At 40.4% G+C, this 72,089-nt stretch overlaps 1 protein-coding gene across 1 annotated transcript; it reads left to right on the top strand.

Annotated features, from left to right (window-relative positions):
- Positions 1 to 16,164: 16,164 nt before the first annotated feature.
- On the top strand, positions 16,165 to 32,970 carry LOC121512019 (carbohydrate sulfotransferase 1-like). Its single transcript, XM_041790970.1, has 2 exons — positions 16,165 to 16,321; positions 29,581 to 32,970. Exon 2 carries the CDS (start codon positions 29,627 to 29,629, stop codon positions 30,911 to 30,913), a length of 1,287 nt encoding a protein of 428 aa, XP_041646904.1. The 5' UTR covers positions 16,165 to 16,321; positions 29,581 to 29,626; the 3' UTR covers positions 30,914 to 32,970.
- The last annotated feature ends 39,119 nt before the right edge of the window (positions 32,971 to 72,089 follow it).

The following is a 72,089-nucleotide window of genomic DNA, read 5'->3' on the forward strand; positions in this document are numbered from 1 at the left end:
TCTGACATGAATTAATTTAACGTGTGAGGATTAGGAACTTTCCATGACGCAAAGGCAAAGGGTAGTTCATGAGAATGAAGCTCAGGACCAATGACGCACGGACTTATGTCAAGGAAATATGTCATCGTTAAAACAGCAGAAGACACAGAAATACTAAACCTGACACAATAGTCCCTTAACAGTTCATCAGTCCAACATTAATCCAACAGCAATGAGTCCTTTCCTCAGTAGTGCCATTGTAAAACAAACGAAGCTGTGGAAATGCGTTACCATGTGGCTGTGTTCTTTTTGGCTTGAAAATTGCAAAAAAAAAAAAAAAAGCAGCAAAAATGGCTTAAGTTATCAAAATAAGTGGCAAAGTGGGTAGAAAAATTGGTAAACTTGTTTAAAAGTAGCATGAATTAATAATTTTAACACCAATTTCAACTCAATAATAGCTTGCCAAATGGGGTAACTGTTAGCCAGGATGCTAGCACCAATGCTACTGATCCAACACACACACACTGATATCATCAATAAATCATAACTGGAAGGGCCCAGGGTTTTTTCAGGGGCCCAGCCAGATCCCCAAGGCACACCTTGACTTGCCTCAAGGAACAGTAGAGTGACTTAAGCCAAGTCAAGCCACTTCTAAACCAGTTATTGCCATTTAAGCTTAATGTTGCCTCTGCTGACCCATTATTGCCACTATTATCCCCATTTTAACACTTTTTATGCCCAATTTTTTCCCATTTCACCACATTTCACTCTCTGGTATGCCCATTTTTGCCAGTTTGACCAATTTCTGCCAATAACTGCTTATTTTTTCTTTCTCAGTTAGCACTATTTTGACAGTTTATACTGATTTTTCTTCCCATTTCACCAGATTTCCACCCATTTTTGCCAATTTGAAGTCTTTTCAGCCACTTTTTTTGTAACCTTTTATTGCTATTTATGCCCATTTTTGCCACTGTAACCCATTTTTGCCTTTTTTCTTTTTTTTTTTTTGTTGCCATATTTATATAATTTTTTGCCATTTCTTATCCATCTCTGCTTCTTTTAAGATCCAGCTTCACCAACGTTTCCACCACTCTTTCCATTTTTAACAAATTTTAATTCTCTTTTTAGCAAAATAGATTTACATTTTTAAGAAGGCTATAGACTACGCAGATGATTTAAAAAAAGAGACTTGTTTCATTGATGAGAGTGGTTATTTTGTCAGGTTAAATATAAAATATGGATATCCCAGCTTAACTTTACAGTGGACCATAATTTAGCTGACCTCCATGGACCCCCAAAAGCTCGCCCCTCATGGACGGCCTTGTCTCTACATGACTTTTCTTGAATGTTCCTGGCTGTGTTCAGCCACCCTCAGGTACGGTGGGGGTCCCCGGTCTCTGGCACCTTTATTTTGGGGTCATGGGCTGAAAAGGTTGAGACCTGGGCCTTAATAGAAATGTGTTTTCACTTTGACATTTTTCGTGTCTATTGTCAGAAAGCCCAGTTATATTGACCGTGACTGAGTTGTAAAACTGATTAAAGGGTTAAACATCCAAGAGGGTGAATACTTTTACAAACACTGTTTAATCTCTGAGTTTGTTGTCATCCAATGGGATTCACAAAACACCCTAGAAATAAAGGTTTTAACACAGCAAGCTTATTTCCCCCAAATTAAAATGCATTACTCTCCCAGTGCTGATGCACGAATTCTTGTTCAGTTTTTGCAAACATCTTAGGAGCCATTTCACAGTGAGATAGCATCAACACTTACCAGGTCACAAGTACTTTTGAATGTTGATGTGTCTGAAAATGATCAGAAACTACAAGTTTTGCCCTTAAATTCCTTAGTAGTGACAGAACTTTTCTGTTTGACTTTGGAGGATTTAGTGTAGCCTAGTTTACTGTCTGCTCCAGCTGCTATCAGCAAGCCACCCAGCCAACAGCTGTAGTCCAGCAGCCAGCCAGCTACCCAGAGTTCAGCACAGCAAATGATTAAGGGCAGCGGATAAGGATAAAGATGTGCAGGATTCATCTGAGGCTGCCGTTAATCTGCTGTTGGCAGTTGAGTTTGTATTGCATTAGCATTATTACTGAGTGTATCAGCCGGTTACAGGATGTGGAGGACTCAGCATCTGCAGCATCTGCAGCAGCGCTACTGTATACTGAAGATGGAGGGAGGCTAATGGAGACTTAACAGCAGTAATTCCAACTTTAGGATTGGCTTGAATGCCAAGCAGTGTGGGATTTTACAGGGTATTTAAATGAGGTAACTGAGCGGTAATGAAAATATGCAGGATTTGTGACTTCCATAATGAATATGTCGGCACCAGGCCAGGATGCAGCCTCGGATACAGTCCTGATATAGGCGGGTACACTCACGGAGGGAGATGGGTTGTAATAGCTTTGGATCTGCAGAAGTGATACCTTCTCCCTCAGTTTCAGACTCTAAGTCCAAAAAATAACTGGAGTGATATTTTTAACTCTTAAAACATAGAGAGGGGACTTGAATGATGGACGGTTAATCCAGCGGTTCTCAACCTTTTCAGCCCGCGACCCCCCAGAATAAAGGTGCCAGAGACCGGGGATCCCCGCTGTACCTGAGGGTGGTTGGACATCGGCATGCACATTCTAGACCAGTCATGTGCAGACAAGGCTTCCTATAAGGGGGGATAATGGGAGAACTTTCTGGTGCACAGCCAGAATGGGGGCTAACAAAATCCTGGTCCATTGTAAAGTTCCTCTGTGGTGTTCATATTTTAGGTTTAACCTGAATAATAACCACTCTGATCAAATTTAACAGCAGAAGTTTCAGGACCGTACCTAATGTTCACTGTGAGGTAAACTTGACAGATCTATCAGCCACAGTGGTCTGTGGATCATCTAAAGCAGGGGTGTCAAACTCATCACAGCAGGGTCCAGATTCTGGATTCACTAACCTGAGGGCCTAACAGGTCAACATTTAACCAGAAACTGTCAACCTCATTTTCACCAGTAATAAAATGTGAAAACAGCACTGATGATAAATCATTTGGAAATCCAAAAAAGTAAAAAAGATAAGTTTAAAGGCTCAGATCTGAGAGAAAAATTCCAACTTATTAGTTTAAAAGATTAGAACATGATATTAAAAATAGAAAAATTATGTTTTTAAAGAGCAAATATATGAGGAGAAAGTTGAAATCATGAGTTTGAAAGCCAAAATATGAGATCAAATTTAAAAACACAAGTTTAAAAGTCAAAATATGATTTAAAATTTTAAATTAAGTGTCTGATTGGTCAAAATATGGGATTAAAAAGCCAAAAATTAGGAGTGGAAAATTTCAAAATATGAGCTAGAATCAAAATTTGATGACTTAAAAAGTTAAAGATATGACTAAATTCAAAATTTTGGAGTCTAACAGGTCAAAATATGATGTAAAAGTAAAAATCATTCATTTAAAATGTCAAAATATGAGGAAAATTTGAAATCATGAATTTTAAAGTCAAAATATAATAATAATAATAATAATAATAATAATAATAATAATACATTTTTATTTATAAGCGCCTTTCTGAACACTCAAGGTCACTGTACAGATAAAAACAAATACAATAAAAACAGTAGATAAAAGTAAAATATGGGATTAAAAGCCAAAGTAAGGAGTTGAAAAGGTCAAAATATGACTTGAAATTAAGAATCTGAAAGATAAACATGTTACATAAAAAGTCCAAATTATAAGCTGAAAAGGTTAAAGCATGAAATGAAAAGCAGATTTTACTGCCTCATTTTCATGATTTTGAAGCTTAATTTTATAAACTTAGAGACGTTTATCTGAGTGAAATTTGACCTGGGGGTTCATAACACAGTGATCTATCATACAACAAACCTAAACACAGATTCATTTTCACTTTACAGGATCTTTAAGTATTTGTACCTGAACAAGTAAATGATGACCCTTATTCTTGTTGTGTGGTTGGGGAGGAATAGTTTGGCCCGCAAACAGAAGATGGATCTGAAAAACAAAGTGTGATATAATGGGGAGGTGATTAATAGCACACAGACTTGCAGCATCATCAGTTATGCAGCCTATTAATCATTGAAAACATTAGCACAGCTGAAAAAGAAGCTGAAACTCATTGTTAAATGTTTAATTAGACTTTGCAGCAGCTTATGAACACAGTTGTTATGAAAAGGAAGTTTTGTTATGTTGTTATTGTTTAGTATTATTTAATTTTAGTGTAATTTGTTGTGATTTGATCATCGTGAAAAGGTAGATCAGATTCCAAGTGTGCTCCAAACTGTCAGGTAGCAGTTCCAGCATGTGCGCCCTGTGTGCAGCCTTTGTGTGCATGTTTTTTTCTTTGTGCCATATTGTTATTTTGCCACAGCTATGAAGTCGTTTATCAAGCGGTGGAGCCCATACATATGGATGAATGGAGAGAAGGGATATATGGTGTCTATTTGATTAAGGAGCCCTTTGACAAAGGAGCCTGTACAGCAGAGTGACAGCTGAAGCTCTGTGGGTTTACACTGCATAAAGCTCATCCTCAGGGACCGATGTCTTGTTGGAATTTCAAGCAGTCTGGAGCTCATAGAGCAGCACTATTACTGCAGGAGAACTGATGAGATCGCTGCTTTTTCAGGTCACTTACATATTCAGCGAAGATTGGCCAGTTCTTATTTGTGGTGAATACCAAACAGAGGCTCAGGTCCTATTTTCTTCAACGATCAGAGGAAAGATGCACGGTAAACTCTGGCGAACAGCAAGGTGCTTCGCTGAGTAAGACAGAGGAAATCTTCCAAGCTTAAGCAGAGACGTTCGCGGAGTGAATCTCATTTCAAAGGAGCTATCATTGGAATTAATTCAAACTAAAACAAAACCTGCTTTTCCTCATGCAGGCCAGTGATTCGAGCATTTTGTCTTCTATTAATGCATCATTCCAACCATAAATCAGTCTGTTATTGAGGGAGTGTTTGTTGGAAACAATTACAAACATAAAACCTCCCACACATTTAATCTACTTGGATAAGATGGATAAAAACACAAACGACACTTCACATAAACGGTCAGTCAGCCATTTTTCTGCACAGGTATCCAAAACCAGCACTCTTTAAAACAGGGGTGTCAAACTCATCACAGCAGGGGCCGGATTCTGGATTCAGGTTTAACCTGAGGGCCTAACAGGGTCACCTTTAAACCAGAAACTGTCAACCTCATTTTCACCACTGATAATACACTGATAATAAATGATTTTGACATTTAAAAAAGTTAAAAAAAGAAAGGTTTAAAGGCTCACAATATGAGAAAAGTAAAATTACTAGTACAAAAAGGTCAAAACATGACATTGAAATTTTTTGTTTTTAAAGGCAAATGTATTAGAAAGAAAGTCAAAATCATGAATTTAAAAGGTCAAAATATGATTCCAAATTTTAAATTGTGAGTCTAAATGGTCAAACTATGAGATTAAGAAGTCAAAGTTTGGAGATAAAATACAAAATAATTGGTTAAAAGGTCAAAATATAACTTAAAAATTAGATTTAAAAATCATAAAGCTCAAAATTTTACATGAGAAGTCAAAATTATGGGTTAAAATACTCAAAGTACAAAATTAAAAATCAAAATCCTAAATTTGAGGTCTAATTGTGAGATGCTGAATTGAAAATGTAAAACTAGAAAAGCACTCAGAGAGCCCAGACCTCCGCCATCAGCCCTATCTACCAATAGTGAAGAATCCTTTAAAACATTCCTGGATCCAGACAGTGATCCGGATCACTCCCAACATCTAATTCGCCGATTACTCCCTCCGCGGTGGGGTGGAGACACGGTGAGGCAAAGCATTGGCTTCGCTACGGGTGGACTGTCATGGTGGAAGCACCCATGGTCTCACTGGATGACTGGAAGTCATGTCAGAGAGTGAATATTCCTCTATTCCTCCCAGCATTGTGAGTATTCTCGCTACAATTCGCTGTCTTTCTCTCTGTTACGCTCCGACTCATCTCCTGAACTGGTTGTGCGTCTTTCAAACTCTATAAACTCCAAAACTTTGAATAGAAACACACCAAAAATGCTGCTGGGATTGAAGTTACTCATGTCCGCCATCTCCTGGTGTAAAGTGGTAACAGCATGGACCTCCGCTATTAGCCCTATCTCCCAACAGTACGGAATCCTTTAAAAGAATTCCTGGATCCAGACGGTGATCCGGATCAGTTCTAAAATCTAATCAGTTCTTTAAAAATAAAGCCACATGTATGTGATAGTTAAGGGGAGTGTTGATGCAGTGCGAAAAAAAGCAAAAAATGGTGAGAAGTGGCAAAAAAAAGGCAAAAATTGGGAAAAAATAGAAAACAAGTGGTATTTAATGTCACAAGGTTAAATGGGCGAAAAGTGGTGAAAAGGGCAAAAATGGTCCAAAAGTGGCAAAAATGAGCAAAAACATGAGTGAAAATTGGCTGAAATGGGCAAAAAATAGGAAACCAGTGGTATTAGATGGCAAAAGGTAGCTAAAATGGGTGTAAAGTGGCAAAAAAAGGCAAATTATGGAAAAAATGGTCCAAAAGTGGCAAAAGTGTGTTGTAAAAATGAGGAAAAAACAGAAAACAAGTGGAATTTAATGGGAAAAGGTAGCCTAAATGGGTGAAAAGTAGCAAAAAATGGGACTAAAGTGGCAAAATTGGAAAAAGTAGCAAAATTAAGTGGCAATAGTGGGCACAAAAAGGAAAAAGGGGTATTTAATGGTAAAAGGTAGCTCAAATGAGTGAAAAATGGCAAAAAAAAAAAAAAAAAACGCAAAAGGTAGCAAAAATGTGATAAAAGTGGCAAAAAAAAAAGGCAAAAATGGGGAAAAAATAGGAAACAAGTCGTATTTAATGGCACAAGGTAGCTTAAATTGGCACAAAGTGGTGCAAAGGGCAAAAATGGTCCAAAAGTGTCAAAAAGAAGTTGTAAAAATGAGGAAAAACAGAAAACAAGTGGTATTTAGTGGTGAAAAATGGCGAAAAGTAGCAAAAATGTGACAAAAGTGGCAAAAAAAGGCAAAAATACAGAAAAAATAAGAAAAAAGTGGTATTTAATGTGAAGATGTAGCTTAAATGGGTGGAAAAAGGGCAACAGAGTTTTCCTTTTCTAAGATTTTCTGGGGAATAATATTTAAAATTTAGACATAAAAGAGCCACAAATAATCAGGAAAGAACCACATGTGGCCCCAGAGCCACAGGTTGAGTATCGCTGGTCTGGAGTTTAGGTTCAGCCTCCTCTGCATAAACCACGAATGTTAATTTCCATAGATTATGCACAGCCTAATTAACAGGTCTGCTCCCTAATGGGAGGTTGTCTGAGAAAATTATCTGCTAATGTTTGGTGGAAACGTTGCATCCCCTAAATATTAGCCTGTGTGATGTAAATGTAAACAAGCATGGCTGATTTCCCTCTACACTTTGTTGAATTTGTTTTCCTGTGGTTTAGTATGCTCAGCAGCGGTAAAGTTTGTTTATCCAGGAGAGAAATGTGTGATTGAATATGTATGTTAAAGCAGTATTTGCATTAAGAGAGTTATCCCCCGCAGTAGCAGCTAACACTGTAAAGAGGGAAAGAAGGATTTTCTGATGCTCTTCCATTGGCTGCAGTACTTCGCCATCCTCCGTGTTCTGCCTCCTCCTATTTTGTAAATAAGAACAAGACAATCCCTTGAAATCCTTGTGAGCAGAGAGTTCCAGGTTGTGAATGAAAAACTGCCAGAGACAAAAACCCAGCTTCTGTCACCACGCTCACACTGGCACAGAGACGACGTGGGGAAGAACAAAGCCAGCATCCCCTCCTTACACTCACGTTATTCAGCCTGGCGTGTTATGAATCTATTACAAATCCTTTTATGGCGGGCTCGAGAAGAATAGCCTTACGTGATAATGCGCTGAAAGGCTATCTCGCTGCAGCAGATGCACGGCTTCAGTGTGGCGGCGCGTCCCTCGACGGGGCCTCCACCAGCTGGGTTCATCGACATCGACGGGCTGGGGACGGCCGTGGAAGCGGAGCTGTTTGGCTGCTGCTCCCCGCGGCCCTGCTTTAAGGGCATCCAGGGGCCTTTCATCTGCAAGGTTAAGACAATAGCCGGGCAATTCAGCCGAGCATTCAGGAAAGGGCGAATAAATGTGAATGTAAACACCAACAAAGAGATGCAATCAAAGACCTGCTGGGCAGAGGATTGCCTCTGAGGGAGCATGTGATCCCCACAAGTGAACAGGGTGAACATGCTGTAGGTTTTTCTGGAACAGTCTGTAACACCCTGAGAGGACAAGTGGTAAGAAAACAAACACAATACTCTGTTAGCTTTCAGTTTGTTCTCATTCCAAAGTAAAACACAGCAATTCAGCCCACATAATGATAGCCAATCAGCACGCTCAGAGCTGCAGCTCCATCAGTGGAGCATGTGACCAGGTAAAAGGGCTGATATAATCTGGTTGAGGTAGCTGTGATGGAGAGCCGGGCACACACCGCAAGGTAATCATGAGATTTTTGGGCCAGATTTCCTTCTTTTGGCCAGAGTCAGTTAGAGCAGGGGTTCTCAACCTTTTCAGCCCGGGACCCCCAAAATAAAGGTGCCAGAGACCAGGACCCCCACTGGACCTGAGGGTGGTTGAACACAGCCATGCACAATCAAGAACAGACATGTGGAGACGAGGCCGTCCATGAGGGGGGATAGAGGGAAGAGCTTTTTGGGGCCCAGCCAAACTGGGAGCCCATGGAGGTCAACAAAACCACAGTCCATTGTGGAGTTAAGCTGTGATATCCATATTTCATATTTGACCTAAATCTAAATCAAATATCTCTATTCATTTGTGTAGGAAATAGCCTTCTTAAAATAAAAATAACTTTAGTTAAATACAGACTGAAAATGGGTGATAAATTGCTACAATTAGAGAATAATGCAAAAATGGTGGAAAAGATACCATTGGATTTTTAAAGAACATAAATGGAGTAAAAGTGGCAAAAATTAGACTAAAGTTCCCAAAGAAATAACCAAAAATTGATTAAATTGGCACAAAAAGTGGTGAAAATGGATTACAAAGTGGCTGTAATGGCTTTTAAGTGCAAAAAATGGAGGGAAATTAAGTGACCTGGGATGAAAATTGGTATAAAGGGGCAAAAATGGGATAACTGCAGTAAAAATGGGCAAAAAGGGTGTAAAAAGTGGCAATAATGAGGCAAAAACAGGTAAAAAGTGCCAAGAATTGGTTTTAGAAGTGACAAAAACAGGCAAAAAAAAGTGGTGGACAGGGTGTAAAATTGACACAAAAGGGTTTTTAGTGGCAAAAATGTGCCAAATTGGTGTAGAAAGGTGATGAAAAAGGCTTAAAATTTGATCAAATTGGTGTAAAGTGGTAACAGGGTAATTTCAAAAATATTCTTAGTGGGGTTTTTTTGTTTTTGTTTTTTAAGGCATCTGGAGACCCCCTCTGAGTGTCTCGCGACCCCCAGTGGGGTCCTGACCCCAAGGTTGAGAACCACTGAGGAAAAGAGATATGTCGTGATTTTGGAGTTGGGTTGTTTAAGGCAGTGGTTCTCAACCTTGGGGTCGGGACACCCTTGGGGATCGTGAGACCATCCTCCCTAAAATAACTGCAAATATTTTTTAATAACACTGTTGCCACTTCACACCAACTTTGCCCAATTTTAAACCTTTTTCATCATTTTTTTTGCCACCAATTTTAACACATTTTTGCCATTTAACGACTATTTTGGTCAAATTCAAACCCTTTCAACCATTTTTTTTTCTGCTACTTCTAAACCAATTCTTGACACTTAAGCCTGATTTTGCCTCTGCTGACCCATTATTGCCATTACTAACTCCTGTTTAACATTTTTTATGCCCAATTTTTACCATTTTAACCACATTTCTCCATCTGATATGCCCATTTTTACCTCTGCCAAGGAGCTTATGTGATCGGCAGGGTTAGTTAGTTTGTAAGCAACATAACTGAAAAAGTTCTGGATGGATTTTGATGACATTTTCAGGAAATATCAGAAATGGCATGAGGAAGAAGTGATTAGATTTTGGGAGTGATCCAGATCCAGTGATCCAGCATTTTTGGGTGTGTTTCTATTCAAAGTTTTGGAGTTTATAGAGTTTGAAAGACGCACGCCCGGTCGAGGAGACGAGTCGGAGCGTAACAGAGAGAAAGACAGCGAACTGTAGTGAGAATACTCACAATGCTGGGAGGAAGAGAGGAATATTCACCCTCTGACATGGCTTCCAGTCATCCAGTGAGACCATGGGTGAGACTGTCAGTGCATCTGTTGGCACCAGCAGGCAATGCTTCCTCCATGACAGTCCACACATAGCGAAGCCAATGCGGTGTCTCACCATGTTTCCACCCCACTGGGGAGGGAGTAATCGGTGAATGCCGTGGTGGGGGGCACATGGGGACGGATCCAGGAATTTTTTAAAGGATTCTTCAGTATTGGGAGGTAGGGCTAATGGCGGAGGTCTGTGCTCTCCGAGTGCTTTTCTAGTTGCTAGTTTGACCAATTTCTGCCAACATCTGCCTATTTTTCTTTCTCAGTAACCATTTTGCCAGTTTAAATCAATTTTTCATCCCATTTCACCAAATTTCCACCATTAATGCCAATTTTTGTAATTTTCATCCCATTTTTACAGCTTCTAGCTCATTTCTGCAACTTTAAAAATTGAATTTCACCACCTTTTCCAACATTTTTTTTTCTGTGCCCATGTTTGATACACTACACTGCTTTCCACATTATTAAGCAAATGACATTTTTCTCTGATTTCCCTAAATATCAATGCAAATGACAGTCAGAGTATTTTTCAAGTCATCAGCCATTAGAGCGTAATTCAAATGTTTTTGAACAAACTTCATCATGATAACCATTATTTTTTTTAATAAAACCTCAAAATGCACTGTTCCACATTATTATGCAAAACAGAGTTTTAAAAGATTTTTTTTAAGTTGTTAAGTGAAAATGGTTATTTGTTGAATCTGCAGCATTAGGAGGTCATATTTACTGAAATCAAAGCTATTTCAATCAAAAACATCTGAACAGACCAAGTTCCATGTTAACATAGGAGCCCTTCTCTGATATCACCTTCACTATTCTTGCATCCGTTGAACTTGTGAGTTTTTGGAGAGTTTCTGCTTGAATTTCTTTGCAGGATGTCAGAATATCCTCCCAGAGCTGCTGTTTTGATGTGAACTGCCTCCCACCCTCATAGATCTTTAGCTTGAGGATGCTCCAAAGGTTCTCAATAGGGTCAAAGGTCAGGAGAGGATGGGGGCCACACCATGAGTGTCTCTCCTTTTATGCCCACAGCAGCCAATGACACAGAGGGATTCTTTGCAGCATGAGATGGTTCATTGTCATGCATGAAGATCATTTTGCTACAGAAGGCACGGTTCTTCTTTTTGTACCATGGAAGAAAGTGGTCAGTCAGAAACTCTAGATACTTTGCCGAGGTCATTTTTACACCTTCAGGGACCCTAAAGGGACCTACCAGCTCTCTCCTCATCAATCCAGCCCAGAACATGACTCCGCCCCCTCCTTGCTGGCGTCACAGCCTTGTTGGGACATGGTGGCCATCCACCAACCATCCACTACTCCTCCATCTGGACCATCCAGGGTGGAACGGCACTCATCAGTCAACAAGACTGTTTGAAAATAAGTCTTCATGTATTTCTGGGCCCACTGCAACCGTTTCTGCTTGTGAGCATTGGTTAGGGGGGGCTGAATAGTAGGTTTATACACGACTGCAAGCCTCTGGAGGATCCTACACCTTGAGATTGGTGGGACTCCAGAGGCACCAGCAGCTTCAAATACCTGTTTGCTGCTTTGTAATGGTATTTTAGCATCTGCTCTCTTAATCTGATGAATTTGTCTGGCAGAAACCTTCCTCATTATGTCTTTTTATTTAAATAAAATAAAACACTGCTGTCTTATTTTGCAAATCTGTATCACCTATGAAAGTATCTCTATTACTCTAGTCCTACTAAAGGAGTATTAGCACATTGAAGCTTCAAAGATAGGAGCTTCCTTTCTGTGTTAAGATGAGCTGTAAACTCTGCAATGCCCTTGGAAACTTTTTGTCCATTGAAGCCACCTTTTGTCATTACATACTACTTGTTTCCTCTTTTGGCCCAGTTTTGCCACTTCTTTTCACCACTTTTAGCCCATTTTTGCCCTTTTTCCACCACTTTTCACCCATTTCATCTGCCTTATGCTAATAAATATAATTTCTTCTACTCTTTTTTGCCCATTTTTGCCACTTTGTTGCAACTTTTTACCCAATTTTTGCAACTTTTATCCCATTGTTGCCCATTTAGCCTATATTTTGCATTTAATACCACTTTTTCCCTACTTTTTTGCCCATTCTGACACTTTTTTGCAGCTTTTACTCATTTTTTTGCTACTGTTATCCCATTTTCACCCCTTTTTTCTTCCAATTTCCACCCATATAAGCTACCTTTTGCCATTAAAAAATCATTGGTTTCCTCTTATTTTGCCTGTTTTTGCCACTTCTTTTCGACACTTTTAGCCAATTTTTGCACTTTTTCACCACTTTTCCCCCATTTCATCTACCTTATGCCACAAAATAAAAGATAAAAGACGAGATAATGACACAGTCAAAGGCCTTATTGTCTTCATATGTGCTGAATGATTAAACTGGGAGATGTCTTATTTGTGCACATCTCCCCTCTATCTGACTCTACCTGACTCATCTTATAAAGCTGTTCTGTCTTGATATTTCTGTCTTGCTTCCTTCAGCCTGCGTGCACTTTACACAATGATATTCATCATCGGCCCACCCACTCCTCCAGAACTAACTGGGTTGCAGAAGCCCTGGAGAAAGGGTTTTGCAGAATCACTGAGCCCGAGGCGCTGCTGCTGATGTGACGAGCTCGTGTCAGACTCAGAGATGAACATTTCTTTCATAAAAGCGCTCAAATAACCAGTGCTGCTGCTCTTTCCACAGTGGGATCATATAAGTAGGATAGCATGTGAGATAAATCAGCCAAAGCAGCGTCCAGTTAATGTAGGGCTGGGCTGTACAGTTGGCAGCCCCGGGGCCGAATCCGGCCCAGAGGCAAGCTCTGAGTGGCCCCAACTGGACCAGAATAGAAAAATCCAATATCTGAAAAATAACTGAGGGCCCCACATGGACATTACACACCAGAGGTTCACAGAGGTACTGTGTTCAAAGCATTCAGACCTCTTTAGTTCAAAACCTTTCACTAAAGAAGCATAATTACAGCCTTACTAAGTCTGAAATACCAGCCGGTTATTCACCATGTATTTATCAAACATACAGCTTTGACCTTGATCTAAATAAGTCGAAGTTTACAGCTCTCCTTTATTCGAACAAACATGAAAACATCATTTTTCTTCAATATCAGCCTCTCTCAGTGCAAATGAGCATAAACGCCTCCAGCTGGCTGGTTATGGAGTCCTGGCTCTGCCTCTGACACAAACATCAGTTTGAAAATTGTTATAAATATTTTCAAGTCAATGAAAGCCCATCTCCACCACTTACAAACCAACGAAAACTCAGACATGATTTTAAAAATCACATTATTCACAAAAAAAGCTTATTTGGAAGACAGGCAAAGATGAGGACATTTTTACAGAAAGGGTTAAAAGTGGCAAAAGTATAGAAAAACAGCCTGGTAAAGTAAATAAAAGGGGTTAAAGAGTGAAATACTGGGGCAATGACTGGAAGGAAAGTTACAAACACGGGTTTGAGAGTGGCAAAAATCAGTTTAAAAGTGGTAAAAATGATCAAAATTGGGTTAAGAGTGGCAAAAACTGTGGCAGAAATGATCCAATGACGTAGTGAACGGGGTTAAAAAGTGTCAGAAATTAGTGAATAGTGGTGCTAAATCTCAGCTGGGGAGGGTGCATCCTCTGGGGCCCAGTCCATTCTGTGGGCAGCCCTGTCTCCTTGTGGCCACTGCATTAGAGATAGCAGGGACAGATCTCTCTGGTAATGCCTTCAAACAGTGATACTCAGCATGTGGCCTCTTAATTTTAAATATTATTCCACCAGAAAAACCTTAGAAAAGGGAAACTTTTTTGTCCTTTTTCACCTTTTTTTCCCACTTTTCACCCATGTAGGTTACCTTTAACTATTGATTACCAATTTTTTCCTACTTTTTTGCCCATTTTGGCCACTTTGTTACAACTTTCTACCCATTGTTTGCAACTTTTATCCCATTTTGCCCATTTATGCTATCTTTTGCCATTTAATAGAACTTGTTTCCTCTTTTTGCCTGTTTTTGCCACTTCTTTTCACCACTTTTCACCCATTGCATCTACCTTATGCCAATAAATACCATTTATCTTCTCTTTTTTGCCCATTTTTGCCACTTTGTTGCAACTTTTTACCCATTTTTTTGCTACTTTTATCCCATTTATTCCCATGTAGGCTATCTTTTACCATTTAATACCACATTTTCCCTACTTTCTTGCCCATTTTGACAATTTTTTGCAACTTTTTACCTATATTTGCCACTCTTATCCCATATTTGCCCTTTTTCACCCTTTTTTATCCCATTTAAGCTAGCTTTAGTAATTAAATACCCCTTTTAACTAGTTTTTCCCCATTTTTGCCACTTGTTTTGCAACTTTTGTCACATTTTTGCCCTTTTCACTCTTTTTACTCCCCATTTCCACCCATGTAAGCTACCTTTTGTCATTAAATTCCACTTTTTCCAAGCTGTTGCCCATTTAACCACTTCTTTTTGCTACTCTTATCACATTTTTACCCTTAATCTCCACTTTTTTTCACTTTTCACCCATTTAAGCTACCTTTTGTCATTAAATACCCCCTTTACCTAGTTTTTCCCCATATGTCTCACTTGTTTTTGCCACTTTTAGCCCATTTTTTGCAACTTTTTCACCACTTTTCACCCATTTCATCCACCTTATGCCACTAAATACTACTTTTTTACTCTTTTTTTCCCATTTTTGCCACTCTTCACTGCTTTTTGCCCATTTTAGTCACATTCGACCCATTTCTTGCCACGTTTTTGCCACTTTTGCACTATTACATGCCAACTGTAACTTATTTTTCGTCACTTCTCACCCATTTTTTTGCTACTTTCTGACCCTTTTTCCACTTTTCTTCCCCATCTTTGCTGCTTTGTGACCATTTTTGCCACCTGTAACTCATTGTTAGTGCTACTTCAAGCTGTTTTTGCTTCACCGCTTAGATTGTGGCTCTTGCAAAGGTATTTTTCAACAATTTGGCTGTTTGGTTGAGTATCACTGCCTTAAAATGTCCTGAATTATGAAAGAAATATGAATACTGAAACAATAATGTTTTAATCAGACCAAAATATTCATCGAACTTTTGTTTATTTATAAGTCCGGCCCCCAGAGTCTCTGTCAGGACCAAATCTGGCCCCTGTGCAAAGATGACCTCTGCCTTGTGCACACGTATGCATGATAAAAATCAACTTTATTTCTGACTTTAAGTAAGAACTGACTTAGAAACATGCATTTAGTAGCACCGATGCTCTCTGGTGTTTCTGCTTGGTGTGCCTTTCTTGTTTTATTTCATATTTGGAAGAAGAATAAGCGTTTCTCTTTTACTACGCTGATTTGCATTTATTTAAATGTTGCCTTTTGCAGCAGCAGGAACACAAACAGACTTTGAACGCTGCTGAAAAATGTCCGGTCCAGTTATTTCCCTGCTTTTGAAAAGTGGCCCATTTGAATTTGTAAATGAACAGCCCTGATGTAGAGGGGGAAATCAGTTACATGCACAACAATCAAACATTTGCATGCGATTCAAATTGAAAACTGGTGATGGGATCAGGGTGAGCTGGCTGCCACTTTGGCCGATTTACCCGAGTGTGTGTGTGAGTGTGTGATTTAGAAGAGAGAAGGGGAGGGGAGGGAGTGTATGATGTGGCAGGCAAGAGACTGAGGATGATGGGTGTGCGTGTGTGTGTGTGTGTGTGAGAGAGAGAGAGAGGGAGGGAGGGAGAGGCAGGTGGAAAGGGGGAGGGGTCTAGGGTGGTCCAGACAGTCGCTCCTTGTGTCCCTCACTCACTCCGAGCCTGTGCTGCGCATCGTTTAAGAGCAGCCCGGCTGACGCTTCTCTCTCCGAGTCTGTGCTGCGTAACACCAACGCTCGCTTTTACGCTCCTCCACCACTCTCCCTCCGTTCCTTCTCTGGAGCCAGCCCTTCCAACTTAAAGCTGCTCGCTCCACCTTTATATGGAAAATACGGATCTGCAGGGCGCATTTCTTCTCTCCAGCCCGGGAGAAAGCGCACGGAGGAGGAGGGTGAAATGAAAACAGCCGCGATTCATGGACTCACCGCGCAGCATGAGGATACTACAACTACCAACAAGGTACACACGGAAACAAAGTGTGCTTTCCTCCATATCATCATGATTTGTGCAGGCTTTGTTTGGGGGATGATGTTTCTGGAGCACTTAGGGCTGGGTGGGATGCTCTCATTTGTGCTGTTGTCTTATCGCAGCGTTGGTGAGGATCTCTGCATCGTCATGAAGCACTCCTGCTGCAGAATAGTGAGATTACAGCTCCCAAACATGATTTTAAAGGCAGGGAGCACGCTGAACAAGTCAGTATTCTGAATAGTCAGAGCATGTCAGCTGGAGGCTGGAGACTCTGAATGCACTGCAGAGGGAAACAGATATTTATCAGCTCTTACGAAACAATCCCAGGTTGTAGATTTTAAAGTAACCTTTATCTAGATTCTACCTTAGAGCCTGGGAAAGCACCGTCATGCATCATTCCGGAAAAACCTCCTCTATGGCTTGTAGAGTGAAGATGCTGAGCCTTAATTTGACTTCCACAATGAAAGCTTTGCTGCATGTAGGCCAAAGTGAATGAAACAACATGATGAATTTTTAAAACATCAAACCCTGAATGAGAAGACTCTACGCTGTCCTCGCAGCATCATTTCCCCTTCATGTGACATTGTCAGATAATCTCTAAACACTCCTGTTTACATATCTGGAGCAGTGGTTTTTTTTCTCCTCTCACTGATGAACAAGTGGAGCACAGCACAATGCTCACACTCTTCAATCAGGACAAACAGGCTCCTTGAATTAGAGGCAGACAAGTTGGATTAGAAGGAGCCCGTAGCTATAGATGCGTAGGTTTGCTGCAGTATTTCTATCACAGGAAAGTGTGCAGGCTTGTAAGTAGAGTATGCATACTTTTATACACATATTTGTGCTTGTCCTGTTAATTTTCACCACATTACATGTGTTGAAGTGCGTGCCTGTTAAAAACAAACGACAGTATGGGTGAAAACTTCACCTAAATAGAAGAATTAACGCTCTATGAACATCCAGTTCAAATATGGTGACATTCTCATCCTCATTCCAGAGATTTATGCAATATGGAAGAAGCTGCACTGTGCAGAGATGACTTTATGTTCACATTTTTCATTCCTCACTGATACATGAACCACAATAAGTACATTTGTAAAAGTTTAGTTTTTGTCAAGATGACTGAAACTAGACTAAAATGTAAATCTGTGATATTTCTCCACTATGGTTAAATCTGTCAAAAACAATGAATCTGTATCTATTCTGCCTCTCAGCTGTAGAAAGCAGAGACCCCAGGTTTAGCAGAGAACACACTCCCATGGTTTGGTACCAGATTTAGGTAAGAAAATAAATGCTTGGACTAAAAGTAAAGACTAAAATGTGAGGACTTTTCATGGACTAAAACTGAAAAGGGTAGAAAGGACTAAAATGTGACTTAGGGTGTACTCACACTAGGCCATCCGTACCGTGCCTGGGCCCGTTTCAGCCTAAAGCCCGGTACGTTTGGCCAGTGTGAGTGCAATCGTTCCGTGCTTCGGTGCGGCACGCTTCGCGGCCCCGGCACGGATGGACGAGGTGGGCCTAGGCACGGCACGGATGCAAATGAAGGAGCACAAGCGCAGGAATGTGACGTAGAGTGAAGTAAAAACAACAGGACCCACCTCAGAGAGCCCAGCAGGCAGCAGCTGCATGCTAGAGACAGCAGGATCCCAGTCCAGTCCACATTTCTACCCAGTTTCTGGCAAAGTCAGGCTTTAATGACTGTGAGAGGATTTTTGGTTTGAGAAATAAAACTTCTTCCCTTGTTTTAGTCACAGACAGCAGCTCACAGGATAACAAACACCTTTCATCCTCTGTGTGTAAAGGAGAGAGCCAAATACGCGGACGTGTGTGAGCCGGGGTTAATCACACGGCTGATTTAACCTCTCTGATTATAAAATTACAATGCCAAACTATCATCCACTGAAATAACTTACCTCTAATTCTATTTCATGTGACCAGGAAGTGAAATTGGGATCTTGATTGCTGACGTTTAAACGGAGCATCGTTTATTAATCCTGAGGCGTTCTCACCTCCAGCTCTCATCAGATGGTTAAAATTGCTCTCGTCACGGTGAAAAAAAACCCCAAAAAACTTTTAACTGAACATTTAATCCTGGTCTGGACACATGAGAGCTTGTTTGGTGCATCAGGCATCCAGGATTACGCTGAGAAAAGCCAGTTTGTGGTGCATAAAGGATAGTACAAGGACACGCAGGAATGAGTGTAGGGGCTCATACCAGTTAAAAAGTCCAGGTTTCAGCAGAAGTGCCTGGAACTCTGATCAGGCTCCAGATTATATGATGTGAGCGATAACTCTCTGCTATGAACCGCTTTTCTCTCTCTCTCCTCACTGTCTCTGTATAGTTAACGTAGCTGATTCAGGTCAGGGGAAATAATTCTGGGGTCAGATCAGATATGGTATAAATCTGTAACTATTTTACAGCCTAAAAAACACATATGTACTGAGTCATCAACGGTGGATGCTTCGTGTGATGACATTGGCGTGTGACGTATCCGTGCATCATAGCGCTAAGACAAGTTGGAGAGGACCGTTATAATTCAATCTCTGTCATGAGCTGTGAGCAGGTCAAAATTTATGCCTTTATCTGTTATGTTTCCGTGGCTGATATCCACATAATACACCAGCAAACTATGGTGTTTGCAGCGATGTTTCGGTGCAAGAGAGGGAGAGCGAGAGAGCGGTTAGGCGGCGCTGAGCAAGCGAGAGAGAATAAAGCAACAGGCGCTGATCTGAATCATCAATCACCCATCTCTGTTATATTTCCATGGTTCATATCCACATAATAAAGAAGCAATCTTTGGTGTTTAAAGTGAGGTTTCAGTGCGAGAGAGAGAGAGTGAGGAGGAAGCAGCGGGCACTGATTTGAATCATCAGTCACCCTTTAAATGACTTGTACTGATGTGAAATTTTGCATAAAATCGAACCTGTTCCAAAAAAAAAATGACAAATGAAAATTTCGTTGTAACGTCATTAGAGCAACATGAGCTCGATTGTGCAAAAAAATTCGAATGAAATAAACAGACTCAGTGTACAAAGGCCTGAACATTAAAAAGGGTAGAAATGACTAAAATGTGACTAAAACTAAAAGACGTTTCATTTAAAGAGTGAAAATAAGACTGAAATTAAAAATAGCTGCCAAAATTAACACTGTTTCACATGATAGACATGTTAAAGCTGTGAAAGAAGGGTTTTGCTTATACCTTGGGTAGGTTCAGTTTTCAAGGGCTGAGATTGCACTGTTAGTTAGTTTGATGCACTGAACAGTTTAACAGGCATGAGCTGCTTTTGTTTATTTAGGTTAAAGTTTAAACCGTTACGATGTCCTGGAGTCAATTTGGACCCATTTTCAAAAGTTTTTTTCCATGCATTTCCGCAACCTAAAAGCGTAAAAATGTCAGATTTTTTTCTTTCTTTTTATCACACTGTTTGCAAATACCTCAAATCAGGGGTCACCAACAGGGACGTCACAAGGACTGAAAGAGGGGGGGCTTAGTCCCGAGTGTTGGAGGTAATGCTCCTAATTTTTTTTAAATGCCACTTTAACCCTTTACCTACTGAGTCTGAAAATAGCGATTTGGACATGTTTTGTTATTCTGGCTGTAAAATAGTCAGGAAATGCCCTAAGTCTGAGAGCTTTGGTCTCTTTTCCCAGGAGTACTTGAACTTGACTTTTCAACATCTGGTTAATGATTATTGCACATTATATGGAATTGTCAGCAGTTTAAAAGAAGAAAAACACAAAAACTGATTTGTTTTTCATGGCTTTTATGAGAATAAATGTTGTTATTGCTCATGAAGTTTTGATTTGACATTTGAAATGTGAACCTATACATGTTTAGAACAATCAGCAGTCATTTTTGGAGTCTTGGACTCTGGGTGTGCAAAACACAGTGCAGAAGATAACTATATACATAGGAGACAATTAGTGCAAATAAAGGTGGAAAAATGCATTCTCAGCATTCTCAGTAACATATTGCATGGATTAAAGTTCTCCGTCGCCATGACGGATTTCTGTTGTTTGGAAAATGGGGGGGGGGGGGCTACACGTGTTAGTTGTTGTTGTTGTGGTCCCATTAAGGCTATCCAATCTAATTATGATATTAAACTGATGAAGTATTTAAAGTACAAATTTTGACTAATTTATCATGATCTTAATTATAGCTTTTTAGACTTTAGACTCTTTTAAGACTGGAGGGGAATATAATTTGTCTTATTTAATATTGATTCTTTTTTTTTGTAGATGAAGAATTTAACCATCATGCACAGCTGCACAGACTCTTACAGAGTCCAGACATCCAAATTTACACTCAAGAGAAATATCTCTGTCAATGACACGTTTGTTTGTTTTTGCAGTAATTTAGAGAAATAGATTATTTATTAGATTTGATTATTTATAGATTATTTTGTGGTCTTTTTTTCTGATATGAGCTTTGACAGTGTTGGACATGACACACAGATGAGGGTGTGTGTTAATGTGTGTATGTTGGTGAGAGAGTGTGTGTCTCTGCTCTGCCTGTCAGACAACAAACAGGGATCGTTTAACTGGGGCAAAAACTTTGCTTTTTGGAGCTAACAGTGGAGTCTATGGCGCTCAAACACTTAAAGTTTGTTTTGCTAAGTTTACTCCTGCAGTAAACAACGGCCCATTGTGCTGCACATGTTAAGCTTCTGATTGGTGATAGCACAGCGAGCAGCTGATGGATGAGTGACTGACAGACAGTGAGACGAGAAGGAGACAAGACGACTGAATCAAAGTTACAAAGTCACAAATAGCGGCGTGTCTGCATGCATACACAAACTCACGGAGAATGTTTAAGTTTCAAGCAGAAACATTTCATAATTTCACACCGTTATGATGAACTTAATATGCATATGCAGAGAACGTACAGCCCAGAGAGGGAGCGTAGGGGATGGAGCAGTGAGTGCATGGATCACGGATCAGCTCCATTTCTTCATTAGCTGTCAAACCAACAGTTTTAAAGTGACCAGGGCATCTTTCTGATCTTTTTTAACTTCCAGTTTGGTATTGTTTTCTGGTATTCTGTTTTCTGCTGCTCCTGATGTCTGGGCAATATTGATCTCGCCAGATGATTTTCACCTGGACGAGACATCTAATGACGTTTTGATCTCCCGAGGTCTCGTGGCACGAGTTTGAAATTCCTCATTCCTGTTCAAAATGGTAAAATGTGGAGAGCTGACTGAAAATGAAAGAGTCCGCATTAAAGCACTTCATGACGCTGGATGGTCTCTGAGACAGATATGACAGGTGGTCTAGTACATTTGTTAAGCACTGTATATTCTACACATTATATGTTGCCGGAAAGCACAGATTCTCAGCTCTCTGTCAGCGTTGGAATATTTTAGATTGTGCAAACTTTCGAGGAGTTACAGTGTTGAGAATCCGTGTAGCGGTCTCGCAATACTTCTGGTGTTTTGCTATGAATGCCCACGTCTTATGGTTGTGAGTACCGTAATGAACCATATATGTGCACATGCCCACAATTCTCAGCTTTCCAGCACCATTGGAATTTTTCTAATCGGACAAACTTTGACAGAGTTACGGTAATAATACTCTGGACATATAAAACACAGTGCCGGCGCTGGGTCAGTAGCTAAAGGGTTAAAAACTAAACTCGCTCTCTTTCCTTTTGAAGACCCTCTGCCGATCCTTTCTTGAGCCTTCAGGACGTTTGCCTTTAAAAAAACAAGACAACAGTTGTTAGTAGGGCTGGGCAATTAATCGAAAATTAGATTAAATCGCAGTATGGCCTGCTGCAATTTTCAAATCGCAGAGGTTGCTTTATTTCTTTAACCTGAAATTTGAATTAAAAAATATTCTTTTTGCAGCAGCGATGTCAGGCATTACATATGCATTCATTCAAGACCCATTTTTTAGAATAGTCTATGAAAAAAACCTACTTTCCTCATATTTGTACATTTTTCTGATTAAATATGATGATTACATAAAAATGATCATTCCCTTCAGTACATTAACTCATATCCAATTTGCAATATGAGTCAAAATTATCACATTTTTTTTTTTTTTATAAATTTGTTTAGCCCTAGTTTTATCTAATATTGTGTTGGGTACAATGTAGAAAGATTTATTGCTTGTTTTTGTTGGAAAATACACGAGATGTGGAGCTTAAAGGGTTACTTCAACATTTTGGCAAATTCGCCCATTGCCATAATCCCTATAGTCTCAGTGATAGGTTCGTTACCTTCGGTTGTTGGTGCAAGCTGTTTTTAGATCGGCCGCTGCAGAGTTCAGACCTGCTGTGCCAACTCAATGTAAGCAGACGGTATTCCGGCTTTCCCTCATCAAACTCATCAAATACACAATTCAACAACTCCAAAACGCTCTCGTGGACGAGTTGTGACCTGCACATTCACCACGCTATGAAATTATAACGTATAATTATGCAACATTACGACACATGAAGCAAACACTCTGAACTATTTCTTGAGTAAACCACTGGGCGGAGTGACACAGTGCAGCAGCCATGCCTGGAGTGTAGTTCCGGCTTTACATTTAGCTTTTAAACATCTCCGTCTCGTAATATTCCATGATTATTTCATAGTGTGGTGAATGTGCAGGTCACAACTTGTCCATGAAAGCGTTTTGGAGTTGTTGAATTGTGTATTTGATGAGTTTGATGAGGGAAAGCCGGAAAACCGTCTGCTTACATTGAGTTGGCACAGCAGGTCCGAACTCGACTGCTATATCCTGATACATGATATATATCGCAATATTTTGAAATGTCCTCTCAGCAGCTGTATTTAATTCAGCCCCAAATGGCACAAGTTTGGTGATTAAAATAGACTGTTCTATTGGATTTTTAATAAAATTATATGCAAAAAGTAAAAATAAATCGATAGAAAGCCAAATAAATTTCTGTCCTGTGTGATCATGGGGGAAAAAGCTTGACTGGAGGCAGGAACATTTTAACCCCTCGTTGTCATTGTTTTGAACTGTAAGGCTGAGATAAGTCTCCGTTGTTGTGGAGGCATGGATTACATTAGTCCGCTGCTGGGCCGTCTTCTCTCTGACATGTACGACTCTGACAGGGAGTTTTCAGCAAAATGTTCGCGCCCAGGTAAATCTTGTATTCTGGGTTAAGTGTCTTCATGAGATTTTTAAATCCTGTTTTTTTAACAACACAGGGCTCATGTCTTCAGTGACATGTTTGGTTATCTCAGAGTCATCTTGCGGCGTATTTTAACGAATACCGCGTGAGTTCGACCTCTTCCTTTCCAAAGTTGAACGACTGCTCAACGCTGCAGATCCAGCGCTGTTTCTTGCTGTCTCAGAAGTCCGCTAGCTCCGCACTAACTGGCCACGCTGCTGTGTTTACCTTCCTCGCCACTGATGCGCATGTGCAGAGGATTTTTCTGGATGGGCGCAGGAGAGAGAGTGAGCTCTCTGTTGTGAGAGATGCATTCATGGACAATGGGAGACACGAATCTCCGGCGAGAAATGCACCCTGGCGGCTCAAAACGTCCACATAATTTATACTTGGATATTCACGATATAGTCATTTTAACGACACGCTACATTCACAGAGGGAGGGCGAACAGGTAGCGCCAGAATCTATTTGTGGCGGGCCTAATTTATTTGTGGCGGTCCGCCACAAATAAATGAACGTATGGGAAACACTGACAGGTGTAAACAATGTTCTCTCTTTTCCTCTCTCTTCCCTCCCCTCCTAGAGCTAATATGAGAAATAACAACCAGCTATTATCATACAGGATCTGGGAATGTTTAGCAATGTTCATTGTGCTTTTAAAAGATAGACTGGCCTTAAATGAGTGTGCCGAGCTCGGCCCTGCTGCAAGTTCACTTTTATTGGACGCTTATAAAACGTTACAGACCTCACTGGACAAACAATTGATTTTATTTTTCCATGATCATAGATTTCAGTTCATATTAATGATTAATTTGGGAAGAAAATCAATACTTGGTGGACGAGACGATACGATATACCACCAGACAAAATATGGCGATGCTATGCTGTGTGGATTTTCTTCTCCCACCCCTACTACACTACTAGTCGTTAGTTTTTAAGGGGGCAGTACATTAGTAGAGAGAGAATTACAAGGTAAAAAATGAAATAATTGACACAGCAGGTTTATGTCGCTTACAGGCTCTAAATGTCGGTTTCGATTATTTTTCCATTAATTGCCCAGCTCTACTAGCCTACATAAATTGTTGAATGCAGATGTTATGCTAATCATTCAAAAGGTTTGCATGAATTTCTTGCAGTAATGTATACGTTTGTATCAGCATATAAATGCAAACCCGATCAAAAACCTTATCCCCGAGCTTCTATGTGGGTAAAATAAACGACACTGATGTCAGTAAAAATGAGTCGATTATTCCGGCTGAACCGTGGTGGGTGGATCTAACTTCCTCTATCAGCCTCAGAGAGGACATTAACCTGGGAAAGGCTGGTGCCTGCTGTTCTACATGATCCATACTAACTCTGAATTAAGGGGGGCTCTAGAAATGTCAAGTGTTTGTTGTCTTGGAGGGTCATAAATGACCAAGGAGTGGTCAATATCTGCTCAATCTGATGCTTAAACAAAGCATAATTTCATGTAAATTAGGCATAAATTGCAAAATTAAGTTTAAAAATTGCATTCCACCTTCTGGTTTCTACGCCTTTGTTGTCCTCGTGGGTCGATTTTAATCCGTTTTCAGAAGTTTTTTGAAAATAATTGTCAATTTCTTCAACCTGAAGGCCTAAAAATAAAAGAGTTCTTATGACAGCCTTTGCAAACACTCTAAATTATCAATACTTGCTCGAATTAAGCTGTTGCTGTAAAGATGTGTAACGTTTGTTGTCTTGCAGGGATAGAGGTGACCCAGAGTTGCTATGAGCATAAGTAAAGCTGAAATAATTCACAATTTCTGCTCAATCTGACTCTAAAACAAGGGAATTTTCTATTTAAATGAGGCCTTTTGACTGGTAGTTACCAAACTGTTAGTGCACGCTCTAACCATCACTCATGCTGGATGCTTAAAAGACGAGCTGTCTTTGGTGAGTTTAGGTTTCAGTTTTTAATGTGAAGTAGGAAAAGAGAGTGCTGCCATATTTAGATACTGTATACAGCCTGTTTCTTCTTCAGGTCCACCGTGGGCTGCTGTGCATGTTTTTGGCAGTCAGCATTTGGATATGAACCAAAACTTATGGGCTCAGAGCTTTTTCCTTTTTATCTATTTTGATTTGAAATTAGGCTGCAGCAGCAGAAGGAGACTCAGGAGACTAGTGCAATGGTTAAGTCACAGGATCCAGGACTAACATCCTCTTTATTTAAACCTTTTCCTGTTCAGGGTTTAATTGATCTGCATCTATAATAAGGGCTACATCAGGCTGGGCGATACAGACCAGAATTCATGTGTCAGGATTTTTTTTCTTTCCTAATGTGATATAGCTTGATGTTTATTTTTGTAAAAAAATAACCCAAAATAAGTCCCAGTTAAATCAACATAGGCCAAACTCAGGGCATATTCATATTTTCCCAAATTACGATTAATTACATTTTAACTTTACACTAATTTTACCATCCTGTTTATGAATTAAATGTCCACTTATTAACTGTTTAAGCGCCAAAGTCGCAAAATTGCGACAAGCAGCATTGCTAATTAAACAGGCTCTAGCTGCAAATATGGTGCCTAATGTTGTTTCTACTTTACACCAGGAGATGGCGGACATGAGTAACTTTAATCCCAGCAGCATTTGTGGGTGTGTTTCTACTCAAAGCTTTGGAAAGAAAGAGTTTTGAAAGACGCAGCCCCGGGCGAGGAAACGAGGAAGTGGTAGTAGTGGTAGTGGTTGTAGTCGGCGCGAGAAGAGAGAAAGAGAGCGAATTGTAGCGAGAATATTCACAAACATCAAAGTCCCCATGCAGCACATACTGAAGCCGATGCTTTGCCTCACCGTGGCAGGGGTGGGAGTAACCGACGAATGCCGAGGAGGGGACATGGTGGGGGTAGCAGGGGTGGTCAAAACACCGTGAAAAGTGACGGAGGTAGCAGCAGACGTGGTAGAAGCCGTGGGAGAAAACACACGGCCAATGACGGTGGAGGCAGCAGGGGTGTTCACGGTCATTGTCAGAATATGCAAATTAGATGAGTGAATTTACTCCCATCGCAAACTTTGGGTCATACTGAAGATTTTTCTTATTTACAGTATGCCTTTATCTCTAACCACTTTCTTGATATCAAAACTGAATATGTTCTTGAAGAAACTGTGGCGCCTAAAGGGTTAAATATAAATGTCCTTAAACTATATAATTTATTACTAGGTGGCAGTTGGCCTGTTTGGACAACCCTGATATAAACTAATGATACTTAGAGTAACAGGAGAATATTTCTTACATTATCAGCCATTAATTGAACGTTCTCAGAGTTTGAGGCTATCCACATCATTCCTCTGGTTCTGACTGATGCTTTACTGTAAATTAAGAAATCCCCATATTCTTGATGACTTATGCAGTTTTCATTTTGGCAGCTATTTTTAATTTTAGTCTTAGTTTTAGTCTTTTGAATTCATTTATTTTAGCTTTTGTCACATTTTAGTCATTTCTACCCTTTTTAGTCCAGTCTAGTTTTAGTCGGTGTTAATTTCATCGACCAAAACTATGACTAAAATTATTCGTCAACACTAAAAAGGATTGAAATGACTAAAATGTGACAAAAGGTAAAATACATTTCATTTCAAGACTTAAACTAAGACTAAAATTAAAAATAGCTGCTAAAATTAACACTGTTTTTAGTCGACAAAAATTCAAAAACATTCTAGTCTAGTTTTAGTCCATAAAATGTCCTCACATTTTAGACTTTCCTTTGAGTCCAAGCATTTATTTTCTTGCCTAAATCTGGTACCAAATCATGCTAGTGTGCTCTCTGCACTCTGCTAAACCTGGGGTCCCTGCTTTCTACAGCTGAGAGGCAGAACAGCTATCGTAATCATGGCTGTCACACTCAAGGCCCAGGGGCCAAATCCAGCCTGTAGTACAGTTATAACTGGCCCGTTGTCTTTACCCATAATTTACCCCTGGTGAAAATGAGTTGACAGTGTATGGTTGACCCTGTTAGGCCCTCAGGTTAGACCTAATTCAGAATCCAGCCCCTGCTGTGATTGAGTTTGACACCCCTGCTATGGATGGTTCGTATTTTGACAGATTTACCCACAGTGGAGAAATATGGATTTTTTTTATGTCAGACAAAAACTAAATTACTTTTTGTCAGTTTTAGTCATCACAGATCTGTTTTTGTTAGTCTTGGTCTAGTATTTGTCACAGAAAAAAAAGGCTGTCATAGTTTTAGTTGATGAAATTAACACTGGACTTATGAAGATAAAAGTAAAGCTGAACGGTAAAAAGTAAACCTGTTACCTGAACTTTTCTTTACTCCTAAAATAAATAACAGTCCATGCAGTGTGGTGCTGCATTGTTCAGCTCCTGTCTGGTGTCAGACTGGTGTGATAAATGCAGATTTTTATTGGCTGGTTAACAACAGCAACTACAATTTCAATTAAGGGAAATATGCAATATTTTAGGAATGAATCTTTAAGCTGAGACTGAGCGCTAGCAGACTAACTCCAGTGGTCCACAGTTAGCATGCTGCTATGCTACGCTTCTCGCTTGACAACTTGCTAATGATGCCTGGAATGGCATCATTAGCAAGTTGTCAAGCAAGAACCGGAGATAGAAAGATGGAGTGGATGATTTCAACAGCGCATGTGCACTGACTTTAAAACTGCAGAAGAGAGCCTGAATGACTCATAAGAGAGAAAGAGACACAGAGAGGCTGTGATGTGTCCCTCCGAGTCTCTGCACTTTGAAAAATGACTAAAAGTCCCAAAAGCACAAGGACTTTTCTTTTTTTATAAAAATGTGAATATTTTGAAGACTTTTTGTCACAGAATGATTATTTTTTAAATCTTTAGCCCTAAATATGTAGGAAAACAAATTTGTTCGCCAAAAACCCTTATTCATCAATGTTAACTGTGTTCAATACATACAAATCTTTGAATTATAATTTCTGATTTTTTTTTTCTTTGGGACTTTTTTTTAATTCTAGTGACATTACTGCAGCATGAATATTCTTAAAGCCCAGGATGTCCTGGAAAAAGGTTGTTTAGAGCTCAGCTGTGCACCACAGGTTGATGCTCTACAAGCATTTTAAGACCAAAAGTGGTAAAATGGGGTTAATAGTGGCGATAATGGGTCAGCAGAGGCAATATTAGGCTTGTGTGTCAAGAATTGCTTTAGAAGTGGCAAAAACAGGCAGAAAAAAGTGGTGGAAAGGGTTTAAATGGCAAAAATGTGGTAAATTTTGTGGGAAAAATGATGAAAACTGGTCAAAATTTGGCAAAATTGTTGTAAAGTGGCATCAGTATGATTCTGAAAATATTATTCGTCTTTATTTTGTAGGGAATCTGGAGATACCCTCTTAGTGTCCCACAACCCCCAAGGGGGTCCCGACCCCAAGGTTAGGAACCACTGTTCTAGACGACAAAATGAAATCTGGAGCAGAGGCTGTTGTCTTTGGGCTGCCTGTGTTCAAACATGGCCTGTGGCTCCTTTCCTGAATGTCATTCCCCTCTCTCTTTTTCTCTCCCTAGTTCCAGCTCTATCCTGTCTAAATAAGGCATCATCGGAAGGATACCAAGCCTAAGTACTCGTGTAACATTAAACATACTGTCCTCATTTTACAGCTAGATGTTTGAGAAAGGTGGCAAAGTTGGAGCTATGTCTGCAGTTTGATTATATTTTAACATGAATTAGGATGGGGAGGGAAGAGGAACTTCTAATTAGAATCAAACTTTATTTTAAGAACTGTAAAGTTATTGTGTTTTTTACACAAAAAAAAAATCTAAAAATGAATAAGAAAGCTCTTATGGACATTACACAAGTGTTCAAAGTACACGGCATTCACACACTCAGAGAGCACACACTCAGCTAAAAGAAGAGGTTCAATGGAGATTAAAACGTACATAAAAGTATATAATATACACTGCAAAATAAAAAGCAGCTCATAGCACAACATCTAAAGCAAGGGCAGAAAAGTACCTTTTGCAGGGGTAATTGGAATATCTTCTTTCTCCACTGAGGTATGTTATTCAGAAACACAGAGCTGTCCCCGTACTGTAAGAAAAGTTCATTTTAAAATGGCATTGTAAATAACAGATGGAGAATAAATTCTGAGACTGAAAAGACCAACATTTGTTTGTTCACAGGGAGGACCTGGCATGGACCGCCGTGTCTAAATGAAGTGGTTCAGCCATGCAATGTTCCTGGAAGGCAGTGATCCTGCTGGCCTTGGCCTCCATCGCCATCCAGTACACGGCCATCCGGACGCTCACCTCCAAGCCTTTCCAGCTGTGCCCGCTGCCCAGCCCTCAGAACTGTGGCCTGGGGGGCCAGGAGACAGACCCTCCCTTTGAGCGCGGAGCGGCTGGCGGGGGAGGCTGTGACGACTACCCTTACTTCTCCATCAATGCCACACGAAAAACGCACATCCTGGTCCTGGCCACCACCCGCAGCGGCTCCTCGTTTGTCGGCCAGCTGCTCAATCAGCACCAGGAGGTGTTCTACCTGTTCGAGCCTCTCTATCATGTCCAGACCACACTGATTCCACGTCTGTCACACAGCCGCAACGCTGCAGATCGACGTGTAATGCTCGGCGCCAGCCGTGACCTCCTGCGCAGCCTGTACGGTTGCGACCTCTACTTCCTGGAGAGCTACATCAAACCCACGCCCACCAACCACACCACTGATAAGCTGTTTCGCCGCGGTGCCAGCCGAGCGTTGTGCCAGCAACCTGTATGTGATGCCTTTGGTCCTGCTGATGTGAATGTGGAGGAAGGGGACTGTGTGAAAAAATGTGCGACTCTAAACATGACCTTGGCGACGGAGGCGTGCAGAGAGAAGCGCCACGTGGCGATCAAAATAGTCCGGGTGCCAGAGATTGGAGATTTACGAGCTTTGGTTGAAGACCCGCGGCTGAACATCAAGGTGATCCAGCTGGTCAGAGACCCGCGTGGTATCCTGTCTTCAAGGATCGAGACTTTCAGGGATACGTATCGTCTGTGGCGTATTTGGAGGGCCACGGGGCGACGACCTTATAATTTAGACTTGAGTCAGCTTACTGTTGTCTGTGAAGACTTTCTAAGTTCTGTTTCCACCGGCCTGAGCCATCCCTACTGGCTGAAAGGGAAATACATGCTGGTTCGCTATGAGGATTTAGCCAGGAACCCGCTCCTTAAGACGAAGGAGATCTACGACTACCTGGGGATGGCTATGGATAAAAATGTGGAAGAGTGGATACATGCGAACACTCGGGGCAGCAACGAGCCGTCAGCTAAACACAAGTTTGGTACGGTGAGGGACTCGGCAGCTAACGCGGAGAGCTGGCGTTTGAAACTCTCCTATGACATGGTCGAATACACGCAGACTGTGTGTCAGAAAGTACTCCACCAGCTGGGATACAAGGCTGTGAGATCAGTGGAGGAACTGAAAAATATGTCCCTCTCACTGGTACAGGACAAAACTTTTGTACCTTTTTTGTAACAAAGATAGTTCTCTAATGACTATTTTTGATATATTTATAATTGTTGCCTTATTATTTCCTTAGTTTGGTTCTGTTTCTGTCATTTTGTTTCTTCAAATTTGCACTAAACTTTGAATATTTGAATGCATCGAGGGACCTGTGGATGATTCCCTTATGTTGCAGAACAGCACACTTTGAACACAATGGCCCTTATTTATCAAACTGGTGCAGAAACCGGTGCAGATTTCAGTGTAAAAATCATCTAAGGACAAGGTCCACATGGGATTTATGAAACAAGCATGTCTGGTCAATGACAGCTTACAACTGAGTGGGTGTAAATGTGGTGGCTGAAAGGATCGCATTGAAATAACATGATCCTTTATATTAACGGTTCAGCCGGCCTCGCCCCCAGAGTTTACAACATGGACGGACGAAATACAGCAAAAAAAGAGACTGCCCTTATTGTGGGGTCAAGTTCAAGCTTAGAGAAGAAAATGTAATTTTTTATAAATGTGGTGGCTGAAAAGGAACGCTTTGAAATAACACGATCCTATCTTTTTACGTTTCAGCCGGCCTCGCCCCCAGAGTTTACAACATCAAGGGATGAAAAAAAAGACACACCTCCCTTATTGTGGTGTCAATTTCCAGCTGAGAGAAGAAAATTGATTGTTTTATAAATATGGTGGCATTAAAATAACATGCTGCTATATATTAACGGTTCAGCCGGCCTCACCTCCAGAGTTTACAACATGGAGGGATGAAATATGGCAAAAAAAGACACCTCTTCCTAATTGTGGTGTCAATTTCCAGCTGAGAGAAGAAAATAGATTTTTTTTATAAATGTGGGGACTGAAAAAGATCATCACTAAAATAATATGATCCTATACTTTCACAGTTCAGCTGGCCTCACCGCCAGAGTTTCTAACATGGAGGGAAGTAATATGGCTAAAAAAGACTGCCCTCCCTTATTGTGGTGTCAGTTTCCAGCTCAGAGAAGTAAATTTGTTTTTTCTCCCTGAAAAGTCTCATTAAAGTGAATCAGAAACACCACATGATAGAAAATCTGCTGTGGTCAACATCGTTGCTGCAGACAGCCAAACTCCAGGTGATCTTTGAATATTTATTTCCTACATCTGTGATATATAACTTGCATTTGGCATTAAAATAATTCCTTAGACTCCAGTTATAATATCATTAATATTCCTTACATTTTTATGGTGGTCGGCCCTTAAGATGGCAGCACAAAAAAGCATGTTGTGGCTCAGAAGAGGCACACAGGAAGGATACCAGCTGAACCCCAGCCTGAACCGTCCCAGACAGAGAAGATGTGCTGTGTCAGTTTCAGTTATTGTTTTTAATATAATTATAAGTGGTGGGGGCCAGGCAGTGATATGTCAGTTTACAGCAGAGATAAACTACTCTCTCTGACTGTAAATGAGACTTTTAAATCGATTTAAGAAAGCCTGAAAAGTCCTATGGGATATAAAAACAAATGAAGAGTTTGCTATCACGTCTAGTCCTCATTTAAATAGCTTTATTGCCAAACACATCAGCCTCCAGCTGTTTCACCATGCGCTTTGCTTAGTGGTGGGTTAGAATGATTTTCTCCAGACATGCTGATTGTGATCTAGTTTAAAGTTGTTCTTGTGTCTGTTTATGGTCAGCTATAACAGACATTCTAGAGGCAGACAGTTACATGAAGAGTGTTGGAGGAACACTCACCTCACGTTTAACCCTTATCTCTATCAAAGCAGTCTAAGATAATTCCTAATGAAGAAAATGAATGTGTAATTCTTCCTCTTGAGTTTCATCTTTTTTTTTTTTCACAAATAACTGCAGTTTTTTTTTTTTCTGCTTGAATCTCCCATGATATTTTCCAAAGTGATGTTACTGGAGCTTCAATAATTATGGAAAGAAATCTTTTTTTAAAGTAAATCAATGAAGAAATGTGCATTCATAAAATAAACACTGCACAAAAAGGAAACACGACATTAGTGTTTGGTAGATTATTTCTTTGTAGTAACTATGTTTCTTGGTAATAAATCTTATACCGTTGGAAAGTCTGTTTATTTCCCTTTTAAATGATGCCACACTTGTAAGGATCATGCATTTGTTGGATGAGCAGCAGAGCTGAGTATGTGGGTTGCACCAATGAAGAATTTTCCAAATCTTGTCTGCTCTTTCCGCTGGTCTTGACCCTTATACTCCTGTTATGTTCAGTGGTGAGCCCAGATTCTGCCTAAGGCAGTTGGATCGTAGGGTCAAAGTGTGAAGACGCAGAGAACACTATGCTGATTGCTGCACAGATAGAGAAACATCTTTAGGTGGAGGCAGTGTGATGGTGTGGGGCGGCATCTCCCTCACTGGAAAAACAAGGCTTGTCATCATTGGAGGCAACCTCAATGCAGAGCGATATTGACCAGTGGAAACTCCACATCTCCACAGTCTGGGTCTGAACTCTATCCTCCAAGATGACAACGCTCACCCCCACAGAGCGGGGTTTATATGAGAGTGGAGAGGATAAAACGGCCTGCCAGAAGTCCTGACCTCAACCCAACTGAACACTTGTGGGATCAGCTTGGGTGCTGTGACCAACACAACCACGTTGGCTGACTTGTGACAAATGCTGGTTGAAGAATGTGATGCCATCCCACAGCAGTGTGTGACCAGGCTGGTGGCCAGCATGAGGAGGAGGAGCCAGGCTGTTGTGGCTGTGTATGGTTGCCAGTCAGTCTCGTTTCTCTGGACTTCGATCATCCAGTCCACCAAACACGATGGGCACAACCCACATACTCAGCTCTGCTGCTCATCCCACAAATGCATGTTCCTTACAAATGTGCCTCCATTTTAAAGAGAAATAAACAGGCTTTCCAACAGTATAAGATTTATTACCAAGAAGCCTTGTTACAACAAAGAAATAATCTGTCAAACACAAATTTCCTTACTCTTTGTGCTCAGTTTATAACAAACAGCGAGGCAATCAGCTGAAAGTTTGCGCTCCCCAGCATCCTTTAAAAAGCAACATTGCGAACAGGGATTGGCAGAAGTTGGATGTGATCTAACACCGCCAGATTTACGCTGCGCACCAACTTGGAAAAAAGCATAGAGTTGGTGTGGGAATTGAGCAAATCCTCCACTCATGTCCAGATTGATAAATGCCGATCTGTGCGTGGAAATGATGGTACGCCCAGGTTTCTGCCGTATGCATGTTTGATAAATGAGGGCCAAAGTAAGCTAGTTTACAAATGTCTCATTATTTAGTTTTCTCATGAGTAGATCCAGTAAAAGGCACTGTTTTTATTAATTTCCTGTATGCAAGCTACTGTTTCAACAAGACCCAAATTTTGCTCTCATAAACATGAGGCTGGGAGTGTGGAGAGGCTCAGTAAACAGATGTGTTTCTTTATTTCAGACCTGTGATGGAAAATTGGACTGTACAAGCCCTTCTGTGCAATAAATAGTGAATGTCGCAGTCAACCTTTACCACTATGGCATTTCTATCCATGTGGGGAGTGAAGAATTACTCCTGACAGATGCTACGCTTGCAGAGGATAATTGCAGACAATTAATAGGCTCTCAAGTTTAAGGGACAGAATCCCACTGGATGTCACGAGTGTTTCATCAGAGTATTTACAGCCATCTGTGGCAGACAAACACACTAATGAGAGGTAATACGGAAATCTTCATTACTCCAGCTATTTAGAGAAAATGTCACATTTGTCAAGATGATTACACTGTTAAAACACGGATGGTTATTTCTCACACAAATCCACACTGGTACATTTTGATGAATGACTGACATTGTCAGATTTATTTATGATGGTTTTATTTCTTAATTATGCCGAGGCAATGAATTATTTCATTTAAATGTGAGGTTGAAACAACATGCCTGTCTTCTGTTATAAATGGTTATGCCTTAGCAACCCAAGAGTACCGTACAACTTCACATAAACGCGTATCGTATTTAAAACCCCGGTGTCTTTGACGAGCCTGGTGTTCGGTTTACAAATACACCGCGTTCCAAATTATTATGCAAATGACATTTTTCTCTGATTTTCCTAAATAGTCGATGCAAATGACAGTCAGTATAATTTTCAAGTCATTAACCAATAGAGCAGGGGTTTTCAAAGAGTGGAAGAGTGAGCCTCCCCTAAGAAGAAAGTATTCATTCAGTGGACCCCCACCCACAAAAAGGATTCAAAAAATTAAACAACGACATTTCAAACATTTATGTCTAATCTTTAAACATTTTTAACATGAATATATTTTGGATATTTTGGTTTGCAAATGTCCTTAAACATCTGCCTTTCCCTCTTATTCAGTTAAAATGCCATTAAATACCCCTTTTTCTTGCCCATTTCACAACTTCTTTTTGCTTCTTTTTCCCCATTTTTTCCACTTTTATCCCACTTTTGCCATTTTTCACCTTTTGTCTATTTAAGCTACCTTTCATCATTAGATATCCCTTTTTTTTATTTTTGCCACTTTTTGTCCATTTAAGCAACCTTTTGCCATTAAATACCACTTGTTTCTGTTTTTCCCAATTTTTGCCTCTACCTATTTCCATTTTTTCCCATTTTTCACTTTTTTTTGCCACTTTTTGCCCATTTAAACTACCCTTTGCCATTACATACCAATTGTTTCCTCTTTTTTGCCCATTTTTGCCATTCTTGACTGCTTTTTGCCCATTGAAGTCACTTTCAACTGATTATTTTTGTCACTTCTCACCCATTTCTGCTACTTTCTGACCATTTTTCCACTTTTTCTCCCTATTTGTGCCCTTTTCACCGATGTTTTTGCTGCTTTTTGACCATTTTGCCATCTTTAACCTTTTTTATTGCTACTTCAAGCTGTTTTTGCCACTTTTCACCTCTTAGATTGTGGCTCTTGCAAAAGTATTTTTCAATAATTTGGCTCTTTGGTTGAGTAACACTAGCCTTTAGCATAGTCCCTATAGTAACTATAAGTCTATCCATTTAGCTCCATGCACAGCAGAGGTTCACAAAGCAAATCACCCTTTTTTCTGGTTTATGGTTCCGCGCCTCCCCTGAAGCTCTGTGGCGCCCCCCAGGGGAGGCCCGCCTCACACTGAAAACCACTGCATTAGAGCATAATTCTGATTTTATTGAACAAACCTCTAAATGAGAACTTTTTTTTAAATTAAAAAAATCAAAATGCACTGTTCCACATTATTAAGCATTTAAACATTTTATAGGCTGTAAAGAACTGAAAATGGTCTTTTGTTGAATCTGCAGCATTAGGAGGTCATATTTACTGAAATCAAAGCTATTTCAATCAAAAACATCTCAACAGGCCAAGTTTCATGTTAACATAGGAGCCCTTCTCTGATATCACCTTCACTATTCTTGCATCCATTGAACTTGTGAGTTTTTGGAGAGTTTCTGCTTGAATTTCTTTGCAGGATGTCAGAATATCCTCCCAGAGCTGCTGTTTTGATGTGAACTGCCTCCCACCCTCATAGATCTTTAGCTTGAGGATGCTCCAAAGGTTCTCAGTAGGGTTAAAGGTCAGGGGAGGATGGGGGCCACACCATGAGTTTCTCTCCTTTTATGCCCATAGCAGCCAATGACACAGAGGGATTCTTTGCAGCATGAGATGGTGCATTGTCATGCATGAAGATCATTTTGCTACATTGCCGAGGTCATTCTCACACCTTCAGGGACCCTAAAGGGGCCTAACAGCTCTCTCCTCATGAATTCGGCCCAAAACATGACTCCGCCCCCTCCTTGTTGACGTCACAGCCTTGTTGGGACATGGTGGCCATCCACCAACCATCCACTACTCCTCCATCTGGACCATCCAGGGTTGCACGGCTCTCATCAGTCAACAAGACTGTTTGAAAATGAGTCTCCATGTATTTCTGGGCCCACTGCAACCGTTTCTGCTTGTGAGCATTGGTTAGGGGGGGCTGAATAGTAGGTTTATGCACGACTGCAAGCCTCTGGAGGATCCTACACCTTGAGGTTGGTGGGACTCCAGAGGCACCAGCAGCTTCAAATACCTGTTTGCTGCTTTGTAATGGCATTTTAGCATCTGCTCTCTTAATCTGATGAATTTGTCTGTCAGAAACCTTCCTCATTATGTCTTTATCTGCATGAACCCGTCTGTGCTCTGAATCAGACACTAATTTCTTCACAGTACGATGATCACGCTTAAGTTTTCCTGAAATATCTCATGTTTTCATATATTGCACTATTTGAGGCTTTTCAGCAGCAGAGATCCTTTTTCTTTCCCACATTGCTGAGACCTGTGGCCTGCTTAATAATGTGGAACGTCCTTCTTCAGTAGTTTTCCTTTAATTGGGCTCACCTGGCAAACTAATGATCACAGGTGTCTGAGACTGATTTCAGTGATGCAGAGAGCCCTGAGACACAAAACCATCCATGAGTTTAACTGAAAAACAAAAAATTGAATGTTTATGACGCTAAAATCCAGTTTGCATAATAATGTTGAACGTGTTGTAAAGGCAGATCTTAATTAGAAGGCACTCTGCATTCAGTTCTAAAATAGTTTGTGGACCAAAAATGATTAAGGCAACACAACACTAACAATATTTTTTCATTTTATTTATAGAGCATAGGTCAAAACCAATTAGATTTGACTACAAAAGTCATTTTCAGTTTTTTTTCCAACACAACCTGATCTTAAACCAGCAGTATAAAGCTGTACATTTCATACATATCACAATTTCCGTTTTGACGTGTCGCTCAACAGCTGATCTGTGTGAGGAGGGTGCAGGCACTGCGTTTGTAAATGATAGTAACGGGGGTCCCTCCCTGTCTTTGTTACAGCAGATTGGCAGAGATGATCCGTCATACATCGTCATTTCTGTAAACAATATTGTTGAAAATATCTTGAGGCCCGTCTTGTTTTGAGGCGTGTACTTAGTAGGGATGCACCGATCCACTTTTTTTTCAGTTCCAATCCGATTCCGATAAATATGTGCCGATACCAATACTGATTCCGATATATATATATTTATATATTTTTTTAAACAATTATTATTGTTGTAGGTATAATGAGGTTACATGAGGCTGTAGTAAACCACCCAGCTCATCTTATTAAAAAGCAAAAAATAAATACAGAAATAAATAAATTGAATTTAAATGTATTCCAAACAAATTTATTTGAACTACTACTAAAATATAAAAATCAACATTATCCAAAAAGCAACAACTGAGTATAAGTTATAAACAACAATGCTTACCTTAAATAGCATAACTCAAGTAGGTTAAACTACTACTTTACCAGTCGGTTAAACTAATCACCTATCATTTTTTAAGAACACAGGTTTGAAATCCCTGTCTATACTGTCTTTAGTGAACCTCCCGCCACTAGAGGCCGCTGTAGCTACAGTTAATGGCCGCAGCCTTCCTCTCTGACCCTTCACCGCCGGATGTAAACAATGAGAAGCTTGGGGGTGGCTAACCTGTTAGCATATAGTAGGAAGACCGTGGAACGGCAGTTTTCCAAAGTAGTAAATGGAAATAAAGTGGTATGTGGGCTCACATATGACTACTCACCTGAAGTAAAAAGAGGCCAAATATCAAAGCACGATATTAATCTGCAAAGAGGAACGAAGGCAGGCGGCGCTAGCTTTCAATGCTAGTCACGCTGTAGAGAGTATATCAGGCTAACGTCACACCCACTCTTCTTTGTGTTCTCTCGTCTTTAGACTAGTTTTAACCATTCAAAATATAGATTTACATTTAATCGACTAGATCGGCAGTTTTCAAAGCGTGAGGCGGGCCTCCCCTGGAGGGCGCCACAGAGCTTCAGGAGGCACGGAACCATAACCAGAACAAAGGGGATTTGCTTTGTGAACCTCTGCTGTGCATGGAGCTAAATGGATAGACTTATAGTTACTATAGGGACTATGCTATAGAGCAGTGTTACTCAACCAAAGAGCCAAACTGTTGAAAAACACCTTTGCAAGAGCCACAATCTAAGAGGTGAAAGTGGCAAAAACAGCTTGAAGTAGCAATAAGAATAGGTTAAAGGTGGCGACAATGGTCAAAAAGCAGCAAAAAAATGGGTGAAAAGTTGCAAAAATGGGGAGAAAAAATTGAAGCATGGTCAGAAAGTAGCAGAAATGGTTGAGAAGTGACAAAAAAATGAGTGGAAAGTGACTTCAATGGGCAAAAAGCAGTCAGGAGTGGCAAAAATGGGCAAAAAAGAGGAAACAGTTGGTATGTAATGGCAAAGGGTGGATTAAATGGGCAAAAAGTGGCAAAAAAAAGTGAAAAATGGGAAAAAAATGGCAAAAAGAAGAGGCAAAAATTGGGAGAAAGGAAACAAGTGGTATTTAATGGCAAAAGGTCACTTAAATGGACAAAAAAAAGGCCAAAAAATGGGATAAAAGTGGCAAAAAGATGTCACAAAAATGAAAAAAAAAATGGGGGGAAAAAGGGATATTTCATGATGAAAGGTAGTTTAAATGGACAAAAAGGTAAAAAATGGCAAAAATGGGATAAAGGTGGTAAAAATGGGGGAAAGGAGGCAAAAACTTGTAAAATGGCCCAAAAATATGAAAAAGGGGTATTTAATGGCATTATAACTGAATAAGAGGGAAAGGCAGATGTTTAAGGACATTTGCAAACCAAAATATCCAAAATATATTGATGTTAAAAATGTTTAAAGATTAGACATAAATGTCTGAAATGTTGTTGTTTAAGTTTTTGAATCCTTTTTGTAGGTGGGGGTCCACTGAATGAATAATTTCTTCTTGGGGAGGCTCACTCTTCCACACTTTGAAAACCCTAGGACTAGGTAATTATACCGCTAAGAACATGCCTAACTAAGACTAGCTCAGTTACACAGTCTCCTGTTAGGCTACGGCGCATTCATGGTCTACCGCAAACTGTAGGATGGGTTTGGATCGGTCACTTGGATCGGCGCCGTCAGTCAGATATCCGATCTATTAATTACGTCCTTATCAGACCCGATATCGATATTGGATCGGGTCGGTCCCATCCCTAGTACTTAGTTAAGGCACCGAGCTATTGAAATTTTTCAGTAGCAGAACATCAACCTGAATAAAGGATGGCCTTGTTGATATTCTACCTGATAGGCAGGAAGTATGATGGCAGAAAAACACCCCAGAACAAAAACAGCAAATGCATTCCTTCTCAAGTGCAATAACAGAGTTTTGACAGCTCACATTGGATTTATGTTTGCATCCCACATGAAGATTCATAACTGAGGAAGATACGTCTTCATGGAGCATGTTGCTATGGCAGATTTTTCCGAGCATGTGCAGAAAGATTACGCTGCACAACATTAGCACATTCGTAGAATAATGGCCATTAGGTCACAAACTGTGTAAACAGAGTATTACTGTAATGACGCCGTAATCTGGGACAAATCCTCTGATCGTCATGGAAGCATTTGGCGTGATGTTTAAAGCATGCAATGTTAAAGGGTGGAAAATCAGCAGTCATCTGCTGTTATGTCATTTCTATCCCGGCCCTTTAAATAATTCTGAACACGCTGTGCTGTTGCAGAAATATTCAAGCAATGTTATGTAATTTTATTTGTTTTTGAAAGGACCTAATCTGATTTTTCATTCCTGAAATCAAGCACAAATACCACTGAAAGGATCCCAGTATGCATTCCTGCAGTTGCAACTGATATTGACGGACTGCTGGATAATTATTGATGCTGAAGTAGATCTGATGTTTCTCGCCTCACAAACATCCCCGTGGTTGGTTCTGATTTGACGGCGTGTTTACCAGATTAAGCAGTGGTTAGTCTGGCAACACTTAGTGATCATTTCATGCTGCGCTCTGTGTGCTGCGAGCTTAAACGGAATGTCGGTTTGCATTAACAGAAACTGTCAAGAAAAACACAGCTGCATGTATACAATGCAGAGTAAACAGCTTCCACAGCCCTGTGTTTTGCATTTCAAAATTGGCTCTTAGACGCAGCGGACACAAAAAAAAAAGCAGATTCCCGACGAGAGCCTGGGCAGATTCCTTTTTATACGCAGTTACAAGGCATGCTGAAAAATATAAGACAAGAAAGAGGGATGTTTGGCTGCTTTGCAGGATGAAACGACACTGAAATGATGCTTCTGCAGACTCTTACAGCCCATAGTTTGTATGTAGATTTCCCAGCATGCCGTTGTTGCAGATGAGTGTACAGTCAGATTAAATGTGGCAATGACATGCATTGATTTCCATGCACTGACCGCTTGTTTACCCATAAGCTATAAGCCCTGTGAATGGAGCATCACACACAGGCTCATCAGTATTGGTGACCGGATGTCCATTGTGATGCAGAGCACAAACCTTTGATCCTCCTCTGTGCCGAGGCTTGGAGGCAAACTCCCTCTCTCTCTGCGTCTCCCTCTGCCTGTGCTTTCTCCATCATCCACCTCTTTCTTTCTTACTGAGATCTCAGGGGATTGTTCCTCTGCTTCAGTGCTCACTCTCTGTTTTTCTCTTTACCTCGGAATCTTCTGGATGTGCTTGGCATGCTCGGTAAATTCTAAGAAGATAAATGCTGCAGAGCAACGCTTGCTTATCAGCATATGATTACTCTATTTACTGTTCAGAAACATGCTGCCATTGTGGGGAAGATTAGCCTATTTGCTTTGTGTCTCAGACATTAAAAACACTTTTATGTCTGTGTTAAAAAAGCCGCATTTACTGTCTGGATTAGTTAAAGATTAACAAAACCCCCAGACAACTTTCTTTAGCTTAAAACCAGCGTGTATGGGTATAAAGTCATGTATTTGAGTACAGGGCTGTTAAATACACGCGGATCAGCCCAGACTTTGGAAGGTCTGGAAGCATGATTATCGGGAAAGAATGTAGAGTAAGTCCAGGCAATTTTAAGTTCAAATTTATATTAAAATTCCAACTAATCCAGATATCACTATGATGCAGTTCAACTTTAAAACAACATCCTTTAGAGCAGGGGTGTCAAACTCAAGGCCCGGGGGCCAAATCTGGCTCCTGGAAAGGTTAAATCCGGCCCCAAAGATGATCTCATATTTCTGTTCTTACTGGCCCATCAGTCTGAGGTCTGCAGATTTCCTCAGGTATAAAAATGTGAACTTATCCTGAAGATTTAATATTTCCTTGTTAAGTCACAAAATCTGAAAAAGTAAGGAGTACAAATGTTTGGATAAGAAGTCAGGAATGTGGGAAAAGAAATTAACTTGTATTTTAATTTCACATTTTGAATTTTGAATCTCACAATTAGGACTCAAACTTAGGATTTTCACTTTTTATTCTGTACATTGAGCATTTAAACTCAACTTTGAATTTTAGATTCATATTTTTAATTTTCATGCCATATTTTGACTATTTTAACTAATTATTTTGTATTTTATCGGATATTTTCAACTCTTAACTTTGACTTTTTAATCCCATAGTTTGGCCTTTTAGACTCACAATTAAAAAAGAAATCACATTTTGACTTTATTTCATGATTTAATGGGCAAAACTGGTTAAAAGTGGCACAAATGGGTAAAAAGAGGCACAAAAAATGATTCAAGGAAGCAAAAATGGAAAAAAGTGGCAAAAATGGGTGAAGAAATGGTGAAAAGCAGTTAAGAAGTGGCAAAATGGGTTAAAAGTGACAAATTTCTAGTAAAAAAAAGTGTTGAAAGGTGGTGACAGAGTAGCAAAAATGGGTTAAAAGAGGTAAGAAAGTGTTTCATAGAAGCAAAAAAAAGGTTAAAAGTGTCCAAATATAGACAAAAAAAGTGACAAATTTCTAGAAAACAGTGTTGAAAGGTGGTGACAGAGTAGCAAAAATGGGTCGAAGGGGCTCTATGCAAGATTTAGAAAAATATCAGTGTAGCGACACCACCGGCCACTAGGCGAGCTACAACAACATCGTGTTGTTCGTCCACCATGGCGCGCTCCTTGCTCATGAACGAGCCTCCGGTTTATCAGCTGATACACACGCAGACCAAGGTGATTTACCGGCATCATGTCTACAGAGGAGGTAAGTGGCGTAACACTAAAAAGTTCCACCAACTAAAAATGAAAATGAATAAAGTATATTTGAACCTCTAGTGCAGACACGGCACAAAAATTAAATATTGGTTAATTTGAGGCGATTAAAAAAGGACGATATTTTCACAACCACTTATATGAATGAACAACTTCACTACTTAGTGCAGCACTGACCAATTTTATTGTCTTTTTATGTGTGTAATGTGTAAAGTGCATTGAATGGGACGCATTTTAGAGCAGAAGCAGCAGGGCTAACATTGCTTAGCTCTGATAATGGTGCCTCCACCGCAGATATCAGATAGCTGACATTATGTGCTGAAGATATTTTACCAACTAAGTATCAAAAATAAACTCAGTAAGTTGAGTCCAGTGCCAGGAAGCAAGAAAAAGATGCAATATTATCCGGAAAACACTAAATGAGCAACGTGACATTCTGGTTGTTTGGATAGCATCTTTGTCAGCAAGCTAACGTGATGTAGCATATGGTTTATACAACATAAAACACTACATTGTATTTCATGGTCCAGAGTGATGCCTTACCTTTTCAACAGAAAGACGGCCATCTCTGGATCGGTATTTATCCCGAGCGCCGAGCGAAGCTCCCTCCATGTCTCTAATGCTCCACCGACATTTATCCTCTATTTCCCCCTGCGTCGGTCACACTCTCTTTTAGCCTGACAGGCTTCAGCAGATAAAACTATCTTAGTTTTTTTATGTTTTTGCGGAGTTTGTGTGGGTGTTTGGGCTGAGCTAGCCGGTCGTTTACTCGTGGAAGCAGCCTTCTCCATTCAACACGCCGTTGTCAGGTCTAAACAGAGCGAGGGGGTGCGCGCATTACGTAGTACCCGACGCACTTCTGTTGAGCTTTCGCAGAAAATGCGTCCCGAAATTCTTCACAGAGAAATGACTCCACAGGCTGACAAAGGCAAACAAGGAAGACATAAAGAGCCTCATTCTTCACATCAGGATAAAGTGCACACCATTATATACTCAAAAGTGGGAAGTTTTAAAGCAAAAATCTGACATAGAGCCCCTTTAAAGAGGTCAAAAGTGTTTCGAAGAAGCAACAAAGGGTTAAAAGTATAAAGAAATAGCCACAAAAAGTGACAAATTTGCAGAAAAAAAGTGGTGTAATGTGGTTACAGAGTGGAAAAATGGTTACATAAAGGCAAAAATTGGTTCAAAGAAGAAAAAATGGGATAAATGAGGTAAAATGCGTGGGAAAATGATGAAAGGCAGCTAAGAAGTGGCAAAAAAATGGCATCCATAGGTTACAGAGGCAAAAAGTTGCTAAAATGGGTTAAAAGTACCAAAAAAGTAGCAAAAATGGGCAGCTTATGATTGAAAAGGGAAGGAAGGAAAAAAATGGTTAAAAGTGCCAAAAAAAAAGGTCAAATGTGGCAATAATGGGCAGAAAAAGTGGCGAAAGGGTGAAAAAGGGGGTGAATAAGCAATTGGAAGATCAGAACCCAAAAGGCTCGGCACACCTTTAAACTCCAAAATGAAAACCTGTCAGCCAGGAGTTCACACATGCACAGAGATCTTCCATAAACCACAGCTGGAGGAGCCCACTCTGGATTTTTCTGTGGGCAGGCCAGCCACAGAGTACAAACATGCATGTATGCTTTTGGTTTTTCTTAGACCAGGGGTCAGGGAGGTCACATGTACATGGGTGAGCTCTATCTTGGGGATTATGCAGCATTCCGACCTTAGAGGTTGGATGTCAGAGCTGGGAATGACATTGTTTCCAAGCTGACCCAGTAACTACTTCTGAAATTCCTCAGACGTTTCTATGTTGTACTGACTTTAGGAGTCATGTAGAACGATGAATTTAACTGCGATTAATGAGATTAATCAAGATTAAAAAGTGTTTATCTAAATTTGATGGATTAGTTATGAATTATTGTCTATCATTATTTAAAGACGGCATATTGGAACCATTCAAACTACCGTCTATGACTTTGTGTGACACTCAGGGATTGTGGGTAGTGTAGTTCTTTCCAGTGAGATCATGAATAAACCTTTTTTTTTCTTAAAAATGACACTGATGACATTCAAAGCTGTTGGTTCACACTCAGGTTGCCCGACCATGGATGGCTGACATTTTGGCTAATAATCAATGGGTGCCACTGATGTGACAGCACATAAGAGTGAGTAGGCGTGTCTTAACCCTCCCCCTTCCCAGTCCTGTTCATGACTTCTTTATTTGAAATTCAAGGGTGGTTGCACCTCATCTTGTTTGAGGACAACGAGACCCTCAGGTCAGACTCTGATGCATCTTTAAAACTACATTCCTGATTTGGAAGTCTGACAAATTTCCCCCAGATTGTGAGTCTTTTTTCCAAGCGGCGTAGCGGGAGGAATGAAGGCCAATCACAGCCCTGCTCCAGACCAGCCTGGTAGAAATCTGGTGGCACTCTGGCACAGTGAGAGCAGAGCCACAGGTTCTCCAACTTCAAGCCCTTTTTTTCACTGATTGTGCCCGAGCAAACTGGCAGACGGGGTTGGCAGGAAATGGCTGCAGACCTCGAGCTGCCTGAGAATATTTGTCATGCTCTAGCCTGCTTGTGTTTGCTGGTCGTGTTTAGAGTGTGAGAATGTTCAGCAGAGTCTGAGTTGACCATTGTGTCGAGTGAAATGAACACTGATCCGACTTCAGCATGAAAAACTCCATCCATGATTGTCAGTGCTGTGCACTGGTTAGACGTGCAGAGTGTGAGCTTTTAGGTTCATTCAATCCTGCATTTTGAGTGAAATATTCCTTATTCTCTAGAAATGTTGGGAGTATTTGACCTTCATTCTTGACACCGGGCTCCTTCCTATTCAAAACTATTGAAAGCACCCTAAGATCTCACTGACTTTATGTACTTTCAGTTGATTTGAGTGTTTTTGGCAGACTTGTCCTCAGTGAATGATTTTCCAACTGTGGATTTTTCATCATTAACCCTCTGACTAAGGCAAAGGTAAGAAAAATGCCTCTACATTACAGGTGCCTCTCAAAAAATTAGAATATCATGAAAAAGTTCAATATTTCTGTCACTCTTTTCTGAAAGTGAAACCCATATATTATATAGACTTGTTACACTTAGAGTGAAATATTTCAATCCTTTCTTTCTTGAAATGTTGATAATTATGGCTCAAAGATAAGAAAACCCAAAATTCAGTGTCCCAAAAAAATTGGAATATTACACAAGATTAATAAAAAAGGGATGTCATTTCTATGCATCAATACTTGGTTGGGCCTCCTTTTGCTTGAATTACTGCATCAATGCAGCGTGGCATGGAGGCGATCAGCCTGTGGCACTGCTCTGGTGTAACGGAGGCCCAGGTTGCTTTCAAAGCGACCTTCAGGTCATCTGCATTGTTGGGTCTGGTGTCTCTCATCTTCCATAGATTCTCTGTGGGGTTCAGTCAGAATCAAGCACAGTAACACCATAACCAAGTCCTGCTGGAAAATGAAATCAGCATCCCTATAAAGCTTGTCAGCAGAAGGAAGCATGAAGGTCTCTAAAATGTCCTGGTAGATGGCTGCGTTGACTGTGGACTTCAGAAAACACAGTGGACCAACACCAGCAGATGCCATGGCAGCCCACATCATCCCTGACTGTGGAAACTTCACACTGGACTTCAGGCAACGTGGATTCTGCACCTCTCCTCTCTTCCTCCAGACTCTGGGACCTTGAAGATTTTTGCTGCTTTTTGACCATTTTTGCCATCTTTAACTTATTTTTATTGCTACTTCAAGCTGTTGTTGCCACTTTTCACCACTTTGACTGTGGCTCTTGTTAAGGTATTTTTAACAGTTTGGCTCTTTGGTTGAGCAGCGCTGAGTAACACTGCTCTACAGGCGTGAGTGCCATAAGTCCTCTTGTCTCACCACTTAAAAGCCTCTGAAGCCAAAACTGTATATTTTCATTGTGACAGATAAATTTAGTCAGATCGTACCAGACGGAGCATTGATAGTCCTGTGTTTGAGCAATACTTTGAATGTGCATGCAAACCTTTAACTCTCGTTTTCTTAACAGCAGACAGGTTTCTTGTAAAGGCACACTTCCTCCTCAAGTATGACCCCTGTGCACATTCTGCAGCCTGCTTCCCATGTGTCTTTGTACTGCTGTCTCTGGGCACTGACTAAACCCCTCTGGTTGTTTATTGTGTCCCAAGGCAGAGCATATGGCTCACAAGCCCCTTGAAGAAAGTACAGCAAATCCCCTCTCTCCCCACGTCTCCCTCGCTCTTCTTTATTCTCATCCCCCCTCATAATGTGACCTTAATAATCTGACCCCAAGTGACTGCATGAGAGAGAAGAAAGATATTTGCTTCTTTGTGCACGCTGTTTGCTGAGCTGAGCTGACAGAATATGTCCTAAAACTAGTGAACAAAGACTGCAGTAAAAGAAGATTCTTGAAGAGCATGCAGGAAGAAAGTGTTTGTTCCAACTAGAGAAAGTCTAAGATGAAAATCTGCTGTTACGTTCCTTTTTTACTGTAGTCCTTGTTTGTACTTGAGTGTCTGTAAGACGTCTCTGTACCTTTCTTTCCTTCATACTTAGACTTGAGTTTTTACCATTAAGAAGTACTTCTCCTATGCAAGGAAGAACTAAACACAAGTAGGTTTTATAACTGCTTTTGCACTCTCTTGTCTAGAAAACCTTTTATCACCATTATAATGGGTGGCATGTCTGTGTGTCTGTCTTGATTTGCATGTCACACCATTGCTCTGATTGACCTGGACACCTCTCCAAAGACTTCTTGGGTGTTCTGACTCAAAACTGGTGCAATAAAAAAAATCATAAATATGTACAGATTTTCTACAAAATCCCACATTGTTGTGCCTTTTGCTTCAGTATGCCCCAAGCCCAATTATGTGCCAACCTGGGGTTTGGGGGCATGAGGCTTTGTCTGCTCTGAGGAGGCCAATATTAGATTTGCAAATATTGACTAAAACCACGACAAAGCAGTAATTAAGTAGTTTATACAAAGGTGAAGCCATGCTGTTTTATCACACAGAATGCTGCTTGGCATTGCCTTGCTAGATTAAGCAGGGACACCACTTTATTTTTCAAATCAAGACTTTGCTCAAAATAACCATCCTGACTGATGTGTTAGACCAGTGATACTCAACCCTGCTGAACTAAACTGTTGAAAAATACCTTTGCAAGAGCCACAATCTAAGTCAGTGCTTCTCAGCTGGTTGGGTCACGGGACCCACCATCAACTCCTCGAGGACTGCGAAGTTTTGGACATTTTTTGTCCAATCAGATATATTTAATAAAAATAACAGAGTTTTTGCATAAGACGGTACAAAGGATATAACAAAACAATGAAACAGAACAAAATGCATGTTTTATAGAGTCTCTTAGACAATTTGGTCTGATTTTTTTTTCCAGGCACACATCCGTGACCCACTTAAAAGGGCTTTGCAAACCACTTTTGTGTCCCGACCCACTAATTGAGAACCACTGATCTAAGTGGTGAAAAAATGTGTTAAAATGGCAAAAAAAAAAAAAAAAAGTGGGGAAGATGGGCAAACGGGGTAAAATATGTATTAAATAGCAAAACTGGGTGAGAAGTGACCAAAAAATGATTAACAGGTGGCAAAAATGGTCAAAAGCAGAAAAAAAAATTAATTAAGGTAAAAGTGACTAAAATGGGCAAAAAGCAGCAAAAAGTTGTAAAAAATGGGGAAAAATACAAATTGCAAAATGAAGCATAAAAGAAGCAACAACTGGGAAAAGGACAAAAATGGGATAAAAGTGGCAAAAATGGTCAAAAGCAGGAAAAAACGTTTATTAAAGGAGTGAAGAGCGACTGAAATGGGAAAAAGTAGCAAAAAGGTGGGAAAAATGAAAAAAAGATATTTAATGGCAAAGGGCAGCTTAAACGGGTAAAAAGTGGCAAAAAATGGCAAAAATGGCAAAAAATGCTTATTGGAAGAGCAGGATAAAAGAAGTATAAACTGGTTTAAAAAGGACAAAAAGGAGATACATGTGGCAAAAATTGACAAAAAGAAGTGGCAAACATGCTAAAAGCAGTAAAAATTGATTAAAAGGAGCAAAAAGAAGGCAAAAAAATTAAATAAGGGCAATGGAAATATACAGACACTAATAATAGTTGTCAATCAAGTTTGACAATTAAAGCCTGCTGTGTAAGTGCAGGAATCATACAGATTAATGTGACTTGTAATGGATCATTTCTGAGGTCAAAAATTCCCTTTTTAAGGTTTGCTGGGAGAATAATATTTCAAATGAAGACATAAAAGAGCCACAAATCATCACAAAAGAGCCAGATGTGGCTCCAGAGCCACATGTTGAGTATAGATTGTTGCATTTAATGGCGTATTTACTTACTCACAGTGAACAGCATGTTTGCTGACACTGAAATATCAGGACTGGAATAACAGTAATGCGTGTAACCATTTCTGATCTCAGTGTGAAAAGAGTTCAATGTAACAAACAAATTATGTGAAATAGAGCAACATGCAGAGGCCCTGCTGCCTATATAACAAAATGTAAGCATTCCCATGTTCAGACAGGCACGTACTGCCACTGACCCCTGACACCCCCCCTCTACAGATGATTCATGATGTTGTCTGACTCTGCATCCACGCAGCAAAGACAATCCAATCAGGTGATTCAGCTCAGGTGCTTTACAGCGTCGAGCGGTGCAATCAAAACTATTCATGTGCAAATCACGAGATGGTTGCGTCAGTCTTTTGTTCGCAGGTCGTCCACGGTATTTGACTGCTTGTAAAATGGCAGGAGAAAGGATGAGGGAGGTAGGGTCGGGGAGCCGAGCTTTGCTTGGAGCGATATGAGCAGCTTAATTGAAGCTGTCAGCAGGTCAGTGTAAGAGAGGCATAGCAACCAGGCCATTAGAGATCCAGAGCACCGTCATAGGCTTAATGGGCAGAGCAGCTTTGAAATGATGTTTTTCATATAAGATATTCACTCTAATTTGCAAACTGGAGGAGTGATCCCTCAGGGTATCAACATTTTGTGGTTGGATTGAATTCAATCCCACTTTTAATCAGATTGTGACGTTGGCTCAGTCAGGATTAGTCGTCATCTGTCCGTGCATTGTTGCTGGAAAGGAGAGTTTTGCATACTTCTGACATTCTGACATGTCCAGCATGTAAACTCAGCCGCAAAGGGGCTCTCAATTACAATATCAAAGGATGACGTTTAGGGCAGCAGGGAATCATGGGAGTCATTTTTATGCTACTTCACCTTCCAACCTTCTGATGAAAATGACCTGATTCATATCAGTGCATCAGTTTTATGAATCACACAAGGTTCAAATGCAGTTTAAGTCACTGTGCTGTGCTATAGAGCAGTGGTCCTCTAGCTATGGGGGGAAATGGCATTTTATTGCAAAAGGCAGCTTAAATGGGCGAGAAGTGGCAAAAATAGGGAAAGAAAGTGGCAAAAAAGGGCAGAAAGTGGCATAAATTGGTGAGAAGTAGCAAAAAAAAAGAGTAACAGGTGGCAAAAATGGTCCAAAAGTGGCAAAAAATGTGTAGAAAGTGACTAAAAATGGGCAAAAATGCATCAAAGAGTGGCAAGCATGCTTTGACCTTTACAACTAATACATTTGTCTTTTTATCTCAGATTTTGAGCCTTTAAATGTATAATTTTGACTTTTTTTAATGTCAAACTCTTCTATCATCTGTTCTTTTTTTCCATATTTCATTAGTGGTGAAAATTAATTTGACAGTTTCTGGTTAAATGTGGACTCTGGTAGGCCCTCAGGTTGGACCTGAATCCAGAATCCGGCCCCTGCTGTGATTGAGCCTGACACCCCTGATTCATACTCATGCAATCCTGATGACTGTAGACAGCATTAGTGAGATTTCTTGTCATGGCAGCTGCTACAACAGGACAGGTAACATTACATCTTTGAAAATGAAGGGGATCTCTGGCTTTGAAAACTGTTGGATGTCTCTGAGGTAATGTAAACTCTCAAAATAAACATGTTTGGATAACAAAGGTTCAGACATTTTAGGAAAATTTAGAGCCAAACCTCTCCATACTGTAGCTTTAAGCCTCATATGAACATGAATCATCCAAACTTGTAATAGGATCAGTGAGTAAATCACTTCAATATTAATGTATTATTTCAAAAACTTGCTGTTGAATATATTAAAGGATTAAATCTGTTTAAGGAAAAGGCAGAAAACTCAACGTGACAGCCTGTCCCTTAAATGCTCTGAGCTACAGCTGCGACTGGCAGGCATAGGTTACTCACTCTGTCTCACACAAACATGCACACATCCACACTGAGGAGCCATTGATGGTTAATTCCCCCCGCGGCCTGTGGGTGTAGGTAGGAGAGAGGATGTGTGTGCACGTACTAGCAGTGTGGCTCGGGCCGGTCAGCGCGGCTTACGTCACTGTGGTCAGCTGTGGCTCTCTCGCTTTGCTGCCGTTGCTCAAATTCTCCCCTCGGCTGGCCTGAAAAGCCCAAATGAGATTAGCAAACAAGTATGAGCAGTCATGAGCTAAAAATGTAGCTGGGAATGGAAGTATCTGACACCGTGTGACATTTTTGATTCACAGATAAGACTTCCAAATATGTGCTGTGGATTCCTTAGACGTGCAACATGACAGAGAGCATTCCCGGTTGTTAACGTACGCATGTCTGGCCAGAGACATAAATCTACAGAGCATGCATTAGTTTCCCCAGACATCCAGCTGTAAATCAGAGCGCTGATGGAGTGGTGAAAGAAGCCAGTGATGTAGGTCTGGAAATATTATTCCATGCAAATTCTTTGTTATGTAAGTCCCAGTCACCCATTTAATCTATTTTTGATCAGACTGTGTGTTTTTTTCCTCATCTACATAGGAGGGAAGGAGAGAGGGTATTCTCATAAATCCTAGCTGAGGCAAGCCCTCGTCGTAGGGATTTATCTGCACGCTCACACAGTCTGGCGTGTATATCTTAGCCTTGTCTCTGCATCAAAGCCGTGTATGTCAATTTTGCTCAAAGAGGGAACGTCCCCTGACATGTCTGCAATTCCATCTTGCAACATATGTTTCTCTGTGCTGCGTCAGTCCTGGAGAACGAGCTGGCACGAGAAATAACCGCTCGCTGTGTTTGATTTGCATTCAATATCCAATATAAACAGGAGCCTTGTTTAATTCAGACTGATATTTTATTCAGCGCATCGGCAGACTCTTAGGCCTCGAGGCTGTTCCACAACAACACGCCACTTTAAACAAATTACAACATCAAAGATATTTAATGGTCAGATCTTGATTCAAGCACAAACACTATATTGCCAAAAGTATTCACTCATCCATCCAAATAATGTAAATTAGTTGTTCCAATCACTTCCATGGCCACAGGTGTATAAAATCATCACCTAGGCATGCAGACTGTTTCTACAAACATTAGTGAAAGAATGGCTCGCTCTCAGGAGCTCAATGAATTCCAGCGTGGTACTGTGATAGGATGCCACCTGTGCAACAAGTCCAGTGGTGAAATTTCCTGGCTCCTAAATATTCCACAGTCAGCTGTCAGTGGTATTAGAACAAAGTGGAAGCCATTGGAAATGACGACCACCAAGCGGTAGGCCACGTAAAATGACGGGGCGGGGTCAGCGGATGCTGAGGCGCATAGTGAGCAGAGGTGGCCAACTTTCTGCGGAGTCAATGGCTACAGACCTCCAAACTTCATGTGGCCTTCAGATTAGCTCAAGAACAGTGGTAGAGAGCTTCATGAATGGGTTTCCATGGTAACAGCTGCATCCAAGCCATACATCACCAAGTGCAATGTAAAGCGTCGGATGCAGTAGTGTAAAGCACGCCGCCACTGGACTCTAGAGCAGTGTTTCTCAGCGTTGGGGTCGGGCCCCCCATGGGGGTCGCGAGACACTGAGAGGGGGTCACAAGATGCCCTAAAAAACCTAAGAATATTTTTTAAATCACAGTGCTGCAACTTTACACCTATTTTGCTAAATTTTGACCTGTTTTTATCACTTTTTCCCAACAATTTTGCCAATTTTAAGACATTTTTGCCACTTAAAACCAATTTTTTCCCATTTCAAACCCTTTCCACCACTTTTTTTCTGCCTGTTTTTGACACTTCTAAACCAAGTCTTGCCACTTTGCACCTATTGTTGCTTCTGTTAAACTAATATTGCCTCTATTGACCACTTTTACCATATGTTATGCCCATTTCAACCACATTTGTCTTTTTGATATGCTCATTTTTTCCAGTTTAACCCATTTCTGCCATTTTGCACATTTTTCTTTTTTCCAGTTTATATACATTTTTCATCCCATTTCACCAAATTTTCCATTCATTTTTGCAAATTTAAAGTCATTTCAGCCACTTTTTGCCACTTTTTCTGCTACTTTTAAAATCCAATTTAACCACCTTTTCCACCATTTTTTGCCATTATTAACCTACTCTCGCCATTTTAACCCATTTTATTTCTGTTTTTTAACAAAAGGCATTTGAACCCATTTTTAAGAGGGCTTTGTACCCCTTTGGTAAGGGTGGTTATTTTTCAGGTTAAAGCTCTCCCCTTTAACCTCCCTTATAGACAGCCTTGTCTGCACATGACTGTTCTCGAATGTGCATGACTGTGTTCAACCACCTTCAGGTACAGTGGGGGTCCCCAGTCTCTTGCACCTTTATTTTTGGGGTCCTGGGCTGAAAAGGTTGAGAACCCCTGCTCTAGAGCAGTGGAGACACGTTCTCTTGACTGACAAATCACGCTTCTCCATCTGGCAATCTGATGGACCAGTCTGGGTTTGGCGGTTGCCAGGAGAACGGTACTTGTCTGACTGCATTGTGCCAAGTGTAAAGTTTGGTGGAGGGGGGATTATGGTGTGGGCTTGTTTTTCAGGAGCTGGGCTTGGCCCCTTAGTTCCAGTGAAAGGAACTCTGAATGCTTCAGCATACCAAGAGATTCTGGACAATTCCATGCTCCCAACTTCGTGGGAACAGTTTGGGGATGGCCCCTTCCTGTTCCAACATGACTGTGCACCAGTGCACAAAGCAAGGTCCATAAAGACATGGAGGAGAGAGTTTGGTGTGGATCAACTTGACTGGCCTGCACAGAGTCCTGACCTCAACCCCATAGAACACCTTTGGGATGAATTAGAGCAGAGACTGAGAGCCAGGCCTTCTGGTCCAACATCAGTGTGTGACCTCACAAATGTGCTTCTGGAAGAATGGTCAAAAATTCCCATAAACACACTCCTAAACCTTGTGGAAAGCCTTCCCAGAAGAGTTGAAGCTGTTATAGCTGGTCTTTGTTAGGAGAGCTGAACACAAATTATCGGTCACATATGGCCTTGATTGCATGCTGGTCAATGGAAACACAAGTCGGATCTTCGAGGTGGTGTTCTGTGAATCTGAGTATTCTCTCTCTCTCTTTCTGTGGCATGGCGTTAACTGACTGTTCGGCATGTGGTCGCCTAGAGAGACCATCGGCGTCATTGTTGAGCTTTCCAGCACGATAGATGATCTTGAACGAAAATGTGGAAAGTGCAGAAAGCCATCTGTAGCTTGTGACGTCTATTTTGGTGGATGTCAGCAGATACGTTAAAGGATTGTCTGTGACTACAGTGCAATCACTCCCATACAAGTAGTCATGAAACTTCTCCGTTACTGCCCACTTAAGCGCCAAGAACTCTAGCTTGTTAAAATTAATATATTACCTACAATTCGGCTTCCTCCCTCATAAACACATTAAATCATTTACCTTGATAGCATGGGTTAAAAACTCTCTACTCCATGCAACGTCTGAAACATGTTTTTAAGTTTTATGGAGAGTTGAGTGGAGGCGTTAGTGACTGCTCAAACAAATACTTTCGCAACAACATACAAAATTTCTATTGCATTAAGTTGCTTAGAAAATGACAAAACGCTCACCCAAGAGTGAAGTTTGAAAAGTGAAGAGTTTGATTGCATGAGTACTTTGTTTGAGACGCCGACCGACCATGCCACAGCGGAGACGGAGAGGGAAGTGAACTGCATGACCCCGTAACTTTAAGGAAGTGGGAAGTTAGGGCAGCAAACAGGAATCTGACCCGCTGCAGTAAAAGCACCTTCAAATGTGGGTTACATAGGGCTTGGGAGAAGATTTATTTTCCAGAATTGTGAGCCTGATTGAGACCTATCCACACAGACTCAGTGCTATGATTGCAGCCAAAGGGGCATCTACTGAATACTGACTTGAAAGGAGCGAATGTTAATGCAGTCACTCATTTTACATTAAATATTTTTATGTAATTCAGATCATAGAAATATGCTTCCACTTTGGCTTGAAATAGTTTTTCTGTCTGGCAGTGGTATGAGTACAGGCTCAGGTAATTAAGTGGTTAAAGTTGGGCTTAGATTGACTGGGGCTGGCAGAGGGATATACTGTAGTTCTAATCTGCAGAGATTTAAAGGTGGGAATATGCAACAGAAGCCAAAAATTAATGTCTAATTGCCACATACCTGCGTAAAACCAGCACTGATGAGCCATCCTGCTCACTCTTATGAGGCTTAAAGGAGATATCTTATTCTACAAATTTACCTCCTAGGGTCTCTGCCAAGTGAAATGGTGTAAAAAGATGACTATTTCTGGATGGATAACAACCGTTCTGAAGTGAGTGTTATTATATTTTCTTCCCACAACCCTGGTTTACATACTCCAGAGAGCTGCTAAACTCACTTTCCTATCCATTAATTATAGCATCCCTCATTAGTCTGCTCTCCTGGTGAAAATCTGCAGCACAGTTGAAATGTGTGTTCAGGTCAGGAGGGGAATCAAGGCGCTCACAGTGCTTCTTTATTACTTATATACCATGGCAGAGTGTAAAAATCGGATTTAAGGAGTCCTTCTAATGGCTTACTGGATTTTCAGGGTTAAAGGGGACATATTTTACCCTTTAAGACAAGTTTATATTGGTCTCAGAGGTCCTCAAAACATGCCTGTGAGGTCTGTTGCTGAAAAAACACTCCAGTATTGATTTCTGCATGTCTAAAAACCGCTCTGTTTCAGCCCTGCTCAGAACTAGCTGTTTCTGTGTCTGTGGCTTTAAATGTTACTGAGCTGTCTAACTCCACCCCTTTCAGGAAATGGATGTGGCTTTATGGATGTAGCTCTCCTGATCCTCCTTTCAGCTGAGGATCAGGAGAGGAGAGGAGGTCGGAATTTTCCAAGCAGGGAGGGCAAACCAAGCCTGGGGGCGGGGCTAACTCCCCACATGACATCATGAGGGGAAAATCTGAGAGCAGCTTGTTTCAGCACACATTTTCTGAAGGGGGGGGGGGGGTCTGATACTTGAGGGGATTGTGGACAGGCCAAGGGCACATATTTTTGGTTAGAAAAGCCTGAAATGTGATTTTTGCATAATATGTCCCCTTTAACACTGAGATTAAGTTTGAAAAATGGCATTGGGTACATGGAGGATTGTTCTAAAACACACCAGTTTGACTTTACCTTGTCTTCATTTGCATTTAAAGTTGGCCTTGGCTTTTGAAATAAACACAATAAAGGGGCTCTATGCAAGATTTAGAGAAATATCAGTGTAGCGACACCGCCGGCCATTAGGCGAGCTACAACAACATCGTGTTGCTCGTCCATGTATCAGCTGATACACAGACCAAGGGGATTTACTGGCATCATGTCTACAGAGGAGGTAAGTGACATAACACTTAAAAGTTGCAATATTATCCGGAAAACACTAAATGAGCAACGTGACATTCTGGTTGTTTGGATAGCATCTTCGTAAGCAAGCTAACGTGATGTAGCATATGGTTTATACAACATAAAACACTACATTGTATTTCATGGTCCAGAGTGATGCCTTACCTTTGCAACAGAAAGACGGCCATCTCTGGATCGGTATTTATCCCAAGTGCTGAGCGAAGCTCCCTCCATTTCTCAAACGCTCCACCCATATTTATCCTCCATTTCCCCCTGCGTCGGTCACACTCTCTTTTAGCTTGATGGGCTTCAGCAGATTAAACTATCTTAGTTTTTTTATGTTTTCGTGGAGTTTGCAGAAGCAGCCTTCTCCATTCAACACGCCGTTGTCAGGTATAAACAGAGCGAGGGGGTGCGTGCATTACGTAGTACCCGACATCACTTCTGTTGAGATTCCGCAGAAAAAGGGGAAATACCATACAACATGAGCTAACTAGAGAGTCACCCATAACCACGAGTAAACAAGAGTCATTAGTGAATCTACAAAAGTTAAAGATGGTAATAAATCCAGTGAGAGCAATGAAAAACATGATAACCCAATTTAAAATGTGCATTAAAGCTGGTCTAAAAGCATGTTCACAGTAAGCAGGAAATGTCGAAGGGAGCAGGAAACTGTGATATCTCTCTCTTCCACACCGAGGTTGAAGCAGCCTGTCGCTAAGTAGCTGCCCAGTGCTGTTACTGTACCGTGCGGAGGGTGAGAAACGCCGCCCGTGACAGATGACAGCTTCGCCATCATCCTCCATGTCTCCCACCACCTCCGCGGGGTCGAGGGAGCACAGCAGAGCTGGCCTTCTTCACCAGTTTGTCCAGTCTGGTCCTGTCTGCAGCTGTGATGCTGCCGCTCCAGCAGACCTCAAACAGACCTCTCTGAACTCAGTGCTCAGGAGTGCTCCCTATGCTCTGAAGCAGTGCTTCTCAACGTGGGGTTTTGGACCCCTTTAGGGGTCATGAGACACTGAGAGGGGGTCGCCAGATGCCTTAAAGGGGACATATTTTACCCCTTTAAGACAAGTTTATATTGGTCTCAGAGGTCCTCAAAACATGCCTGTGAGGTCTGTTGCTGAAAAACACTCCAGTATTGATTTCTGCATGTCTAAAAACTCCTCTGTTTCAGCTCTGCTCAGAATGAATTGTTTCTGTGTCTGTGGCTTTAAATGTTACTGAGCTGTCTGTCTCCGCCCCTTTCAGGAAATGGATGTGGCTTGATGGATGTGGGGGTCCTGATCCTGACAACTGAGAGGAGGATCAGAATAGGAGGGCGGAACTTTCTTCCAAGCAGGGAGGGCCAACCGAACCTGGGGGCGGGGCTAACTCCCCACATGACATCATGAGGGGAAAATCTGAGACCCGCTTGTTTCAGCACACATTTTCTGAAAATTAGAGAAAGAGAGGGGGGAGGGGATGGATTTTTCTTTTGCTTGAGGGGATTGTGGACAGGCCAGAGGCACATATTTTTGTTAAAAAAGCCTGAAAAAGTAATATTTTTTGCATAATATGTCCACTTTAAAAAAAAAACTATTTTTAAAATTATTTTAAACTGTATATATAGAGAGTTTTTTTAAAGATTTATTTCTTGGCCTTTTTGTGCCTTTATTAGATACAGGCAGACCGTGGATAGACTCAGAAACAGGGAAGAGAGCAGAGAGAGACATGCAGGAAATGGTGCCACAGGCTGGACTTGAACCGGGGCCGCCTGTGTACACGGTGCACGCCTCAAACTTTATATTTTGTCAATATTTATAAAAATATATGCATGAAATAAGTTAAATATAAAATAAAAAAGACTAGTTAAAACCTAGTATATGGCTAGCTGCAACTATCTGATATGCTTGTTGAAATGCCTGACTGAATTGTGTGTTCTGGCGGTGATTTTTTTTTTTTTTTTTTTTTTGCTTCGTTTTGTTTTTTTTTCAGGGGGAGGGGCCCGACCCTGAAGGACCCTTAAAGTTGAAAATATAAAGCCTGTCAGCAGGAGACAGCAAATAGATGCCAAGGCTGGTCAGGCGGGTAGTGATGGGAATTCCAGCTCTTGGTTAAAAGTCTTGCACAGAAACACATACACTGACACACACACCTTGAATGAACCACAGCCTTATATTGATGAGGAAGTGTCTTTATGGCTGTGGATGAACAACAAATCATCTCCGCCATGACAGGCTCTCAGTGTGGCTCTCTGCTCTGGTTTTAACGCTGTTCCTACATCCGAGCTAACCGCTACCGCAGGCCCTGGATATACCGGATCAGCCCGACATAATGATCGCAAACACATGCCGAAACAGACCGGGAGTAGAGCCAAAACATCTTTTCTGTCACGGAAAGCTTTCAGCGTTGCTCTCTGCCCTTGTTTTAATAAAGACACGTGGTCGAGTTCAGACAAAACCGCCAACGTGGCTAAGACCAAGCTAATCACTCCACCAGCAGCCACAAGCATTCACAACAAGTAACCCTCTCCCTCTTAGCTATCACACACTCATGCCAAAGCAGGTCAGCAGAAGAGTTGAAACATCTTTCCCAACATGAAAAGCTTATAGGGTTTTTTTTAATTCTTTATTTCATACAGAAACGTGGTTTAGAGTTCTAGTACAATGGACGAATGCTAAAGCTACATCTGAGCTATTTCTAGAAGTGGAGGCAGTCCAACCAAACCCAGCTCTGTATGCTGTGGCTCTGAAAGTGGGATCACTCAGTTACTCAGACACAGACAGAGCCAGCTGTAGCGCTGACCTCACGGTCAGCCAAAAATGGGCGGCTGAAGTTGTGAAAAGGCATTAAAAAGTAGAAAAATTACATTAAAGGTGGCAAAAAACGTCAAATTTGAAAAAAAATGGGTGGAAAGAGTGATGAAAAGGGGTTTGAAAGTGGAACAAAGAAGTAATTAGAACATCAGAGCCCAACTAGATCAAAATTGCAATTTCAGCTAAATTTGTTTGGGGATGCTGAGAGCTGAATTGTGGAAGAACCGCTGCAAACAGGCAAAAGCACAAAAATAGTTGAAAATAGCAGAAATATAACATAGAATAGTATTAAATGGCATAAAAGTAGCTGGAAAAGGCATTCAATAGCTAAAAAAAGTATTAAAATAGCTGAAAGTAGCATAAAAGAGCTAAAAGTAGCCTAAAATTGCTGAAAATAGCCTAAAAAAAGCTGAAAGTAGCCTTAGAATAGCTGAGAATAGCCCAAAAATAGCTGAAAGTAGCATAAGAAAGCTGAAAATAGCCAAAAAATAGCTGAAAATAGCCTAGAAATAGCTGAAAGTAGCCTAAACATAGCTGAAAATAGCCTTAAAATAGCTGAAAGTAGCTTAAGAATAGCTAAAAGTAGCCTTAAAATAGCTGAAAATAGCCTAGAAATAACTGAAAATGGCTGAAGAAACATAGAAATAGCTGAAAATAGCATGAAAATAGCTATATTTTAAAAATTATAAAAGTCAGAAATGAGAAAAATCATAGCAGTCGAATGTCTAAGAAACTTAATTTTAAAAGTTTAAACAGTGTTGATACGACAAAGCATGAAGGAGGAGATAGCCTGCACTGAAGAAGAATAATAAACAAGATGGCCGACGCAAATATCAATAGTGTGGATGCTCAGCATCCCCACTAATAATGAATGGGCCCTGGGGGTCTCCAGGTTTTTCAGGGGCCAAGCAAATCCTGTGGGCAGGCCTGTTTGGAAATACAAGTTGTACCCCCACAAAAAGTCCTAACAAGAACGATCCCTAATAGAGGAACAGGAGAACAAACAGAGTCATGCTGAGATGAGACGAGCCAATAAAACAGAAACAAGAACCATCATTACACTCTACTCTGGACACTATCAGCTGATCTTCTCATCAGTTACAGCTCTTTAAAACTCACAACCCCTTCACTCTGAGTGGTTTATGAGTCGGTGTGATCTGGATGACTGAAAAGTGTTTTTCTTTGTCAGTCAGGGCGGTAAAAAACAATTGAGTCATTGCTATGGGGATTTTTTTGTGTTAGTATTCAGCATCATGACTTGCAGGCAGAAATGATGGTGAAACTGTGTGCAATAACTGCTAAGATCTACAACAAGGGATATCATAGAAAAAAAGTCCATGTGAAGAAAGGAGCTGTCAAATATTCAGACAGGTTGTTATAAAAACCAACAGGTAAGGTAAACCCTGGAGATGCTTTTTAAGATTTAGTTTCACCTTCGTCTTCTCTCACTACTCTGCATGGTTAACCTGGAAGTGTGTATGAAAGTGTTTGTGTGTACTAGCAAAGTCAAACTTAACTAGAAATCAGCCAAGACGTTCTTTTTCTCATGGTCGGGATGAGCTTTTAGTCACATGTAATTGAACCAATCCTGACTGACAATAAGAGGCAGACATCTGCAGTTCTCTGCAGGGTTATGAGCACAAAGACGAGCCAATTAGAGCTTCATGAATATCAGACTTTTATTTGTGTGGTGAGATCAAGGTCTCAGATCCAAAGGAGTAAGTATAGACCAGTCTTACCCAACCCCACTCAACCAAAGAGGCAAAACCTTGAAAAATACCTGTGCAAGAGCCACAATCTGAGTGGTGAAAAGTGGCAAAAACAGGTTGAGGAAGCAATAAAAATAAGTTAGAGATGGCAAAAATGGTCAAAAACCAGCAAAAATGGGTAAAAAAAAAAAAAAGTGGAAAAAGGGTCAGAAAGTAGCAAAGAATGGGTGAGTACAGGTGGCAAAAAAGGCCCAAAATTGTCAAAAACATTGCAGACAAATGAGTGACTACAATAGGTAAAAGCAGTCAAGAGTGGCAAAAAATAAACAAAAAAATAGGAAACAAGTGGTATTTAATGGTAAGGTAGCTTAAATGGGCAAAAAATGGTGTTAAACTGGCAAAAATGGGAAAAAAGGAAAAAAGGGGGTATTTAACGGGAAAAAAAGTAGCTTAAATAGGTGAAAAATGGTGTAACAGGGCAAAAATGGGCATAAAAATAGGAAAAAAGGGGTATTAAATGGGAAAAGTAGCTTGATTGGGCAAAAAATGGTGTAAGAGTGGCCAAAAAGTGGCAAAAATGGGCAAAAAAGGGGTTATTTAATGGCGAAAGGTAGTTTAAATGGGCAAAAAATGGTGTAAAAATGGCAAAAATGGGCTAAAAAGGGAAAAAAAGGGGTATTTAACAGCAAAAGGTACCTTACATGGGCAAAAAATGGTGTAAAAGGGCAAAAATGGGCATAAAAAATAGGAAAAATGGGTATGTAATGGCAAAAGGTAGCTTTAATGGGGGAAACTGACAAAAGAAATTGTGAAAAGGGAAAAAAATGGATTAAAGTTGCAGAAAGTGGCAAAAATGAGCAATAAAGGAAAAACAAGGGTATTTAACAGCAAAAGGTACCTTAAATGGGCAAAAAATGATGTAAAAGTGGCAAAAATTGGTTAAAAAAGGAAAAAAGGGGGTGTTTGAGAACAAAAGGTAGCTTAAATGGGCAAAAAATGGTGTTAAAGGGCAAAACTGGGCATAAAAAATAGAATAAAGGGGTATTTAATGGCAAAAGGTAGCTTACATGGGTGAAAAGTGGCACAAAAGTTTCCCTGTTTTGGAGTTGTCTGAGGGAATAATATTCAAAAGTAAGACTTAAAGAGCCACACGCTGAGTATCACTGGTATAGACATGAAACCATGCATTCAAAATTCAATAGGAAACTGAAGAATGGCAGATTATTTCCTCAAAGAGCCACTCTTCATCCCTCCGTGTTCACGGCCGTACAGCTGCTGTCAGATTCTTTTGTGAGGATTCAGAACACTTCCAGACTCAACCTGCCACGGAGACGGCCCTCAGGAGGAAACGGGTGCCCTTGTAGGGTAGGTGCAGATCTGTCATGAGCGAATAAGTGCCACCTCGGATAAACCAAAGAGAGCAAATGATGTTAAAGCTCCAGAGGAAAGAACACATCTGCTGAGCATATGCTCCTCTGCTGCCAGGGGCATCCATGGAACGGTACGAGAGGAAAACCTGACGGTGCACGTGAGCCTTTACTCTGAAATTATTAGAATATAAGATGCAGAACATTGACACTGAAATGACCTGTTACTAAAATATATATTTTAGATATTTAGTACTTTAATGTGGAGTTGCACCCCCTTTTTCAGCTACAGCCTCCAATCTTCTTGGAGGACTTTCCACAAGACTTCAGAGTGTTTCTGTGGTAGGAACTGTCAGAACCTAACATTCCCACATTTAAGAGCTTGAAGGTCTAATGTTGGAATTGTTTTATCAAATATAAATAAATATAAATCAAATATGTCCTATGTAAATTCCACTGCATTAGCCTCCATCTGGAGTCCCGTTTGTCTCCACCTGACAATGCAGGCCTAATCTGCTCCGTCTGAATAGATCTGCTGGAGCTGCAGAGGGAAATGTCTGACTTATGAGCTGCAGGTTCCCCATCTAGTCACCAACTCTGGCTAACAACTCTGTGGAGTCACGACATTTTCACTTTTCTGCAGCATCCTCATTTCAGCTTTTAGAGTTTAGAGACAGGCCAGCATGCCCACTGAAGTCTCAGTGATGTGGTTGGAATGCTGGGAGGATTTGCTTTGGAATTTTCAGGAATTTCAGGGAATTTGTTGAATGTTTGGTAGAATCTGCTTGGAAGCTATTTTCACAGAAATTGTGTGGATATGTTTGAATATTTTGGACTAATTTGGATCTTTGAATTTTTCAGACATTTGATTGGAATTTGGGGGAAATTTTCTTTTAAAATTCCAGGAAATTATTTCTGGAAATGTAAGAAATTAACCTGGAAATTTGAGGAATTTGATTGCAATTTTTGTCTGTATTTTGGTAGATGGAGTGATATTTTCAAAGAATTTGTTTGGGTGTTTCTGGAAATTTTCATGAAATTTTGGGAAATGTTTTTGTAAGTTTTTGGGAATTTCATCAGAAAATGTATGGGATATTTGCTTGAAAATTTTCAGGAATTTACACAGATTTTTGTTGGGAAAATACAGTTTGAATGTAAAGGCTGTATGATAACATTTCACTGAAATATTTGGGGAATATTTGAAGAAATGTTGTGGGACAGAGTGAATAAGAATTCTCTCAGAAATTTGGGGTAATTTCTCCTAAATTTAAAGGGGACATGTTATGCAAAAATCACTTTGTCTGGCTTTTCTCCACCTTTCAGAAAATGTGTGCTGAAACAAGCCATTCTCAGATTTTCCCCTCATGATATATATATATATATATATATATATTCTTTTACCCATTTTCTCATGTTTTCTGCTGCTTCTTGCCTGTTTGTTGACACTTTTCACTCATTTTTGTTATGTTTTTGCTACTTTTTGATCATTTTTATCAACTTTGTCGTATTTTCTTGCCCCCTTTCACCCATTTTTGTGACTTTTTTGTGACTTTTTTCCTTTTTTCTCCATGTTTTTTCCTGCTATTTTTCCTGTTCTAGTCACTTTTCACTCATTTTTGGCATGTCTTTATGTCTTTGCCTCTTTTTGGTCACTTTTGCCATGTTTATCTGATTTCTTTGTCCCATTTTTGCCACTTTGAATCAGTTTTTGCCCTTTTTCACCAGTTTTTGCCTCTTTTATCCTGCTTTTAGCAATTGTTTGCTCTTTTTTGCATTTTTCCCCTCACTTTTATCTCATTTAAGCTGCCTTTTGCCATTTAATGCCAATTCCACCCATTTTAGCCACTTAATGCCTGTTTTCCCATCTTTATTGTCACCTTTTGCTTGTTTTAGTCACTTTTAGCCCATTTTTTCCACCTTTATCTCATTTTTTTTGTCACTTTTCGTTCATTTTGCCACTTCTTTCTTATTTTGCCCCTTTTAACCCATTTTGTCACTTTTTTCTATTTTTTTTAACATTTTTACCACCTTTAACTTATTTTATTTTCAAAGAATTTGTTTGGGTGTTTCTGGAAATTTTCATGAAATTTCAGGAAATGTTTTTGTAAATTTTTGGGAATGTGATCAGAGAATTTATGGGATATTTGCTTGAAAATTTTCAGGAATTTAAACAGATTTTTGTTGGGAAAATACAGTTTGTATGTAATGGCCGTATGATAACATTTCACTGAAATATTTGGGGAATATTTGAAGAAATGTTGTGGGACAGAGTGAATAAGAATTCTCTCAGAAATTTGGGGTAATTTCTCCAAAATTTAAAGGGGACATGTTATGCAAAAATCTCTTTTTCAGGCTTTTCTAATAAAAATATGAACCTCTGGCCTGTCTTCAGTCCCCTCAAGTATCAGAAAAATCCATTCCCTCCCCTCCTCTCTTTCAGAAAATTTGTGCTGAAAACAGCCAACACTGGAGGAGTGAAGGAGAGGGAGACGGGGCAGCAGATTCACTTCTTACTTTTTATTCTGTGGCTAAATGAAAACATTCACGGCTCATGCCAGCCCGTCCCTAACCGCTCTGAGGATGGAACCCTGTCCACCAAGTATCGCCCAGTTACCTGTGCGTGGGCGAGGCAGTGGCCTACCTTTGCCTAACGGTAAAACACCTATAATTGAAGGAAGGTGTGAAAAATCCTACAGAACTGAAAAGAAACTGGTGATATTTCTCCATAGGTTCATTAGTATGAGTGACACATTTCTGCAGTTGTGTTTATTTAAAGTTCTCACAGCAGCAGCTCCAGGGAAAGACATTAATATCACAATAATACTCTGTTGTCTGACGTCCTTAGCCGAGCATGGCGCCACGTTTCTTTGACCTCTTGTCAATCACAGATGTTTTCCTACAATCGAGGTCCCGGCCTGCAGGAAAAACAGCAAAACACGCTTTTCTTCCCTCTTCGAATTATGTAGTACCCACAATACACCTCTCCTTCCTCTCCCTGCCCTGGATTCTGTTGTTAGAGTCAGAGTGTGACTCAACCCCGTCTGGGTGGAAAACCAGAGGTGTCGAGTCCTTGAAATGCAACGATTGTGCGTGCCTGCTGGCGGTCTGCGCGGCTGTAGGAACAGCCCTAGTAACACTACATATACATCACCGTACTCTGACACGCACACGGGCTCGTGCACGTGCTCTCACACATCACAGACCCAGGCTCGAGTGCTTGAGGCGGTCCATTTGAGATTCATTTTTTCAGTTAAACCTTGATTGCCTCATTCACCTGCAATTTCAGCAGCAGTTGATGCTGTCTTGTGAAATATGTGCAGGTGTGTTTGATAGGGTTTGTTCGTCCCTGCCTTTAACCCTCAGGCGTCACTTTAATTTACTACCCTTTAAAGCCATTAAGGACAAAAACGTCCACTTCAAAAAAAGCTGCTATGAAATCTTAAAAGATCCATATTTTTTCTGCTTTTTTTGCATAAATCTCTTCAACAACTTCAGCTGTGCTCAAAACTACCAAACATTCAATCATTTTGAGGATTTTAACCCTTTAAATGCCAGTTTGATTACTTAAAGATCAAAAAATGTGGTTTGAATGGGAGTCAATGGGACGTTTTTGTCCTTAATGACTCAGAAGGGTAGTACATTTTAAATCAGATGCTACACAAAAACTAATAACGCATCAAAGTCAATATTTTGGCCGATGTTTGACCCAGGACTGATTTTTAAAAACACCCCCGACCCCCAACATTAGTTATGTAGAAAATAATTACTGTTTTGTGTGTTTTTCAGAAAAAATATGAGCATCCTGTAATCAAACTGGCATTCAAAGGCTTAAAATCCTGAGAATTATTCAGTAATTGACTGTTTTAATTAGAACTGAAGCTGCTCATAAGATCTGACTGAAAAAAGCAGAAAAAATATTCATTTATGCTATTTTTATCGCCGTTTTTGGAAGCAGACTTTTTGTCCTTAATGGCTTTAAAGGGTCATAAATTTTAAATCAGATGCTACACAAAAACTAAAAATGCATCAAAGTCCATATTCTGGCTAATCATGGACATGTCCACGCTGGATTTAGAAATAACGCCCCAGCCATCCAACATTTGGTTCAAGGAAGATTTCACATTTTTTCACTTTTTTCAATAAAAACAACTTTGACTTTAAGTAATCAAACTGGCATTTAAAGGGTTAAAATCCTCAAAATGACTGAATGTTTGGTAGTTTTGAGCACAGCTAAAGTTGTTGAAGAGACTTGTGCAAAAAAAAGCAGAAAACATATGAATCTGTTTAATTTTTATAGCAGTTTGTTGGACATTTTTGTCCTTAATGGCTTTAAAGGGTAGTAAATTAGTTTCACAGTGTTCCCATGACATATTAGAGCAATTCAAATTTAAACTTGAAAATTTGCAAAGAAAGAAACTTTGTTGCAAAAAATGAGACCATATGCACTAACACAGCCAAGATGGTGAGCAGAGAAAGAGGAAAGATTTGCCCAAACGGAGAAAAATGTCCCTAGTGATGCCTGAGGGTTAACAACGTTGTAAATGTGATGTAAAAATAGCACGGATAAATCATGAAAAAAGCGAGTATTTATTCAACGCTTCAGAAAGAAATCAAAATAGCATTTTACGCTGCAAAGAGAAATCAAAAGGATTCCTCTAAATAAATCCAACTCTTTCTCTCTTAATGACTTGCTCAATGAAATGGCAAGAATAAATCTCTGCAATTACTGTTTGCACATTCAGATGTGGCTGGGCATGGATGAATGGAGCTTGAATCTCAGTGATGCCCCTGCCACAGATGCCGTCCTCCTGACTTTCTCATTCCCAGATCGATTTGTCGTGGTCGCTCTATTGGCAAACACAGAGAGGGATTTGGCAGGGAAAGCCTGTTACATACATACCACGTGTCAAACCTCCCTTTTTTTGGCTGTTTTCAGGTCATTCCTGACAGCAACAGCTGTAGAGAGAGGGATATATTTAGAAACTTGAGAGAAGAGGCTGATGATGGGTGCAGTGAATGGTGAAAGCAGAAAAAGGGAGGAATTATTGGTGCAGATGTTGAGGGAACACGCCGAGGCTCAGCCATGTGGTTTAGTTATTTTTCTGTTTATTAGATGCCTGGATTGATTTCAGCAGATTATTCTCAGCCAATTTTCATTAAAGATATTCAAACTGGTAGATCGACATTAATGCTTCCTGTCATCAATCACCAAAACCGATCACCTGGGGTCAATACTCTGCTGTCTGCAGCCGAGAGAAGCAACGTGTGACCGGTGTAGTATAATTACATGGATTAAGGTGCCAGCCAATAAGAATTAAAGACCCTGTAAAGTGGAAATGAATCTGGGTTTAGGTTTGTTGTATGACAGGTAACTGAGCAATGAAGCTTAAATCAATTTTCAGTCAAATAAAACATCTCTAAGTTTGTAAAATTAAGCTGCAAAATCATGAAAAATGAGGCAGTAAAATCTGCTCCGGGATGGTGTGGGCGTGTCTGTTGAATGATCAGCTGAGCTTAGCTTCTCAATGCAGACAAAACTAAACTCATGTTCTTGACATCCTTATGAGCTGCTAAAAGAACATTGTCTGGGAAAACCATTACAAACGACAGTCAGGAAATAGAGTTGGTTTCTTCCTTTAAATATCTAAGGCAGTGTTAGTCAATCCTGCTCAACCAAAGAGCCCAACTGTTGAAAAATACCTCTGCAAGAGCCACAGTCTAAGAGGTGACAAGTGGCAAAAATGGGTAAAAGTGACATTAAAAATAAGTTAAAGGTGGAAAAATGTTCAACGAGTAGAAAAAAAATGACAGAATGGGTTAAAAGAGGCAAAATAGGAATAAAGTCGCAAAATGAATGAAAAGTGACAGAAAAATGAGATAAAGGAGGCAAAAATGGGTGAAAAGTGACTAAAACAGGCAAACAGTGACAATAAAGTGGCTAAAATGGGTGGAAGTGGCATTTAATGGCAAAGGGCAGCTTAAATGAGATAAAAGTGAGGGGGAACATGCAAAAAAGAGCAAACAATTGCTAAAAGCAGGACGAAAGAGGCAAAAACTGGTGAAAAAGGGCAAAAATGGGACAAAGAAATCAGATAAATGTGGCAAAAGTGATCAAAAAGAGGCAAAGACATAAAGACATGCCAAAAATGAGTGAAAAGTGACTAGAACAGGAAAAACAGCAGCAAAAAACATGGGAAAAATGGGATAAAAGTCACAAAAAGTGAAAAAACGGGTGAAAGGGGGCAATAAAATGAGACAAAGTTGAAAAAAATGATCAAAAAGTCACAAAAACATGACAAAAATGAGTGAAAAGTGTCAATAAACAGGCAAGACGCAGCAGAGAAAAGAGAAAAGCCAGACAAAGTGATTTTTGCATAACATGTCCCCTTTAAATTTAGGAGAAATTAACCCAAATTTCTGAGAGAATTCTTATTCACTCTGTCCCACAACATTTCTTCAAATATTCCCCAAATATTTCAGTGAAATGTTATCATACGGCCTTTACATACAAACTGTATTTTCCCAACAAAAATCTGTGTAAATTCCTGAAAATTTTCAAGCAAATACCCCATAAATTCTCCGATCACATTCCCAAAAATTTACAAAAACATTTCCCAAAATTTCATGAAAATTTCCAGAAACACCCAAACAAATTCTTTGAAAATATCAAAACACTCCATCTCCCAAAAAAAGTTAATTTCTTACATTTCCAGAAATAATTTCCTGGAATTTTAAAAGAAAATTTCCCCCAAATTCCAATCAAATGTCTGAAAAATTCAAAGATCCAAATTAGTCCAAAATATTCAAACATATCCACACAATTTCTTTAAAAAATTGCTTCCAAGCAGATTCTATCAAACATTCAACAAATTCCCTGAAATTCCTGAAAATTCCAAAGCAAATCCTCCCAGCATTCCAACCACATCACTGAGACTTCAGTGGGCATGCTGGCCTGTCTCTAAACTCTAAAAGCTGACATGAGGATGCTGCAGAAAAGTGAATACGTCATGTCCTCGTGTGTACACACAGGGTGGAGGTTAGAATATCCCGGGACATCGTTTGACCCCGTTTCCCTCTGATTTTCTGAACAACTCTTCCAGATTGTTCCGTTGACTTCCCTCTCTCACACTCACAGCTGCCTCCAATCACTGCCCTCTCTGATGAGCCACACCCACGGTCACACTGCTCTGCTGTGCAGCAGGATGAGTCTTCCCTGTCTGCTGTGATGAGCAGTGCTGGAGCTGACATGCGGCCGTCTAGCCTCAACATTTGGCTCTGCCGTCTAGTTTTGGCCTGTTTCCTAAAAACAGATGCCTCAAAATGTTTTTGTTCACTCGCTGTGATTGCTCTTAGCAAAATAGGAAAGGGCCTCTCTAATCTTTGCCTGGAGCTTCCAAATCACCAAAAATGCCACCTACAATTTTGGTTTGTACTTTGTAGCCTCACAACCAATATTTGCATATTTCTAGATACCAGAGGCTGCTAAAGCAATAAAAACACTCAGGCTGCCTGTCAGCCTCCACAGAGTTGTTAGCCAGAGTTGGTGACTAGATGGGGAACCTGCAGCTCATAAGTCAGACATTTCCCTCTGCAGCTCCAGCAGATCTATTCAGAGAGAGCAGATTAGGCCTGCATTGTCAGGTGGAGACAAACGGGACTCCAGATGGAGGCTAATGCAGTGGAATTACTGTTCTCTGTGGTAGTTTGAGAAACCTCTGAACAACTTTTGTTAAAACAGATGATGAGTGCTGTCGATGTAAAATGATGAATAATGGAATAAAATAACAAATGTAAATGTTTGAAGATTACAGATGACTGAAAAGCAGAGACACAGAGAGCATCTATGATGGTTGAACCAAGCAGGAGGCCAGAATGGTGACGCTAACCGAGCAGCTTGGACGACATATTGTGGGTCAAAGTGGGACATTATTTCAACAGACTGAAGGGTGTTGGCATGGCTCCCATTTAAACATGGCCCAACCACTGTTACAGTGTGGTCCCACTAGACAAGCCAAGGAGAAAAGCTCAGCCCACCTCCACTGCTTACTGCTTCGTATTGAGGACTCTATTCTACAAACTACACTCCACAAGGCGGGGGTCATCAAGTTCATCTGCACCAGGGCCAGATTTAGTCTCCACAGGGTTAGGGTTAGGGGCCAGACTTTCACATAAACAAAAAATAAATAAATATTTTGGTCTGATTGAAATGTTATTGCAGTAGTATTTGTATTTTCTTTCAAAATGCAGGACATACAGTCATTACCAGTGAGATCTATCCCTGTTATCTGGCCCCTGAAAATCCCAGAATATGGGCCCTTCCAGTTGTGATTTAGTACGAGTATTTACTCATTTTTGATACTTTTAACCCATTTAAACCACTTTCCCTGCATATTTTCTCACCTTTGTACCACTCTTTGATGAATTTTCCCACTTTTCTTCTATTTTTACCAGTTTTTAACTCCTTTTCATTACATTTTTTCCACCAAGTTTCACCACTTTTAACCAATTTCTGATCATTTTTGCCTCCTTAACCCAGTTTTTGCCTTTCTTTAACCCATTTAAACCACTTTCCTGCATGTCTTATCCCCTTTGTGCCACACTTTTCTCCATTATTGCCACTTTTTAACCTCTTTTTGTTATGTTTTTTGCACTATTTTTTGTCATTTGTAACCAATTTTGATACTTTTTGCCCACTTTTTCTCCTCTTTTACCAATTTTTGCCACATTTTCACCTCTTTTCAGCACTTTTTCTGACAATTTTGTCCCCTTTTGCCACTCCACAACCCATTTTCACTCTCAAACCGTCATTTTTGCAGCACTTCTGCCAACATTAACCCTTGTTTTTTTAGATATCTACTAATTATGACTGATTATGTACATTTCAGCAAAAGCAGATCACCGTCTGGATCCAGGGATTTTTTAAAGGATTCTTTATTATTGGGAGAGCGGGCTCATGGCGGAGGTCTGTGCTCTCTGAGTGCTTTTCTAGTTTAAAATACATTCTTAGTATTTCTAAGCCATGAGGAGACCCCCTGTCAACCCCTACTCTGAGAGCCACTGCTCTGAGCTATGAGACTACCCTACATCCCAGTTCTACCAGACCAACCCTAACTTTCTGTCCTCTTCGTTCAGCTCCTTCCTCTAAATCTGCACACTCACGTTTTTCCTTTCACTAACTTCCTCCACGGATAATGCCAACCATCTGAAAAGTTCGTGTTGCTACGGCGATGCTTTCCTCTTCTAAACTTAAGTTTCCACTCCAAGAACAACCTGTCACATATATTTGATATTTCTATAACCCGGGGCTGGCTGAATCATCCTCTGACTGTAGCTGTGGGACAGATAAGCGCCTCTGATCAATAGTCGGAGGAGATGGGGATAGTGGATGATGGTTTTCAGTGATATTAACAGAGATGAGACTGAGATTTAGATTTGTGTACAAACAGTAAGGATTTATGGCTTCTATAACTGTCACAGGAGCTGTGCCAGTTCTGGCTGTGTATTATGACCCATTTATCGGATCCAGATGAATTCCCCGCTGCTGTATTGTGGACAACCTCAACTGGAGCAGAAAAGCATGACTAATACCATGATACAGTGAGATGCAGTAATCTAGAAACGGTGGAAATGCTTCAGTGACTCTGATTAGATGTGGAAATGAAGGACGGATATATGATCCTGG

Source organism: Cheilinus undulatus, linkage group 1 (assembly GCF_018320785.1).
Source record: "Cheilinus undulatus linkage group 1, ASM1832078v1, whole genome shotgun sequence".
In the NCBI taxonomy this organism is placed as follows: Eukaryota; Metazoa; Chordata; class Actinopteri; order Labriformes; family Labridae; genus Cheilinus; species Cheilinus undulatus.

Bases quoted from the DNA above. Each gene is read 5' to 3' on its own strand.
- LOC121512019 (XM_041790970.1), top strand. From the start codon at position 29,627: ATGCAATGTTCCTGGAAGGCAGTGATCCTGCTGGCCTTGGCCTCCATC.